General features: G+C 48.6%; 1 protein-coding gene across 1 annotated transcript; it reads left to right on the top strand.

Moving 5' to 3' along the window:
• The first annotated feature begins 22,927 nt into the window (after window positions 1–22,927).
• Window positions 22,928–51,583, top strand: TGM3 (transglutaminase 3). The gene is made up of 12 exons (XM_081096746.1): window positions 22,928–23,095; window positions 23,778–24,020; window positions 24,912–25,030; window positions 25,722–25,850; window positions 28,417–28,594; window positions 28,701–28,836; window positions 38,269–38,372; window positions 40,267–40,512; window positions 43,983–44,291; window positions 47,142–47,299; window positions 50,419–50,552; window positions 50,969–51,583. The coding sequence occupies exons 1-12, from the start codon at window positions 22,951–22,953 to the stop codon at window positions 51,114–51,116; spliced, it is 2,049 nt and encodes a 682-aa protein (XP_080952872.1). The 5' UTR covers window positions 22,928–22,950; the 3' UTR covers window positions 51,117–51,583.
• The last annotated feature ends 19,913 nt before the right edge of the window (window positions 51,584–71,496 follow it).

The following is a 71,496-nucleotide window of genomic DNA, read 5'->3' as shown; positions in this document are numbered from 1 at the left end:
AGCAGTCTCCCTGGATTACATGGGTGATGTGTCATGTGACAGATCCTTCTTGGAGATTTGTGTACATCTGTACTAATAAAAGCCTATGTGGTCGTCATGCGCTCATGCCGTGATCCTGTAGCAATCCATCACCAAGAGGCTGCATGCACAGCGAGCGTGCGTAGGTGAGCGGGACTTGATGCTGCGTGCTCGGCAAGGAGGTGGGTATTAGAATATGAAAGGCTCTGAGAAGTCCTACAGTAAGGACATCTTTTTAACTTTGTTTAAACCAACTTTCTCCAAAACCTTCTGGCCTCTTCTTCCTCTCTGACGCACTGGTGTTGTGAAGCGTACAGCCTAGGAAGTCCTGAACTAGATGATATCCAAGTTCCCTTGTAACTATGTCTCATCGAGAGATGAAGTTGCCTGGTATAGTGAAAAGACCAGGGGCTTTGGAGTCAGACAGACCTGGGTTTGAATCTTGGCTGTGCCTTTTACTAGCTGCGTCATCTTAAACAAGACACTTAATTTTCCAGACTTGGATTTCCTCATCTGTAAAATGAGCATGATAACCCGAATTTGTGAAGATTATAGGTTGTCAAAAGTGTGAAATGAGGTAACAGATATCAAGTATCTAATACAGTGTTTGACACAGAGTAAACCCATAATAAGTATAGCTCCTTTGCCCTATTACTCCTGACACCTTCTTCCACCTCTCACCCCCACACTCCCAAGCTCAGAGCCCATCATTGGCAGGGCATAGAATGTTGCAGAAGGGTAGGCTGAGTCCAAGTCCTCGCATGACCTTACCACATTCTCTGGGTTTAATGGAAGGACCACACCCCAACAGGACCAAGGTGAAGGGGCCAAAGGGGTGGTACCAGAGGATCCCGCCCTTTTTGCCAAGTAAGTATATCTTTTATCCTAGGCTGAAAAGAGAAGATTAAATAATTTTTCAAACTGTTCCTGAATGAATTGCCACTGTCATAAAGCCACTACCTAAAATAGCAAACCCTTCCCAAGTCCCAACATGAGGGCAAAGCTTTGGCCTGTTTGCCTGGGCAAGAGGCTGAAACAAAGGTGCTGATCTGTGTGATGGCAAGCAAAAGAGCAGGGTTCAGGGTGGCTTCTAGGAGCATTGGCACCAGGACAGCCACTGCAGGATCTGCCCTTGGAGCAAAGCCACCCACTTGACAAGCACAAATGAGGCACCAGGTCTGTGCCAGACACAAGGCTTGGTCATGAGGTGGAAGAAACTAAGAGTTCTCCGGGAGGCAAGAATGAGCCATGGGGCTTGGCTTCCTGTAGAGAATGAACTACCTGCTTGGATTGAATGCATCAAAATCTTTGTGAGCTGACCTCATCTTTGTACTACTCTCTACTTCCCTTCCCACTATAGAGCACTGTTAGGAGAAAGAGCCTAGAGACATAGTGCCTTCAAGTGCTAGTTTCATGACCTTGGGCAAGATACGTAACCCCTCCGAGCATTTCCTCCTGTGTAGGATAAGAACAATCATCCCTACCTCACAGTGTAGCTGGGGAGACCAAATGAGCTAATCTATTCGTATCCTGAAGTATGACACATGACTCTCACAGGGGAACCAACGTTTTTAAATTCTCACAGTTACATTAAAAAGCAATTAACATACCAAAGTCTTTTTAAAATATGTCTTTATTAATTTCCAAGAGAGGAAGGGAGAGAAAGATAGAAACAGCAAGTGATGAGAGAGAATCATTGATTGGCTGCCTCCTGCACACCGTCTACTGGAGATCGAGCCCGAAACGGGCATGTGCCCTGACCAGGAATCAAACTGCGACCTCCTGGTTCATGGATCGACGCTCAACCACCAAGCCTCACCGGCGGGGCAACATACCAAACTCTGGTATGGATGCTATTGATTGGTACAAGGACAAGATATGTGTGTGAGTTAAAGGGGGAAGGTGGAGGGAAGAAAAGACAGTTGATTTAAAGAAAAATTACTAAGTCAATAATGGTATGGCTGGTATGTAGATATGTCAAAACACATAAAAAATAAGCTATGTGAGTGACAGAAGAATGGGAAACTCTGAGTGACTACAGAACTAAATATGGTGTCTGGAACATGGCAGGCACTAAAGGTGATCTCTTCTTCCTTTCTTGGGAGTGGAAAGGAAGGAGAATGGAAAGGAAGGGAGGCATGAGGGAGGAAGCAAACCTACTTACTTATCTACCTACTTAAGTCTATTTCAGCCCTACTCTGCTTGTCTGAGTTTCCCTTTACAAATGAATTGCCCCTTTACTTTTATTTCTTCCTAAATATAGCTCTTGGCTCCTCCATTAACACATTCTTTTTGCCTAAGTCTTCTGATACATTCAGGCATCAGAAGCTCTAAACACCTATTCCTAATCCTCATCTCAGACACACTTCAATACATCTTCCAGAGCTTTTCAGGAGGTAAACATTTTAAAGGACACTAGAAAGAGACAGAGAGACAGAGAAAGAGGGACAGAGGCAGAGAGACAAAGACAGAGAGATAGCTGGCCGGTGTTGCTCAGTGGTTGAGCATTGGCCTATGAACCGGGAGATCAGGGCACATGCCTGGGTTGAGGGCTTAATCCCCAGTGATGGGTGTGCAGGAGTCAGTCGATTGTGAACTGATCTCCTCTTTCTCTCTCATCATTCATGTTTCTCTCTCTCTCCCTTTCCCTTCCTCTCTCTCTGAAATCAATAAAAATAGACATTTTTTAAAAAGACAGAAAGACACAGAGAGTATGAGAGTTACTATGGGAAGAGAGAAAATAGAACACAAGAGGGGAAGGTTGTGGGGACAGTCGAGTCAGAGCATGACTCTTGAATCTTTGGGACAGTCCTGTTTCCTAAATGTGTAAGTTAAAGTGGGGGTGGGGAGGCTCTTTTTTTTGTTGTTCTTGAGAAAGTGGAAATCTAAAAAGGGGAAGTAACTTCCCCAAGAAAACAATAAGTACCTAAAACTGGATGGCTCAATTCTTGGTGATATTTCTTGTTTTCTGTCATAGTGAGGAATCTGGGCTTTACAGTCTTAAAAGAATCAAAGTGGTTCTCCTTAAAAATAGGCTCTGCTGTTAAAATCAAAACAAAACAAAATTCTTGGGACTAAATGTCCTCAAATCCAGACTGCCTGAGGTCAGGGCCCAACCCTTACCTGACACCGATGAGCAGGCACTGGAGGAAGAATGGCTGCCTGGAGTAGCGCTCTCCTTTGCTGGGGGAGTCCGTTGCGTTCCCCACCCCACCATTCACATGGGTACCTCTCAAACGGTGCCTGTCTTCTCTCCTTATTTTAAGGCTTTTTGTTACATATGTCACCACCACACACCTACTACAATGACCAAAATCCAGAACACTGACAGCACCAACTGCTGGCGAGGATGTGGAGCAACAGGAACTCTCATTCATTGCTGGTGGGAATGCAAAATGGTGCAGCCACTTTGGGAGAGACTTTGGCAGTTTCTTACAAAAATTGAGCATACTCATACCGTTCAATCCAGCAATCAGGCTCCTTTTTATTTAACCAGAAACAGAACACAGGAGGGGGAGGGATACATACTGTATGATTCCAAATATATGACATTCTGGAAAAGGCAAAACTAGGAAGACAGTAAAAAGATCAGTGGTTGCCAGAAACTGGGGAGAGGAAGGATGAATAAGCAGAGCATAGAGGGTTTTTAGGGCAGTGAAAATACTCAGTATGATACTACAATGGTGAATACATGTTATTATACTTTTGTTCAAACTCATAGAATGTACAACATCAAGAGTGAACCCTAATGCAATCAATTGAAATTTCTAACAATGTGCATTCAACCAAAAAATTCAATGAGCGCACAATGAAAAGTCAGTCGCTTTGTTTCCTTAACCACCGGGCTCATAGGTTCCCTCCCCAGAGAAAAGGCACTGTTAGCAACTCCTTTTACATCTTTCCAGATATTGTGTAAGAACATACAAGTATATACCTGTCTATTTTTTTTTCAAGGTTCTTTTGATGGTGATTTAAATTTAGGATCCTAAAACTTAGGAGTGGAGGTTGGGGGCTGTGAAACATATGAAGATCATTTGGTTCCGAGGTTCTCAGGGAAAGCCAGAGACTGGGTGGAGGTGGCCACCCTAGTTGACAATCACGTGGACAGTGAGAAGTGTTTGTGATGCACGTGTGTAGAACATGGAATGGAGAGACCGAAGAAAACGTTGGGACCTACTGATTTAGACCAAATTCCCCATTTCCCAAGGTCTCCAAGTGAGCTAGCACAGAACTAGAACCTAGGTCTCCAGGTACCTACTTTCGTTCTCCAACCTCACCCACGTGCAACCATCATGGGCAGAGACTGAGCCCGGGGAAGTCTTCCTCATTGCTTTGCTGCGGAGCAGACGGGGAGGAGAGGCCTGTTGGAAGCCGATCATGGCTGAGCAATTCTTTATTTGGTCCTGTGTTGTAATTGACTTAAATTTCCATTTCCTCCTTCTGTTCCCTGTGCACAAGTCCTATGAATATTGCCACATCTTAAGAGCAGCCTGATTTGGACTTTCCAGACTTTACGTTCCGGAGAGGTGAACAGAGCCATTCCCAGGTCTTCCCCCTTTCTGTTGTTCTGACTCGGTTCCGGGAGAGAGGGTTCCAGCATCCTTGGCAAGTTACTCTTCCAGTTTAAAGTTATTAACTTCCTGGATGCATAAAACTGAGATCTAAATCTGTTACATGGAATATTCCGACTTGTTCTTGAAAATTAACGAATTCAAGTATTGGATAAATTTGGTGAAGACCAAAATTGCTGATCAATCCAGCTAACAGCTAATACTCAAACTGTAAAATAATTCACTAATAAGTCATCTAGGGCTGAATCCATTTTTACTTAGTTCATTCGGCATGAAACAAGAATAATCAGGGATGAAAATGCATCCTTTGCCCTCATTCATAGCTGCCTAGTTTGAAAGATATGGATGAGTTGATGACTAAGCTTGACAGTTAGGCAGCTCAACCCTCTTCAATGTGCTGCTCTCCTACCTTTCCTTCTTTCTTGTTCCATAACTTGGGCCTATTGAGGCATATTCATTATAGACACAAAACAATGCAGCAAAACAAAATCAGGGAATACTAACCATTTGGATTTTGTTGTACCACATTCTAAGCTTTTAAAATTCCTACACTTGCCATAAAGATATGTCAACATTGGATCATCCTATATGTAAAGTCTTAAAATCTGCTTGTATATCACTGTATATCATCAACATATTTCTGTGATAATATGGTAATTTTTTTTAAAAAAAATGGACATATGTTTTCTGATTATCAAAAATCCTATATAATAAAAGCCTAATATGAAAATTGTCCCCTCGGGTGGTCATTCGATCGGGAGTTCGACCACTCGCTATGATGTGAGCTGAACACCAGGGGTCGGTGAGGAACATGGCTGGTGTCAGCGATGCAGCACTGGCAGCAGGCTGCAGTGGAGGTACTACCAGCCCTGATGGGCCCTGACAAGAGCAGGACCATGGTGGGATGGTGGAGCAGGTGAGTGGGTGGCGCCAGGTAAATGAGGGTGCAAATAGGGGCCCAATCACCCCCCCGGATCACCCCACAGACAGCAACCAGCAGCAGTGGCTGGGGGCAGGGCCACCACCCTGCTCCCAGGTGCTGAGGGAGCCAGGTGGGGGGCCCAGCCCAACCGATCGCCCCACAGGTGGGATGGTAGAACAAGTAAGGGGGCAGCACCAGGCCAAGGCGGGGTGCCAGGCGGGGCTGCGAGCTGGGGCCTGATCTCCGCAGGCCACCCCAAGGGACCCCACCCGAGCATGAATTCATGCACTGGGCTTCTAGTATATTATAATTGTAAAAAATTGAGAAAATATTGAATTGCCTAAGGAATCAGGATTCTCTTTTAATACACCACTGTTTACATTCTAGTATATAGCTTTCTCCACCTACCACACTCTCTTGAACAGCTCTTCACCCCCTTCCCAAACCTTTAGGTTTCTTCATGAATCACATTTATATTCAAGCGGATTAGGCTCTGTCAGATGGTGAAAATACAGCAAGGCACCGAACGCACAAGTTACTATAAAGCACCCAGCACTCGTGTGATTTTGAACATACTTTTCCCTGATGCTCATTTATAATTAGTGCCTAACATGAGATGGAGAAGGAGCATAGGACTTGGGATCCAAAGTTCCAGATTTGAGTGTAACTTCTGTTGAGACACAACCTGTGTGGGCATCCATTTTCTCCCCTGTGACATGGCAGTTGTACAAAAATCTGCTTCCTAGGAGCTGGGTCAAGATCAGGTGAGGCCATGAACACAAAAGCAAATTTTGTGATAATTGTATAACTGCTCAGTCATGTTAATAATATTTGCTACTATTGATGACATTGAAAAGCATTTCCCTAATCTTGCATGCCCAACCTCTTAGGCCTTTTTCCAAAATGGATTCTTTGACAGAACGGAAGGGACTAAAATGATACAGCAGAAGAGCAGAGGGCAGAGGGCGGGAAAGCCTGCGTCTCCAGCTGATTCGGGCCTCAGTATGCTCATGGGGAAAAGGAGGAAATTGGGCCCAATGGCCCCTAAATGCTCTTCCGGCTCTGAGATGCCGGTCAGTTATTCCGTGATCTGAGGCAAATCATTTCTCCGAAGGCCTTGGCTTCTCGTTTGTAAAACGAAAGGGTTGGGCTGGTGATCTCTGCGATCTGTTTCCCTCCTGAGTATTTACACAACCCGGTGACCTGCCCTCTGTCCTCCCCGTTCCCTAACATGCGCTGGGTGCCAGCGCGCCTTCCAGGCGTGGCCTCGGAGTCCACAGGTGGCGGGCTGTGGTTTCTTCTCTTCTCTCTGTTTGGTTTTTCCGCTGCGTGCTCACAAATAGCCAGGTGCCAGCTTAGCAGAGTAAACCAACCCTCTGACACAGGGTGAGCCAGGGCTGCCCACTGGTTTACCTTCCCCATACCCCGGGATTAAGCATCCTTGCTCTGTTTCCGGGTGGAGCTGGGGCCTTTCTGGCCCTTTCCCACGTCCCCAGATGCCATGTGCCCCAGATAAACTCATGTGCGGTCTCTTCCAGGGTCAGCTGCCTGCCCCCCTCCACTCTTTCTCCTCCTACCTCTGTCTGTGGTATTTTCCTTCAGGGAATGCCTCCTCCAACAAAAATCGCTCTTCTTTATCTCCATAATCTGTAATCACCACTCCTTCTGAATTCTTTCTATGAGAGGTATGCACCTTTCTTTTTTTTTTTTTTAGTTCCTATCAGTTTCTGTCTTTAAAAACAAAAACAAAAATACTCCATTGCTCCCTGCCTGTCTTCTCCAGGGCTGGGCGCCCCACGTCATACGAGCAAGCATTCGATGAGATGAGCACTGACTGGCACGAGTTGTAAGGGACTTTTGCACATCTACTCGTCCGCCAAGGCCTTGCACGTTGAAGTCGAGGCTTTGATATTCGTCTCAGCAGAGAGTTACTAACGCCACCATCACCAGTGTCCATGCGTAATCACAGTCTCCCGAATGAAAGACCCGGGTTTCACTGAACTGGATGATTCGCCAGAGACCAGGAGTCACAAATGGGATTTCCGCTCAGAATGACCTGGCTTCAGACCCTGACATAGCTATTTGTTGCTTAGTTACTTGCCATCTTACGTAGCTTCTCTAAACCTCTGGTTTCTTTTCTATAATATGGAATAGCAATGTCTTTCCCAAAGGGTTGGCCTGAGGCTTAAAAGTTAACTGAGGCGAAACGCTTTTTTTTTCTTTTTAATAAACCTTTATTGTTCAGATTATTACAGTTGTTCCCCCTTTTTCCCCCCATAGCTCCCCTCCACCCAGTTTGAGGTGCAACTCTTAACACAGAGCCTGGGGTTGGGAAATGTTGGCCATGCAGACACCTGTGCTCCCTCCTTAAGGACCTTATCACTGCCAGGTTTTTCTTTGTTTATTTTTAAAATTACATTTATTGGGGTGACATTGGTTAATAAGATCATATAGGTTTCAGGGGGACATTTCTATAAAACAAGACCTGCCTGCTGCACTGTGTGCCCACCGCCCAAAGTCAAACCAACCTCCCTCACCACATCTTAGACCCCCTCCATCCTAACAGACTTTAACATTTTTATTTTTATTTTTATTTAGGTATCATTGTTATACAATTTCATATTGGTTATATTAATTTCCGGTGTATAATACAGTGATTCAACATTTGTATCCCTTACATGGTGATCACTCCACTAATTCTAGAATCATCTAATCGATTTAGATTGTGTATTGTTTGATCTAACTCGGGGCATATTCAAGACGCCCAGAAGTAGGGAAGTCAGTGCATCTTGTCATTTTCAATGGGCTTTGATGTGTATCGTCTCACGATTCCCCAGAATGCTCTGGAGTGTGAGCAGTGTGGGTATCGTTAGACCCATTTTTCAGAGGAGAAATCTTAGGCTCAGCGAAGTTAAACCATTTGCCCGTAGTCCGTTTGGTTATCAAAATAGGTGTTCCTAGTAGTTAGAATGTGTCTCCGAGACTTAAACCTGGGTTCGCTTAGTTCATTGCAAACTCTCTTTCCACAATACACTGAAATGATCAGGTGGAGGGGGAGAACTGCTTTCAGCCTTAGTAATGACGAGACCTGGATGCAGAGGAACTAGGGAAATGTTCCAGGCCGGGCATTTTATAAACAGGGTAGAGGCAGGAACAATCGGGTTGGGCTCCAGGGAAAACGATTAGACATGTTTTGCTGCAGAGTTCATGGAAGAGCGGTAGAAAATAATGGAGTTAAGGCTGAGCATACACTGGAGGGCCTTAAATGCCAGACTAAGGAACTGAAACTGTAATTGGCCTAGGGGAGCCACTGAAGGTTTCAGAGGAGGAGAGGCCTCCAAGTCATGACTCACCAGGAATGGTTGAAGAAACTGGTGCTTAGCCGAGAAAAGAGAAGACTTCTTGGGGTGTTTGCCAGACTTGGGGGAGGACACGATCATTGTTAGGGGAAGGAAGAAAGAGCCCTGTTTCATGTGGGCTCCATGAAGGATTTGTGGGGAAACAGTGAGGGCCCATGGGTAGAAGCTCTAGGAGACAGATTCTCAGTTCACATGAGAAAGAACTTGCTGGTCTTTTCAAGGCTCTTTAACCATGATCTGGGCACTGGGAGGCACTGGGATGGAGCAGTGATGGACCAGGACAAAGTTCCCGCCCTCAAGGAGCTCCTATGAAATTGGGGAAGATGTACCTTAAAGTGGACCACCCCAGAAATGAATGTTTCAGCCCAAACTGTCTAGGGCAGTGATAGCGAACCTTTTGAGCTCGGCGTGTCAGCATTTTGAAAAACCCTAACTTAACTCTGGTGCCGTGTCTCAGATAGAAATTTTTTGATATTTGCAACCATAGTAAAACAAAGATTTATATTTTTGATATTTATTTTATATATGTAAATGCCATTTAACAAAGAAAAATCAACCAAAAAATGAGTTCGCGTGTCACCTCTGACACGCGTGTCATAGGTTCGCCATCACTGGACTAGGGCAAGTATAGGCTGCTCTGACAGGTGTAAGTTCCCTGTCACTGGAGTTTTCAAGAGCAATGTGTCTGGAAAGGGGATTATTGTGTTCCGAGAAAGGCGGGGTCAGTAACTTCTCATGAGATTCTGTGCTTCTCCGGGTGTTGCAAAATCTTCAGCAACCCTAAATCCTTTAATTAAAAGGAGATAAAAAGGCAAAGATCAATTAGCGTCTTCTTTTTCAAGAAGCCCATACTTGCATGCTCCATCTTACCTGGGGTTCGAGGTGCAGGAGGGTGGCCAAGCAGGAATTTCATCCTACTCGGAGCTGGGTGACTCCACCTATGAATTGAAAATCATTTAGCTGAAATTGTGACATCGTGTGCAAATTATGGCCCTGCTGCAGGCCGGGGCTGGGGCCCTGTGCAGCTGCGGCCCTGGCGCAATCCCCCAGCTGCTAACATGAAGACGACGCGGGGCGGGCGGCCAGGGCAGGGCCCCGCTGCAGTTAGCAGGCTCCAGGGGAGCAGGTGGGGCGGCCAGAGGGGTGGGGGGCTGGCCAGAAGCTGGGCCCCTGAGCTTGGCGCAACACCCCTCTGTCTACAGAAGAGTGTCACAGCCGCAATTTCAAGGTTTTGTGCCTGACTCCAGCCCTGGGAGGTGTGTGGGGAGGCTGATGAGGAAACTGAGGCTTTGAGATGTAAAGGGATTCTGCCAAGGTCACAGTGGGCAAGTCACAGAGTCCAGCTGGGTCTCCTGAATCCAGGGTGGGCATCTTTCTACCACACCCTCTGGGGTCAAGGCTGATCAGCTACAGACCTTCCCAAGGAAGACACCATGGTCAGTGGTCAGGCACCACTGCCCACACTTGTGGGTTCCATTGCAAACTCTGCAACACTCAGGTCTGTGGGGTTCCTGGGGGGATGAGAATACTAATACTGTCAACACTAACGTGACCCCGGGCAGGGCCAGCCACTGTGCCCAGCATTTTATAGTCATCATTTCCTTTAGTCCCCGAGTCATTCTTCCTCCGTTTCACAGATGAGGAAGCATTGACCCTGAGAGTTGAGGTGACTGGCAGAAGCAGAAGTGGAAACCCATGTCTGTATAATCTCGAAGGACAGCACGGCCTCCCTGTCTCCTCCGCAGGTGTCCTTGCCAAGTCACCGAAGGAATGTCCAGGGTGCAGTTCTTCTTGGCTCCCAGGCCAAAAATGTCAGCAGTAATAATAATAATTAGCAAACCCCTCTGTCTCTTTATAACACACTTGAGAGTGTGTGGGGCACTTTCACATCCATTCATCCCATTTGAACCCACAGGTCTTGGGGCTTCTGGCAGGACTGACTGGCCATCAGAAGGCCTTGTCCACGTCCCAGCTCGTGGCATGGCAGGCGCCAAGACCCACACTTGAGCCTTCTCTTCAGGGTCCAGTACTCCTTGCCACATACCTCTCTACCCTCTCTCTCTTCCGGGTCATCGGCCAGAGCCAACAGCGGTCATTCTGCCCGGCCCTGGTGCAGAGCCACCTCTCTGGTAAAGCCACTGGAAGCCTGGGAATGGCTGCGGCCCCGCCTCTCTTAGGCAGCTGACCGCCAGGTTAAGTGAACAGCCTCTGGAGTCGCTCACATGTGGATGGGAGTCTCCTGGTTGCACAGATTCATGTTAACCCATTCCTTCCCCCTGAAAAAATATCAGTAATAATAGTACCTGTGTGATAGGATTGATATGAAGATGGAAAAGGGTCATATATGTGAAGTGTTTAGCCAGGGTAGTTATTTCCATCTTTATGATGAGTGATTGATTCACGTGTTCAAAAATATGAGTGCTCCTGCCGTGTGGCCAGCCCATGCTAGGTTCTGAGATGTGAATAATATTCAGCCTGTGCCTTCAAGGAGCTCAGTCTAGGGATAGGGGCAGACAGAAACAGATCATAAACAGATGCAGGTGGTAGCAGAGGGCCTATGGTGTATAAAATGCTGTGCAGAAAGAAGACATAGATTCCTCTTTCTCCAGACCACCTGTCTGTTCAGCCTCACCTTTCTCAAGATCCAGCACTTCCACATTTTTCTAAAGATCTTATCATCATGGAGCTGGGTCTTTATTTTCACTCCACCTCTGGGGGAAGGTGTGAGAAACTTGTGCTCTATCATGAATCCTCAAAGCGTTATCAGTTTGTTAAACTCCCTATCACAGAAAGTGTTGGTACTGGTGAATATTCACAATATTTACCTATTGGATCTTTCAAAAAATATATTCCCTTAGAGGAACACACAAGCAAACAAAAAATATAAAGAAAACAGATCCCTCTTCCCCCTCCTTTTCTTCGCCAATGCAGAACCTGGGCCCAGGGAGGGTCGGTGACTTACCCTCCAGTCTTACAGAGAGCATGTGTTGAAACCATGTCACCACTACCAGACCAGTGGTTGTCCCCGCTGCCTCATTAAAAAGTTCTGGAAACGCCCCAAGTGCCCATGAGTAGATGAATGGATAAAAGAACTGTGGTACATTTACACAATGGAATACTTCACAGCCATAAAAAAGGAACTCTTACCTTTTGCGACAGAATGGATGGACCTGGAGAATATTATGCTAAGCAAAATAAGCCAGTCAGAGAAAGACAATACCATATGACCTTACTTACACATAGAATCTAATGAACAAAATAAACTGATGAACAAAATAGAAACAGACGCATGGATACATGGAACAGACTGACAGCTGTCAGATGGGTGGGGGAAAGGGCATGGATGTAAGAAGGTGACGAGATTAGCCAAAAACCATATATAGAATAACCCATGAACACAGACTACAGTGTGGTGATGGCCAGAGGGAAGTGGGACAGGGGTTCGGTGGAGGTGGGCAAAAGAGGGGAATATGGGGACATCTATAATAGTATCAACAACAAAAATAAAGTTTGTGCCCTCGCTGGTTTGGCTCAGTGGATAGAGCATCAGCCTGCGGACTGAAGGGTCCCAGCTTTGATTCCGGTCAAGAGCACATGCCCAGGTTGCGGGCTCAATCCCCAGCAGGGGGTGTGTAGGAGGCAGCTGATCAATGATTCTCTCATCATTGGTGTTTCTATCTCTCTCCTCTCTCTTCCTCTCTGAAATCAATAAAATGTATTTTTAAAAATACTAATAAAGTTTATAACAACAACAACACATGTTTCCCCCAATCTGGAATCAAACTGACATTCAAATCCAGATGGTGTCTGGATTTACCCCATTATGGGTCACATCTATGCACTTTTCTTTTTAATCCTCACCTGAGGATATGTTGTTGTGTGTTTGTTTTTTTGTTGTTGTTGTTTTTTAATATATTTTATTGATTTTTTACAGAGAGGAAGGGAGAGAGATAGAGAGTTAAAAACATCGATGAGAGAGAAATATCGATCAGCTGCCTCCTGCACATCTCCCAGTGGGGATATGCCCACAACCCAGGTACATGCCCTTGACTGGAATCGAACCTGGGACCCTTCAGTCCGCAGGCCGACACTCCATCCACTGAGCCAAACCGGCTTCGGCTTGTGTGTTTTTTTAATTGATTTTAGAGAGGGGGTGTCTGAGAGAATGAGAGACAGAGTTGGAGACAGAGAGAAACATTGATGTAAGGGAGAAACATCGATTGCTTGCCTCCCCGATGCACCCTGACCAGGGATGGAACTCACAACCTAGGTATGTGTTCTGGCTGGGAATCGAACCTGCCACCTTCGGGTGCAAGGGGCGATGCTCCAGCCTCCTGAGCTACCCAGCCAGGGCAGCATCTATGCACTTTTTTGACTTGTATCACCTCATTTGCTTCTTCCCTGTACTCAGTGATTAAGAAGAGTGGGTGCGATTACCCCGTCACAGACTAGGCTCCCAAGGCTTCTAGGTTCAGTGATGGCCCCCCAGCCTTGCAATGGAGTGTTTCTAACTCCAACCCCAGTGCTCCTCCTGGCAGCCCTGAGCAGGCGAGCGTGCTAAGCGCCTCACGTCCTTGTACAAGTGGAAACCCCAATATGTGTGATGAGTGAGAAAAGACTGAGCAATGCTCTGCTTCTGGTTTCTGCTGAGACATTTCTTGGAGACTTCTCAGCTCCAGCTCTGGACAGGATACTGAAAGAAAACCACGACAAAATTTCCCAAACTCTACAATCCAGAGGTGTTCACCTTTGGGAAAAAACTCACAAAAGTGAATTTCCTTTCTTATCTCCCCTCTTCTCCCCAAGTTGGTCTTGCATAAGCAGGCTGCCCTGCCATTGGGTGACGAGGATGTCGGGGATGTCGTAAGGGAAACGCTTACAGGCACTACAGGAATGACCTGGTGCCTCGCCCACTTCATTACAATTCTAATTGGGGTGTGTAGGAGAGGCTTCTATAAATGGTAAGGCAATCCTGGGCAGGCTCTCATCTCCCCACTTCTCCCTGCCATTCCCAGTGAAACGCCAAGAAGAGGAAGAGACGGCAGAAGGTGAAGCATGGCTGGTGAGTGCATGACATCTTCTCTACCTGGTCTTAGCAGGAAGCCCGGCTCCTCCTGGGCCAGCGGAGAGGCCAGTGTCCAGGCCAGGACAGCTGCCCTGGGGGCTCCAGGGGCTCTTTGTATATTAAGATTCTGTTCTTTCATGGTAGCTGCCCAGTCCCTCTAGAGTGGTTCCAGGGGTAGAACATATGTGGGATGTAGTCCTGAGTAAGGGACAGGATATTCAGCATCCCTTTAGACCAGTGGTTCTCAACCTTGGCTGCACATTAGAATCACCTGGGAATCTTTTTAAAATCCTGATTTCTGGGCCTCATCCTCGGGAAATTTTGTTTCTTTGTTACTAATGTTGTGGCCCCACCCCATAACAAAGAAACAGAATTTCTGGAGCTTGAGGCCCAGAAATCAGGATTTTAAAAAGATTCCCAGGTGATTCTGATGTGCAGCCAAGGTTGAGAACCACTGCTTTAGACAGATGGATATAAGCTTTGCTGTGTCAAGCCAGCTGGTACCTGCTGCCCGTGTTTCTCAGTGCACTTTTACCAGCTGTCAGTAACATAGGCAAAGAAAAGCACATCTCAGAGCCACAAGGCAGTGAGCGCGTGACAGCCTGTAAATTGATTTAAAAGAAGCCATCAGCAGCATGGGAATGCCTCTAAGTAAACTACACATTCAGAAGCAGCGGCAGCCTCTTTGAACATGAGCTGATGAGCTGAAACCTCCCAGTAGCAGAAGAGGCAGGTGTGCCAGGCTCCCTAGGAGCAGCGCCAGGGAAGGCGGGTGGGAAAGAACCACAAGGTGTGCAGGTCCTTGAGCTCTGCGGTCACCACAGAGGATCCGGGCTCTTACTAGGCAGCCCCCCCGCTAGGCGGCATGCTATCGCCGTCCTGGGCGCTCAGCCTAGTGCCTCGCCAAACCCCCAAAAAAGGCTTGAACCCAGCCTGTAACACATCGTGAATGGTGGTTAGGGCCTCAGGAAGGTTTGCCAAAGAAATCACTGAGCATCGTACAAAAGGTGAATGCTGGTTCCTTCAGGAATCACCACGATCAGGACAGGGCAGCAAAATGGACACCACCGCCCACCCACATTTCCTCCGGCGAACATGCAGCAACACGCTGGGTTGCTACGGAGAGGAGCTTGGGATCCTGTCGACTGTAGCAGAAGGAGATGTCAGCTGTCACCGAGGCCATCGCCCTCCCCCAGGGGGAGGAGGCAGTCCAGGAAGGGCTAGAGACTTACCAGATCACTCGGAGAGTGGGTGGCACAGCCCAGACCCGGTCCCAGCAGCACCCTGGCCACTGTGTCCTGTTAGCAGAGCTGGTCCCTCACTTGAGCTCTACCATCAGTCCGCCTTCCCTGCCAGCACCAAGCCTCAGGCTCCGGTTGTAAGATGAAGGGCTTGAAATAGATGGACTTTCAGGTTCCCTCCGGTCCTGGCGACTCTCACCTTGAGAAGAAGCCAGGGACAGAGAGCGATGGGCCCAGCAGTGCTCACCCCCTGGGGCCGGTGCCGGGCGTGGGCCGTGGGTGGGCGGATAGCCCCGGGCCCGCCGCTGCGCTGCCTGTCGTGAGCCCGGCTTGTGTGCCAGTGCCTGTGAGTCAGGAGGTCTTAACCTCTTAGAGCTCAACATCTAAACCAACCAGAGACCTTCTGAGGTCACAACCCAACATAGACAATGGCTGGTTGGAAGGAAATAAGCTTTTTAAAAGGCGGGGAACAGACCAGAGAATCTTTATTCCCTTCCGTTTGCCAACATGCAGTTCCCAGCTCAGCTCCTGGTCGCTCAGCCAGAAAGCGCTCAGTCAGAGCCTCTGGAATGAATGAACGTATTCACTGGATACCCAGGGAGAGGGGCCCCAGTGGGCGCAGCAGGCGGTGTGCTTGGTCAGGACTAGTTTGTGGTGTGAGGAGTGCTCTGGGCAGCGGGGAAGGGAGGTGGGTGGGTCAGCAGGTGTGACCCAGGGGACTATGGGTCCACGTGTGTAGGTTGGAGAGAACTGTGCCCAGTTCCCAATTTAAGCTTCTTGCTGGAATCAGCGGGGGTTCAGTGACTGCCTCCTGGTGGAGAGGGCAGCTGGGCTATGGGTGGGGCGGTGGGGGTGCAGGAGGGCCTGGCAGTGTTCTGCATGAAGTTCAGTTGACCTTGAACACCACGCACCTGAACGGGGTCCACTGATCGCAGATTTTCTTAACTCTCACACCTGAGTTGTTCAGGGGCAGCTCCTCAGCTGGGAATCCCTGTGTGCAAAGGTACATGTGGGTTTCCAACTGAGGGCAGCCGGCACCCCTCCACCCCCCCGCCCTGCAGCGTGGCACCCTCTGTCTGCTGCCCACTGAGTCCGGGCCCCAGGGTGGATGGGGATGCAGGCCGTGAGCACCGACCCTGGGCTCACTGTGGAGTGGAGGCCTCGCTCCCCATCCCCACATCCACTCGCAGGCCCCGGGTCGGAAGCAGAGCTCTCAGGGTTCAAACGTGAACCTCAGGCCCTGCCTGCGAGAGGCCAGGCCCTCCCTCGCGGGACCAACACTGGCCGCTGGGGCAGGAGGCTCGCTGCTGGCTATTTTGCTGGGCAGAGCGCTGGCCTGGCTGCAGAGACTTCCCTTCTCGGGCCTCATTCCTCAATCTGCGAGGACCATTCTAGGCCGTGGGTCTGCCACAAAACGTCTCTCCTGGGAGCTGGGGCACAGCGGCTCTTTCTCTCGGGGTCCTGCCTCCTCCTGGCCTGGAATCTAGGAGGGGCCCTGGTCCCCCTCACACTGGGCTACAGCTTCTTGGCTCAGTGGGGCCTGAGCCCCAGCAAGATCTGTGGTCGCTCTGAAAGCAGAGAGCGCCCTGGGCTCAGGGGCTCATGGCTTCAGGCACTCGGCGTTGGTGATGGGACACGCTGCCTTCTCTCCCCCCTCCCCACCCCAGTCCACCTGCTTCCTTTCCTCTGGGGCAGCAGCTGCTCCCAGGTCAGCGGACACAGACCTGCCAGCAGCTGCATCCACCTGGAATGAGGGCTGCCCGTGCTTCCAGCGGTTACCGGGGATCAGTACAGACGGGGGTAGCCCACGGGTTACAACTACACATCCAGGGGCGAGCTCTGGATTGGCTCTCCGCTCAGGCCCCACTCGCTGAGTGATCTTGGGCAGGTTACTCAGCCGAAGTGTCTCCGTTTCCTCATCTCTAAAATGGGGTTACTGCGGAGCCCCCCTCAAAGGCGCTCAGTCCACACAGCTCACTAATTTGGGGGAACTTTTCATAAGCCTAAAGAAAAACCCTATGAGATGAAGTCCATTTTCTAACCGAGGGCGATTCTCAGAGGGACCTCTCCCACAAAGAGCTCCCCTGCCCCCCTTGCCAGCCCCCACACCTTTCCAGGTCCCCAGTGAGCTGTTCTCATTCACCTCAGATGACTTGTTCCGCCTCCACCCCGCTGGGCCGTACTCCGTGGGCGGGCGGGGCATCCCTCTCCTCCCCAGGGCCCACATGCCGGCTGGGGTGTGAGCCGAAGGGAGGAAAGTATTTCCCTGTCGCTCAGGAAATGAGGCCCCACAGTCTGTGCTCGGGGCTGAGAGACGGGCTCACAAAGAGTCGACATTCTCCTCGTGTTCCTCCTGCGGGGAGAGGAGGCAGTCCCCGGTCCCCACCCCATCCCACCTCCTCCCAGAGTTGCTATGTGGCTCAGGTGAGATAATTAATGTGAAAGACTTTTGATAAGTGTAAAACGATATATCAACCTAAGGTAGTCATTCTCTGTCCTGGGTGCTTATTAGAAACACCAGGAGAGTTCAAAATAAAAATATGAATCCTGTCCCTAAGCCAGACATTCTCATTTAACTGGGGTGCTTATTAGAAACACCAGGAGAGTTCAAAATAAAAATACGAATGCTGTCCCTAAGCCAGACATTCTCATTTAACTGGTCCCGGTGGGGCTCAGGCCCATCCCAACTCCCCAGGTGCCTCTCAGGTGCAGCAACCACCGGTCTGAGCCAAGCTCTCTTAAGTGAACTGTCCAGAGTCCTTCTTCCTTCCTCTGCTCTCCCGCTGACCATGTTATGTTGAGACAGGCCGTGGGCTGTGAGCGGCCCTTTCTCTCTGGCAGCTTCCTGGAGCCATGCCAAGTCATGGCCACCCCGGCCACCTCGGTTGACTGCAGGGTGGCAGCTTGGAGTCAGATGTGGTCAGACAACACTGGCTTCCAGTCTGGGCTTGGGTGCAGGCTCTGCCTGAGTGTGTGATCTTCGGCAAGTGATGTCACCTGACTGGACTTTCAAATCCCTCATCTGTGAAATGGGAATAATATCTCATAGGGTTTTGGACATAATGCAAGTGACATGCTTAGCACAGCGCCTGGCACAGCGGACGTCCTCAATGGCAGCCCCCCAAAAAAACTCAAACCCTCCTGTGTTGCTTTTGTCATTATGTGTGGGATCCCAGGGGACTTGCACCCCCAACTTCTGGAGGTCCAGGTGCTAGTGATGAGCACATGTTGGATCTGAATACTAAGCCCACAAGGATGTGCAGGCTTCGCTCTCTCCTTCTACATATGGAGAAAGCATGTTCCGGGGCACTGAGACCTTGCCTGAGGCCTCATCCTGCCAGACAACCAGTCCAGGGCCCTTCACTTCATCCCAGCAGCCTGGCCGGCCCCTCACTCAGCCGCTATCGGAACCCCCAGCTTCTCTCCAACTGGGTACCAAGCAATCCTACCACGTGTGCTGCACAGGGACTGCAAATGTCTGAATGTGGGGAAAAGATAAAGGGAACGGCACAGGCCCGAGAGAGAAGGAAGTGAGAGCAGAGAGGGAAGCACCTGTTCTTGGGGCTGGTGGTGGGGCCAGCCAGGAGTTGGAGATGTTCCATGGGCTCAGGGGCCATTGAGAATGACTCATAGACCCTCAGTTACCAGGATCTAAGACCCGGATTCTGAGCCAAGCTCTGCTTCTAAGCCCCCAGTAACCTCAGCAGATGGTTTCCCCTTTCAGGGTCTCAGTTTTGTTACCTGTAATATGGGAATATGGGATTACATCACTGTTTTCCAAGCTGCCATGTGTCACCCATTAGTAGGCTGTAAAATCATTTAGTGGATTATGACCAGCAATTACAATGAAGTGGAAGAGGAAAATGGCAGTAGGAGTTAGTGTTGTTCTGTGAAACTTCACGTCAGGTATAGACCCCTGTAGAGAAACACTGTGAAATGTATTTCTTTTCTTTTTTAAAAAATAGATTTTATTGATTTTTTACAGAGAGGAGGGGAGAGAGATAGTTAGAAACACTGATGAGAGAGAAACATCAATCAGCTGCCTCCTGCACACTCCATACTGAGGATGTGCCCGCAACCAAGATACATGCCCTTGACCGGAATCGAACCTGGGACCCTCCAGTCCTCAGGCTGATGCTCTATCCACTGAGCCAAACCGGTTAGGGTGAAATGTATTTCTTAACGTGGTTTCTAAAAATGCTAAAGACACTTGGCTGGATTTTTAATATATTTATCAGCCTAATCAACTCTAGAAATCTGTAAGATACAACTACGTCTTTGCCTAGAGAAGAGACACAGGGAATAAGGTCTGGTCAGGTGGGGGAGACCGGCCACTGGAGTATCAGTTATGTCATGTTGGGCCATCTGCCAGCAACTCCATGCGGTGGTCCTCCCAGGAAGAGGAGGTGAAAACCCCAGTCATCACCCACAGCCCAGTCCCACTTACCTGTCTGCTGTAGGTGATCCAGTTACAGAGTCAAGCCAATCAGGATTGAGATGGCTGACTAGTCACCCCCTTTCACAGTCTGGACTCTGTTCTGTGCTTCTCATGTTACCCCTGCCAGAGGTGGACCCAGAATAAGTTGGGGGGTTACATCATCAGGTATATGTGAATGACAGCGAAGCTCCAAATAGCAATGGCTTAGAGAAATAAACGAGATAGACGTGTCCTTTTTCCTGACCTAACAGGTGTGGATGTAGGCAGTTCTGGGCAGAAAAGGCAGCTGCACATGCCCCAGGGGCCCGGGACCGTGCAGTCCCCACACTGCTGTTCCCAGGGCACGCATGGTCCAGGATGACCCCTAGAGCTCTGTCCATATCCCTCCACGGTCTGGGCAGCGGGATGGAAGAAGGGGGAGGTGAGCCGGCTAAGGGTATTTGCCAACTATTTTGAAGAGGAAGCTGAGAACAGGTATTCAAGCAAATACTTGCATATAAACGTTCATAAGAGCCACTGGGCTCTGGGAGGAAAGGGCAAAGCCTCTGCCATTGGCTCGGCCACAGCATATAGTGCATAACCCTGGACAGAGCAAAGAAGGATGTGGACCTGTTGAAGGGGAGGCAGATGCCACTATAGATGTGGAATCCCTGAACCCCTCTTTCCTTCCCCCTGTGTTTGGCAGAGGCTGTCGGGACATTCTTTCTGCTCTCAAAGAGCTCATGTCTGGAATAGTGAGCTTCACCTGGAAGAAGACAAGCATCCTTGTGTTTAAGAGGGAGGTGAAGAATCTCTAGAGCAAGCAGGTCAATCTCATGGCCCACGGGCCGCATGCCTCATTTATTTGGCCTGTGTTAGCCTTTGAGTTTGACCTGCTTGCTCTAGAGGGTTCATGTTATCTGAACCCACATGGTCCTCAGGGCTCTTCTTTTTTCTCAAATAAGATAAGGAATAAAGTTCTACCAAATGTCAACCTGCAGGCATGCACAGCAGGTCGTGAGCAAGGTTGGGGAGGAAGCAAGGGTTTGAAAGGTGGGACCATTGCTCTAGAGAGAACTAGTATCTACACATATAGGGGTTGCCAGGGCATGTCTAAGATCTGGGCTGTCTCCACTCGCTATTTATGTCCAGGAACGTTCATCTCCCCTCCCTCCCTCTGTCCCTTCATTCCTCTGCGTGTCCTTCCCTGAATTCTATAGATACTTGTCAATTGCATGAATGTTTTTGTTTCTCTGATTTTGTGCAAAAACTTAATGTATTCTTTCAATAATTACTTGTTGAATGAATGAATGAACGAATGAGAGGATGTGTGAATGAATGAATCTTTAGTACCATGAGCTGGTAGCAAGATCACCTTCTGAGCACCCCTCTCCTCTCCGGGAGCTTTGTCTGGCTCACCACCCCAGAGGGGCTGGATTTCACTTGAAAGAGTATCTATGATGAGTCCTCTGCCTATTTCCAAAGCTACTAGAAGGGGAGCCCCCAGCCCCAGGCCTGCCCTGGAGCTACACTATCTTCGCCTCACCTTTCCCTGTGGTCAGAGCCTTTGTTCTAGCCACATAACACACCTGCTCTCCTGTGCCTTGGCCTCTCTTCCTGTTGCCTGGGATGCAGGCTGCTCCATTGCACCTGACAAAATTCCTTCTTCCTTCAGGCCCAGCATCTTCATGAAGCTTTTTCTAATTCCTAAGACCGAAAGTGATTCTTTCCCGCCTGCATCTCCTAGACACCTTTTGCTGGGGAGGTCGGATTTACCCCGTTCCATCATTCAGTGTCTTACTCACTGCTGAAGGTCTTTGAGGGTTAAAACTTATTTTCATACTTTTTACACTGCCAACATTGTGCCTAACCCAGTGTCCTGTGAGTGATAGGTACTCTCTATATATTTATTGAATAAAGGCCCCATATTCACCTTTTCTTATGGACTAAATCTTGAGGTGTAGTCATGATGGTCGTGGTATGACATTAGTTTTTGTTTGTTTGTTCATTGAACTCCTTCATTCCTTTGTTTACCTACTTGTCCTAATGTAGTCAACAATGTGCTGGGCTTCAGAATACAAAAATCACGAAGGCCCATTCTGGTGAAGAGAGACAGACACATGTAAAGAGAAGCTGTGTCTGGTGCTGGAATGTGCCTCCACACTCGCATAGCTGTGGTCTCATCATAAAGACAGAAAAATCAGTTTGGTTTGCAAAGGCATGGATGATGAAACGTCTCAAACATAACTCAGAGGAATAAAACTCTTTAAAGGTTTATGTAGACCAACCTCCCCAGACCTCATGGTACCGCTCATAAACTCTGCTCAGTTGAGCTCCATCACCTCCACAATCAAGTGAGAGGAAGCAGGGAGGGGCAGTGAATTTCGAGGTGTTTGCATTCAGGTGTCATCCAGAGATCTCATGGGCCTTTGACCTGCTCCTTTACACTGCTCTTGCCAGTGAGTGTTTGAAAGTCCAATCTCTAGGCCTACAAATCCTGCCCGGAGTCATGCTCTTCTCCCCAGCATCAGAGGCCCAGGCCAACACCAAAGTGTTGCATGTATAAAGCATTAAATACACAAGTAAACATTTGCTGGATGTTGGAGTGGGGAAAGGCACTGAGTGTCCAACAGATGCAAAGGGAAAAGCAAACCAGCCAAACCAGGCCGGTGGAGTTGAGAAAACTAGCCTCCTCTCCATCCTATGTGAGCCCCCATCCACCAAGGAATGGTGCTAAAAGTGGACAGAATGCGGGTGCGCTGGTTACGCAGCTCTCCTGGCTGTTTGGCTAAAGCTACGCTGAGCACCTGGCCAGCTCCTTGAGGGCTGAGTGTCAGCTGAGCAGGCAGCGTGGTCCGAATAGTGAATAGTGTAGGCAGAGGTTCAGCTGTTTGAAGGGCAGAGGGGAACCAACCCTTTGTGAAGTTCTCAGTATGTTCAGTCAAGGTCTTTGTATTTTTTTTTCCTTTTTTTTTTTTTTTTAATTTTATCCCAAATAGACTTGAAGCTTCCTGGGCATTAATCTTGCTGGGCATTAAACCTTCCTGAAACTGTAAAGGAGCAGGGTTTCTATCAGACTTACTGGCAACAAAACTCTCTCTCCCTTGGGTTCATTGCTGCTTGCTGACCCTTGTGGCTTAGGTTCTGGAAAACCTCCTATCTCGGTCTTTGTATTTTAATGTGATTTTTCCTAAAAGTTTGGCACCTCGCTGACTAGTCCTTTGGTAATTTATACCTTTTCAAATAAGGTACTATTGTTTGAAATACCTTGCCATGCCACTATTCCTTGCCTCTCAGGACCTAAGGTCTTCTCTTTTCTGTCCCACAGATTTAAAACCCCAGAATATCGACTGGCAGATGACTGCCAATCGGCAAGCGCATAGCACAGACAATTACAACAGCCAGGAGCTCATCTTGCGACGAGGTCAACCGTTCCGTTTCTCATTGACCCTCAACCGAGTTCTTAGATCTGGAGAAAGTCTGGGGTTCATAGCCTCCACAGGTACCTGCTCCCTGCTCCCCGCTTCCCCCACATCCACCTGAGTAGCCCATGGGACTGTGCATCCAAGAGGTGATGATGGTGGCACGGGGGTCACTGGGCTCTGGGCTCCAGCCCAACTCTGCCATTGACTCTGTGTGACCTTGGGAAAGTTTCTGCCTGCCTTTGAGCACAAGAATCCTAGTCTTCAAAGCAAGAGGAATTTGGCCTACATGGTCCGTCTCTCTTGTTCAGCGGTTCTCAACCTGTGGGTCGCAACTCCTTTGGGGGTCGAACAACCCTTTCACAGGGGTTGCCTAAGACCATCGGGAAAACACATATATAATTACATATTGTTTTTGTGATTAATCACTATGCTTTAATTAGGTTCAATTTGTAACAATGAAAATACATCCTGCATATCAGATATTTACATTACGATTCATAACAGTAGCAGCATTACAGTTATGAAGTAGCAACGAAAATAATTTTATGGTTGGGGGTCACCACAACATGAGGAACTGTATTAAAGGGTTGCGGCATTAGGAAGGTTGAGAACCACTGCTCTAGTTGCTTCCAGCGCCACAATGTGGTGCTTCCTTGGATGAGCCCATGGAAGGGCCCCTGTGGTTGTGTTGGAACCTGATCTCTCCCTACAGTCCAGTCAGTATGCCTTGGTTTTCACTGACCCCTTCTTCTTTTACAGGGCCCTCCCCCTCAGAATCAGCCAAAACGAAGGCTGTGTTTCCACTCTCCAATGGGACAAGTGGTGGCAGCTGGTATGCACAGCTCGTGTCCCAGAGGGAGAATACTCTGAACATCTCCATCTCCAGTCCTGCCAATGCACCCATAGGGTGGTACACACTGAACCTTCAGATCTCCTCCCAGGGCAACAACTTTACTCTGAAACTTGGGATGTTAATACTGCTCTTTAACCCCTGGTCACAAGGTAGGCACCTAACCACCCACACTCCCAGCCATCAGCTAAGCAGTGCCCATGGAAAGGAGATTAGTGGGGTGGTTTTCATGGGCTTAGGTTTGATTAGGAAAAGTTTGTGGGATATGGAAAAAGCATAGAAACTATAAGTCAGAAGCAATAGGTCTGAGTCCCAGCTTTGCCAATTATCCAGCTGTGAGTCTGGACAGTCTCTCTATCTTTCTGAGCCTCAAATTATTCACCATTAAATGGACATCCTGCTATTTCCTTTGGGGGTATTGCAGGAATCTCATGATCTTTTACATCCTGCATAGCATGACCTATATATATAAAAGGCTAATATGCAAAGTGTCCCCTCGGGAGTTTGACCAGGAGACCAGGAATTCGAGCGCTCGCTATGATGTGCACTGAACACCAGGGGGCGACGCAGAACATGACGGGCAACCAGCTGCGGCGGTGGGGCGCTAAGGGAGCGAGGGAAGGAGGAGGTGGGGAGGTGAAGAGGCAGGGAATCTGATCGGCCCTGATTGCTAGCCAGGCCTAGGGACCCTATTCTTGCACAAATTTTGTGCACTGGGCCTCTAGTGTAGTTATAAGGGACAATGACCACAGTACAATTCTGTAACATAGAGATAGCTCTTTCCCTAAAGGAGTAAGTGTCTCATTCCTGGGGTCTCATTTTCAGACTCTCGGATATCCCAGCTTCTCTTTCAAACTCATAGTTCCCATGATATCAGTTGGAAGCATAATAGCCCAAGGCTTCCTTCCTTGATGGAGGTTGGGGGAAGGCTGCAGGTATGACTTGCTCCAACTCTCAGGCCAGTATTCAAGAGTGGGAGGAGGACTGTCTTATAGCTCCCTGTAGGATTCTAATCCCTGATATCTGATTTTTGTGTCAAACAGCGGATAGTGTCTTTATGAATAACCAAGCTGAGAGACAGGAGTACGTTCTGGAAGATTCCGGTGCCATATTTGTGGGAAGCACAAATCGAATTAGCATGATTGGCTGGAACTTCGGACAGGTAAAAGGGTCTTAGGGACGCTGGGGGTAATATCCCTATTACACAAGAAGCTCAGAAGCTGGCCCCACAGACAGGTGGAAGCCCCCAAATCTATCTATTTGCCTGCCCTTCTAGTCATTCATTCAGAAAATATTTACTGAGCATCTACTGTGCGCCAGGCCTTGGTTGCACAGAAAGGATACCGAAGATGAATATGACAGATTTCTTGTCTTTGAGAAGGTCGCAATCTAGTGGGCAAAATCTAGTACTAATAATCAATGCAATGATGTGGTATTGGTACTACAATACACAAATGAGGATAAGGCCCAGTAGAGACACTTGGGACAAAAATATAGTTTCTGTTCATTCATTCATTCTTTCATTCATTCCTGTGAGAATGGGATGAAACTTCCTTGCTGTGTGCATTTAACCTTTCGAGAGTCCTTCATTACTACTTTCACCCCCCCTCCAATCTGAAACCACGGAATTCCCAGGTTTGCTCACCCTCCTGTACTGAGAGAGCTCTGGACGAGTTTGATGATTGAAGGCTGGGGGAGGTGGTTGTTCCTCAGTAGCTCTCAGTTCTGGAGGCCACAGAGTGAAAGGACCCAGGCACTTGCCGTGGCTCTCGCCAGCATAGCCCCCGTCCCCTCAATGAGCCAACACTACTTGCCATTTCTTTCATCATAACGTATGGTTCCATTTCGAACAGTTTGAAGGAGACATTCTGAACATTTGCCTCGCGATCCTGGATAGCAGTCTGAATTTCCGCCGTGACCCTGCTACTGACGTGGCCCGCAGAGGTGACCCCAAGTATGTCGGCCGCGTGCTGAGTGCAATGGTGAGTGATAACTAGTTGTTACCACATATCAGACCCAACTACGGGTTGGGCACATGCGCTTTTACACGTGACCTCGTCGCAGCCTCACAAATGCAGTTGGGCGAGTCCCATCCCCGTTTTGCACACGTGGAGCATGAGGCTCCTCTGAGGAAAGGACTGGCCTTCACACAGTGAGGGAGCGGCAGACGCTGAACAGGAGCCGGGTCTGCCTGACTCCAAAGCCCTTTCCACGGAATCAGGAGGCCTTTCTCGGATGACAAGAGGACTTTGTCCCCTTAGTGCCCGTCAGAGCTGGGAGGGTGCCAAGCTGAGCCTTGGCTCCACCCTGGGCCCACTTGGAGAGGAGGGACGCTCCAGAGTGAGGCTGGAGTGTGGCGCCCCTTTGTTTTGACCCATCCCCTCCTCAGCACCGAGGGGGTGCTTGTCCGACTAGAGAGGCAGACGGCCAGCCCGCTCACCATCCACATGGGGAGCTGAAGCCCCAGGAGCTGAGTGAGGTGCTCACCGCTTGTGAGTCAAACCAGAACGAGGCCTCGAATTGCCCACCCAGGGCTTTCCCACTCGCCCAGTCTCTCCATTTGAGAGACCTGCACCCCCCTTACACACACGCACACGTGCATGCACGCGCACGGCGGGTCCTGGGAGAATCTCTCACTCTGCACTCAGTGTGCAGAGAACGTCCCCATCAGAAAGCGTCCAGCTCTGGGATTAACCTGCTCAGGAGTTACAAATTAAAAAGCTGAAAGTCAGAGCGTTCTTGATCTTTAATCCTCTGAAACTAAATAATTACCCCACAGATGTCTTTGACTCCTTTTGTAATGGGCCAGGCATGTCCCGAGTCTCTTAACTTTGAGTTGGAGCATGTCCAAGCTGACAAACTAATTACGCGGTTAGAAATGTGAACAACCTTCTAACCAGCTGATAAATACCTGGGGGTAATCAGAGAGGGCTCCCTGAAAGAGTGCAGTCTCGCACCTTGCAGGACAGGAGTGAGGAGGCCCAGGGGACGTGGAGGCACTGAGGAGATGGGTGGGAACCAGGGTGGCTGGCAGAGAGAAAGTGGGATGTGGACTGAACCTTAAAAACCAAGTAGCCAAAGACAAGGTGCAGTCCGGTGACTTGCGAAGCTGAGTCGCCTTGGCCCAGGAGAGGATGGGTGAGGCCAGCTGGCTCCAGAGCTCCAGCCGCTGCTGACTCACTCTCACCCTGGGGACAAACCGCTTTGCATCAATGCCAGTTCCCTCACGGCACCTCCCTGCTGCTCTCTGCAGACCTCCTGCTTGGGCTGGGCCTGCGCTAATTATGACCTGTGCAGGCCTTTGAAATGCTCAGCGTTAGCCAGAGATGACCCTGCTGATTACACTTTGGTGGCTGGAGCTCTGTGACTCAGGACATGGAAATGGGCTGCACAACCTTCCCTCCTGGAGGAGGCCCATCTTGCTTGATCCTGGCATTACTGTCCAGGCCCTCCTGAAAGGGATGCGGGCCTCACCCACCGCACGGAGGGGCCGTGGGAAACTGGGCCAGCCTGTCCTGGGCAAGGATCCTCTGCTCCCAGCCTGTCTGCCCCCATCAGGCCTTGTCACTTGCAGGCTCCACAGAGAGAGGGAGCAGGACTGGCAGGCTGAGAGACCCTGGTCCTGACCCTCGCTGTAGGTTTGGATGAATGCTGGTGAGAGGGTCATAAACTCTGAAAACTGGCTCCTGGGAGACACCTGAGAGCTTGTTTGTGTCTAACTTTCCCTGAAGAGCGAAGGTCCAGATGGGTGAGTTAACTTACCCACAACCACCGAGCTGACGGTGCCAAGGCCGGGCTTGTTACCCAGGTCTGTTTCTTTTTCTCCCTTTCAGCTTTGTATTTTGGAAATTTAATAATACAAAGTTCAGACTTTCACAAAAGTAGAGAGAGAAGTAAGATGGACTCCTGCGTACTCATGACCAGCTCAGCAGTTACCCACTTCTGACCAGTCTTGCTTCATCTCTGACCCCCTCCTCCACAGATTAATTTAAAATCCCAGATATTACATCATTTCATTCATAAATGTTTCAATATGTGTCTCTAAAAGACAATGGAACTCGGGCCTCTCAATTTCTAGTCCAGTGCTCTTTTCACACTGCATCATGTTTGTGTTACTTGTTAATCATGCCTTAAATTGAATGAATGAGTGATTGAATGTAAAACAATATTCCATCTTTATTCTTTCCAAGAAGAAGTTCGTTTCTAAAGTTCTAAAGTGATCTTTTAGAAGACCAGTACACCAAAGAGAGTTTCAAACCTCTGCAGGCTGGTTTCTGACCCTGCTTTGCCCCTGACGGGCCTGCCGCTCATAACTGACACATGGGTCAGGGGCAATCAAACATGGCCCGTTAAGCAAAGCACTTTTAAACCCATAAACTACTCAGTGCTGCTAAGGAAACATTATACAGTTACCATCCCCAAATCACCTAGGAAGACACAGGAAATTCACTGGATGGCTCCCTGGTTCCTTCCTCACCTCCTCGCCTTGTCCCCTGAACGCTGCATGTCACTCTCCGATGACTCATTGAGGATTTTTCTCCTGCCCAGGTCAATAGCAATGATGACAACGGTGTGATAGCTGGGAACTGGAGTGGCAGCTACGCCGGTGGCCGGGACCCCAGGAACTGGAACGGCAGTGTGGAGATTCTCAAGGAGTGGAAGAAATCTGGCTTCAGGCCAGTCCGATTCGGCCAGTGCTGGGTCTTTGCTGGGACCCTCAACACAGGTACCCTAGCGTGTGACGTGCCTTTGCTGGGTCAGTGGGCAGCAGTGGGGTGCTCCATGGCCGTCCCCACTGCCACCCGCAGTCTCACACCGCCCTTGACTTGCAGTGCTGCGGTGTTTTGGGATTCCCGCCCGGGTGATCACCAACTTCAACTCAGCTCATGACACAGACAGAAACCTCAGCGTGGATGTGTTCTACGACCCCATGGGAAACCCCCTGGACAAAGGCAGTGATAGCGTTTGGTGAGTGTCTAACCCAGCGGTTCTCAACCTGTGGGTCGCGACTCCTTTGGCGGTCGAACGACCCTTTCACAGGGGTCGCCTAAGACCATCCTGCATATCAGATATTTACATGACGATTCATAACAGTAGCAACATGACAGTTATGAAGTAGCAACGAAAATAATTTTATGGTTGGGTCACCACACGAGGAACTGTATGTAAAGGGCCAGAAGGTTGAGAACCACGGGTCTAACCCTTTCTGAGCCTCAAACCTGAGCAGCTTCTTGCTCTCCCCAGGCTCTGGACCTGGCTCCAAACAGGAGTTGGGAAGCAAGTAGCGTGTCAGCACCTGGTTGAGAATAGGGTTCCCAAAGCGCTGATGGCACATCTAGCAAGACCCAAAGCAGCTCTTCTCAGGGCTCTGCAAACTCTGGTGGTTTGCTCTGTTTTGCAGCCGGGTGAACAGCCTGACACCAGTTCATACCCCATGTGATACCAGGTGTGGCTCAGGGGCTCTGAGAAACATTGAAGCCATTGATTTTCCAGTAATAAATATAAATTTATCTCATTTCAGGGAGCTCATATAATTTATAGACTTTCTTTTTAAAAAGAGATCCATTTTCTCTTACTCATATATACTTTTTATGTACCTTGCTTGATAGAATAAAAATCAGTTTATTCTGGATTCCAACCGAAAATAAGAAGTTTTATATGTATATGGGCATGTATATTTCTAACTATAAATAGGCCATGTGCACATGTTTCTGTACACATATGTCATGTATAATACATGTAAACTGGAAGTAAGTTATAGACAACTTCTATGCATATATCTATAACTTCATACTGCAGTATATATACCTAAAATATATTGTTACAGCTCTTCGAGGTTATGCCACATGCCTAATTATTACCAGATGGCAACTGAAAGCAATTATGTCTGTATTTGTATATTCAACTCGATATTTATGTGTCTATAAATAAAGTACTCACATATGTCAGTAATCCATTTCAAAGGACACACACAAACACACACTCACATATAGATACAGTAGACAACCTGATAGCAGATGCCATCTTCTTTCCAGATGTTCAACTTTGAGATAGTCTCTAAAATATCCTTTAACACTCATTATTCCCAGAATAAGTAGGTTCCACTTTACTGGCATATGCTTGCTGTAACTAATGGAATAAAGGAAAATAAAAATTCATAGAGAAAGCTGTTAGGACAAGCAACAGCCCTGTGCCAACAATGGAAGTGTGTAGCATAAGCAGCCGTTCCCTCTGCAGGAAAGCGAGGCTCATGTGAGTCACTCGGGGTCACATGTGTTAATGGGGGGGAGAGAGCTTCTGTTCGGATGTCCTTTCATGATCTGCACGCACACAGCTTTCTCTCCAATGACAGTGACACTGCTACTTTGGGCCAGATTTTGTTCTCCAGCTTCTCTTAATTAGTTTCTTTTCTTCTCCCTGGTTTCTTCCTGTTGTTATTTTGTCCAAAATCCCACTGCGACCTGTTCTGGTTGTGAGGACAGTGCCCTTCTTCACTAAAGGAGATGACTGGTCCAACAAGATGACTGATTCGGGGAGGGGCGGCAGGGGTCCCGTTTGGCATAACCCTTCCATGACAACCTGCAGACTAGAAACTGCAGGGAGACCAGAAAGCCCTCTACTGGAAGCATTCCTGGTGCTGTTAGGGAGCAGGGCGTGGGGAAGCCATGAGTAGGGGCTGATGAAGGACTTAGGATGGTGTGTGGGGCACCAGGTGAGTGACTCAGGGAGGGAATTGTCAAAAAAAGGCTCCCTGGGAGCAGGAAGGTGGGGCTTCTAAGCTGAACTTGGAATTAGAACCCAGATCTCTTGGTGACTGGTTCATATCAGTGTCATAATTCATTACAAATAGAATCACTGTGGGGCAAGTAGGGGCCCATGGAGACATTCTGGAGTGTTTCCATTGTCATTTTGGGGGGCTTCATTGGAAGGTGTCAGACCGCATAGCTCTGACTTTTGCTGGGAGTGTCATCACCCTTCTCCTTCCCAAGACCCACCGTCCTTCCCTGAACCCTCCTCAGAAAGCAGTGGGTGCCGACGTTCCTCCGGCCCCTTTCCCTGCTGGCTGTGGGTGGGGACCCAGCACTGGACGGTCTGAGGACAGGGAGTCCTGGGTCCTAGTTTCAACCCCACCACCATCTTGCTCTAGGACTGACGTAAGCCACCTCATCTTTCTGGTCCCAAGTTTCTTCATCAGTGAGCTGTAATGGTTGGCCTAAAACTAAGTGTTCACTTAAGTGTCTTACCAGCTTTAATCTCTTGATTCTCTGCCACTTCAGCTCAGACGACTTTTTGTATGAGATGGCAAGGGAGCCTTCCCCTCCCCTCCACATGGATCCCACCCAGGGTGGGGGAGTTAAACCACCAGTCCTTTTCTGCCTGGGGTGAAAGTACTAGCCTATTATTACCAGGACAGTTTGGGTTTGGACAGAAAACCTTTGATCTGAATCTTCTATGCTGCAAATGTTGAAAGCTTTTAGAAATTGTCCAGACTTTCCCCAAGTATTAGAAGGTAAGAATCAAGTGTGATTAAGCATCTGAAAGTCCTTAATAATATTAACAGCAACAGCGAATAGTTCGTTGAGCAACTGCTGTGTGCCAGGGACTTTTCTAAGTGTTTACCTTTACTCTTCAGAAATGATGAGGTAGGCACTGCCATCCCCATTTTATAGTTGAGGAAACCAAGACACTGGTCATTTACCCACGGACATGGGACTGGGAAATGGTGAAGCTGGGCTTGGAACCAAGGTGGTGTTGTAAACTCTTCAGCACCAGAGAGCTTGCTGCCAGAGAATATTTTTATGATGACTCCTGACTGATGTTTGAGAAACCTGACAGCTTAATTGAGATTTTTCAGAGGGGTTGGCTGGACACCAACCAGGGTTCTGAGTAGGTGTTATCCAGCCCATCCCAATGGAGAAGCTGGGTTCTTGGGTTCACACTTAGGCAGCAAGTGCCACTTCTCTGTAAGACCAAACCCTGTCTCAGGGGCTCCGTGAAGGGAAGTGACTTGCCCAAAATCAAACTGTGAATTAGTGTCCAAGCTCTTTCAACAGGACTCTCCTGGGTCAAAGGACGTTAGGGCTGAAAGGGACCTTAGGGAGGGACCTGCTCATTTCATAAATGAGAAAAGAAAGGCCCAGAGAGAAGTAAGGCTAAACAGCTGGAGACATGTAGGCACTCTAAAAAAGTGTGTGACTCCACATAAGCTCCTTAACTTTTCTGCACCTTCAAGTCCTATCTGGAAAATGAAGGGCTAGATTAGGGGACCGCAGCAATTTCTTCCAGATCTTTCTTTAAATCACATTCTTCTAAGCCATTCCGCACATAACAATGGTTTGGCTTAAGAGGCACAAGGTTCTGGAGTGATCATGCCTTAAGAGTAGGGATGCTTTGTATGGAGTTATGTCTGGGATGCTTCTTTTATTCGGGCTCCCTTCTGGACCCCTGTACAGGAGGTCTCTGGGGCCTGCTCCGTAACCAAATGATCTGGAACTGTGTGGCCAAGGTTATCTTTATCTTGATATTTCAGACTTGTTTTCTTATCTTACTTGATTCCTCCGTTTCTGGAGTCACAGACCTGACTCTACTTGTAGACTTTATAGAGGTACGAGGTGGAAGGCACGTGGGATCGCCTTGCCCTGTCATCAGGGAGGTGGAGTCAGCCAGTTCTGGAGAAAAGCTGTTGGCACCCCACCCGTCAGCCGAGTCCTTGGCTACCAATGCAATCTCTCCATGGCTATTAGTCTCCACCACGATTTAGCCAGCCCCCAATGTACCTACAGCCCCTTGCTCAGATTCCTGGTAAGGAAACCAAGGCCCCAGAATAATTCAGTTCAAAAAACATAAGTATGTACTGTCTGCCAGACCCTGCACTGAGCACCTGGACACCAAAATCAGTGAGACGCAGGAACAACATTGGAGAAGGTCATGGCTGCGTGAGAAGATAGGCAATTGTGGAGTAAAAGAAGTCAAATGTGCAAGGTTCAGAGATAGCACAGGGATGGTTGGCACTCTCTAGACATGTCAGGAAAAGTTTTTGGAGGAAGTAGAATCTTAACTACATTTGGAAGGACAAATAGGAGCTTACCCGTGGAAAGGGAAAGGGATTGGGGTCACTTTCTAGACTGGGTCTTCTAACCCCATAAATCCAAAGATAGCATAACTGAGTTGTTGTCTCTAGGGCACTGGTTTATAAACGTCAAAGATTTCATTAGAACTGGCTCGGGTGGAGGGAGACAGGCGGGGCAGGAATGCATTTTTCAGTAAGTGCCTACAGCCTGTCCTATTCCTGAGCTCCTACTGCTAAACCCTCAAGACAGGAACAGGGGTTGGGAGTGTGGCACACACCGAGAAACAAACCAGAATTTCCATGGTGGCGCCCTCGGGCCTTTGAAAGGCACATACATCCCAAAGTGTGAGTAAAGTGCTGGCTTCTAAATGAGGGAGGAACCAGGACTTGTTTATTATCTGCTCTTTATCAAATTCCCGCCTTGCAAATAATTATTAAAACAGCTACTTACTTTTTTTTTTTTTTTTTACCAACCCACCCTTCCCCTAGGGTTCTCTACCAGGAAGAAAACAAATATGAAACTTGGTGCTGTTACTGCCTTTTCATCCCTCTCTTGCCTCTTGTATCCATCTAGGATCCTCTCCCACACTCCTGTTTTCTCCTGGGTAAATTCTAACCGATCAAAAAGACGTTTTGTGGGTCTTCCAAGAGATCATTTTTACGATGGCTTTTTTTTTTCTTTTTACAATTATAGAAATTGCAGAATATATCATCTGTACCCTGATGTTTAACATACTTTTAATATTTGATCGTTTTCTATCCAACATTTTCTCTATGTGTTGTTTATAGAATTGGGATTGCACATTTTACACGGCATGGGTACAAGACAAAGCATATGGCACATACATCCTTCTTTTTCCCACTCGTGGAAATCAACCACGTCACACAGTTTTAAATACTATTTTTTTAACTAAACATTATCAGCACGGTCCCGCTGTCCTTAAATAATCTCCAAAAATAAGATTTAAATGTATCACACTCCATGGAGTGGTTGATCCATATCTCTTTCCCTGCTGTTACTATTTCCCATTCTCTATGCTACCTGTCTAGTTCCCTGTGTTTCCTCTTATTATATATAACACTGTAGTGAGCATTCTTATATGTCAGTCTTGAGCATGCCTGTTTTTAGTCTCATAGAACGATTTCTAGAAATGGTATATCCTGGGTTAAAGGAAATGTACATTTTAAAGGCCTCTGACATCTATGGCTGCTGCATCCCAAGAAGATTCTAATAACCTATACTTCATTACTGTAGTGAACAAGGGTCTTCCTTCCTCCCACTCATCTCATTGGTTGGTATTATCTGGACTTAGCTGTGGGCTCCCCCCTGGTGGCCTTCTCCCTCTCTGCCTTGTGTTGGAGCTGACTCTGTAGTTCCCCGTTCCCTGCCAGATGCAGCAGGGCCACGCTGCTCCTGACAAGTATTTACGGAGCACTCTGACTCCTCTGACAGCCCTCGTGCACTGCATCCTCTGGTCCCCACGGGCAACCTCTCACAACACCCAAACTGAAAATAATTTTTCCCTGATAATAAAAACATAAATAAGAAGAGTCATTAGTAATATAACTACCCAAAGAAAAATACTAATGACATTATAGATCCTTTAGACATTTCATTCTGTTTATATTCACACACATTAGATGTATGTGTGTTGAGTATCAGTTACTCAAATAGGACCAAGTTGAGTGGTCTATTTTATCGTCTTTTAGATCTTTCTATGCTAATAAATTAAAATGTAGGGCAGTTGCGGTGCTGGGGGTAGAGGGATTGAGCAAAAAAGGGGAAAAAAAGAGGAAAACTCATGGACATGGACAATAGTGTGGTGTTTACAAAGGGGAGAGGTAGAAGAGTGTATGGGGGGATAAACGGTGACGCACAGAGGCTTGACTTGGGGTGGTGAACACACGATACAGTGTACAGATGATGTGTTGTGGAATTGTGCATCTGAAACCTGTGTAATTTTGTTAACCACTGTCACCCCAAGAAATCCAATAACAAGGAATAAATAAAAATGTAGCGGTAGTATAGTGTGGCAGTTAAAAGCAAAGGCACTGCAGCCCTTCTGCCTGGATTTAAATCCCACTCTCCCTCTTTACTCGCTGGGAGACCTTAAACAAGTCACTTACCTACTCTGTGCTCGGTTTTCAGAATTGTCGAACAGGGATAATAACTCCTACCTTCTAAGAACGTTGTGAAGGTTAAATGAGTTAACATATAGGGAAGTTAGAACACATGACAACTTTCTAGGTTGACACATAACATATTAGCTATTAGTGTTTATATAGTATATACATTTTAAAATATTCATTTATTTTGTAACTATAGTATTATAGAAGTAATAGAAACTGAAAACATTACAAGAAATAAATAGTGGAAAACTTGGTTTAATGTGCACCCAAATCTGTTTATAGGCACAATATATACACCAAACTGCTATCTAGACTGTGATTATCTAAAATAATAGAATTATTGGGACTGATTTTTTAATATATAATTTTCTAAATTCAAAAATGTTCATGATATTTGTATATATTTTCATATATATACAATAGGATGATGGGCATTGTTTGTTTTACACATTGTCACCTACATATTTTGTAACTTGCTTTCCTTACTTGGGGATATATTTTAGACATCTTTCCCTGTACGTGCCAGATTGATTTTGCTCATTCTTCTGGAGGGCTCTGTGATATTTGATTGCATGGCTGTGCCACAATTTATCTGAGCATTCCCTCACTGATGAACTTTTCCTCCATTAATTTTGCTATTACAAACAATGCTTCAGTGAACATCTTTCCATATGCATCTAGGTGCACTCATGAGAGTTTTTTAATAAGAGAAATTATTAGAAGTGGAATCGCTGGCTCATTGCATCTACAGATTTGTAAAGGTTTTTGATACTCATTGCCAACTTGCCCTTCACAAATGTCAGACCAGTTTAAACTCCCACAGTGCACCGCAATGCTGGCTTTCCCACGCCTGGAATGAGTATCACAGAACAATGCCCATCATCCTATGCTTTCATTTTTGTTAGTCTAACAAGTGTAATGGTATCTGTCATTTTAATTTTCTTTTAACGGTAGTGAGGTTAAAACCATTTTCACATGTTTAGTGATCATTGGTATTTCTTGTGAAAATTGCTTGCTCATTGGCCATTATTGGCGTGTTTGAGTTTTTACTCTGTGTATTTTTCTTATTGCTTTGTAGGTACTTTATAATACTGATTATAGCAAATTTCTGTCTACCATATATGTTGCATGTATTTCCCCCACTTTGTTGATTTTTTCCCCATCGTTTTCTCATTTGTCTTCAGTTTGAGTAATTTCTACTGATCTATCTTCAAGTTTACTGACTCTTCCCTCTGTCATTTCTATTCTGCTAATAAGCCCATCCATGGAATTATTTAATTTCAGATACTGGTCTTTTTCCAGTTAAAATTTTCCATTAGGCATATATATAGTTTCTACTTTTCTGCTAAGAATGCCTCTTTTTATCTGTTATGAGCATATTTTCTTTTATTTCATTGAGCATAGTTATAACAGCTGCTTTAAAGTCCTTGTCCAATAATTCCAACATCTAGGTTACCTAAGGATGAGTCACTATTGATTGTCTTTTCCCTTGAGGATAAGTCGTGTTTTTCTGTTGTTTTTATATGTTGATATATAAACATATTGAGTGATTTGGAATTCTATCGTAGACATTGGGTATGCCTGCATTCTGATATTTGGTATGTTGTCCCAGCTGTCTACCTGGGGTAGACTCAAACTGCAAGCTCTCTCACCTGTGGTGACAGAAGCTCAAGTCTCAGTGAGCGTTTGTCTTTAGCTGGACTGCTGGTGGTGGGCCGCTTACATGCATGGTCAAGAGGTCACCGCGAAGCGTGGGCTTCTCTTCCTCTGACTCTTTACTTTCTGAGACTTCCCCCGAGTGTCCTTGGTTGGCCCAGGCTCCATTTCTTACCTCCTCTGTCCGTTGGAGTTTTTACTGCTCTGCACTTTATCCCAACTGTGGCCTATCCGAGGGCAAAGTCATCAAAAGTGCAACTCAACCCATGCAATCCCCTTCCTCTAGGTTTTGGCTCCCTTCCAACTTTGTTCACTCCCAGAGTGTTGTCTTTTTTTGTTTTCAGTTTATTGTTATCTGCAGAAGGAACTCTCTGCTATGAGCTTCTTCCTCTATGTTGGAAGCAGAATCACAGTGTGTGTGTGTGTTTGCTAGGTCGGTATATGCAAGGCTACTATTTTGAAATAGTCATGTATCAGTCTTTTCCTTTATGGCTTCTGAAGTCGAGTCTCTGCCTAAAACTACCTTCTCCACCTTGTGAGTATTTAAAAAGAAATGTTTTTTCAAGTTGAAAAGAAGTTGGATTTATGTCAGACTTCTATCTTCTTCTAGTTGAACCTCAGACAGCCAAAGCCAATGTTCATGTCATTGCTGTAGGATTGGAGAGGAAAGAAGAGGGAAGAAGCAAGAATGAATAAGACTTTGGCTAATTGGCAGTACCTGGTGAGGGAGGGGACTGGTGACTGAGACATACCAATTGGGAGGCAAGGGAATGCCACTGATGAAGGACATTTTAGGGCTGGTCATTCTTCAATCCAGATCTCAGCCCAAAGGCTTTGTGGCTCCCAGCACTCCCACTGCAGTCCTGTTCCTTTTCAGCCCACACGAAACATAAGTATAGGGCACACAAGAGTAAACTGCATGGGTTTACCAGCTGGTTCACTGGCTCTAACCTGGTTCTGTTCTGCTCCTCAGAAGGGCGGTAGAACATGGTGGTCAAGGACGTAGAGTTTGGAGTTAGGCATACCTGGGTCCACACTGATTCTGTCATTGTTAGCTGCTAACTTCTCTGAGCCCAGTATCCCCTTTTATGAGTTGGGCATAGAAATAGTACCCATTTCAGCCCTGGCCAGGTGGCTCAGTTGGCTGGAGCATCGCCCAGTAGACCAAAAGGTTGTAAGTTTGATTCCTAGTCAGGGCACATACCGAGGTTGTGGGTTCAATCTCCAGTCAGAAGGCAACCGATTGATGTTTCCCTATCACATTGATGTTTCTCTCTCTCTTTCTCTTCCCCCTTTTTTTTTTCTCTCTCTCTCATCAACGAACATGTCTTCAGGTGAGGATTAAAAAACAAATGGTATCCTTTCACAGCGCTGTGAGAATCTGAGTGAGACAATGCGCGCCAAGGTTTAGCACAGTAGCTGACGTGGAGGAAACTCACTTGACCAGTATCAGAGCCCTGCACTGTCAGATCAGAGATAGGGTCTTGCCATTCACCAGCTGTGTGGCCTTGGGCAAGCTCTTCAGTCTCTGCTTCCGTCTGCAGGAATTTCCACGTCTGGAATGAAAGCTGGTTTGTGCGGAATGACCTGGGCCCCTCGTACAATGGATGGCAGGTTCTGGACGCCACCCCCCAGGAGAGGAGTCAAGGTAAACCCCTGCTGGCCCACTCATGGCCCCTGGTCTGGGTTTGGTTCTAAGTCACAGCCTCTCAGTTCTTTACAGTAGTGGACAGTGGCACAGGAAGGTCACCTGAGTCCTCTCCATCTCTGAAAGTCACAACGGGATTAAAACAATGTATTTCCAAAGTACATTGCCTTCTAATTTTGCTTGGCTCCGGCGGCTATTTAACTGAGTGCCTTCCCTGTGCCTACACGGCTGCCATCGCTGCTGCGGAGGCCCTGGCATGTGCCAGGCAACAAGAAAAAGAAGCCGTCATTTTCCTCTAGTAGTCTGTTCCTCCTAGCACAGGATTGTCTATTACCTTCATTTTTCGTTATTTCTTTCAAACTTAAAAAAAGTTCATTATACAAGTAATATGTGCGCATGCTTAAAGTTTTTTTTCAAATCATTCTCAAAGGACTTACAATGAACATTAAGTTCCCCAATGCAGCCTCTCTATCAGAAGCAACAAATGTGACCAGATTTGGGGGGTAGAGGGGGTTGGGGATAGGATAGTAACCCTCCAGATTAGTTTTGGACCACTGTTTTTCAAACTTTTCACTGCAACCCATTAGTGGTTATAAAATCAAGTTAGTGGGCTTTGGTCAGTGTGCTAAGTGGTTAGAGCATCGGCCCAAGCACTAAAGGGTCTTGGGTTCGATTCCTGTCAAAGGCATGTGCCTGATTGCAGGTTTGATCTCCAGCCCCAGTCAGGGCACGTGCAGGAAGCAACCAACCAATGTGTCTTTCTCACATCAGTGTTTCTCTCTCTCTCTCTCTCTTTCTCTCTCTTTCTCTCTCTCTCTCTTTCTCTCTCTCTCTCTCTCTCTCTCTCTCTCTCTCTCTCTCTCTCTCTCTCTCCACCCATCTCCCTCCCCTCCACTCTCTAAAAATTAATGGGGAAAAATATCTTCAGGTGAGGGTTAACAAAAAAATAATAATAATATAGTTAATGGGTTGTGACCATCAGTTTAAGGAATGAATAAGATGGCATGGAAAAGGGTTGGGGGAAGGAAAGAAAATAGCAGGGTGTATTGGACATAGTAAGAGTAAGCACCGTCCTGTGGAACTTCCGTTTCAGGCTCATATATGTGCAAGAGGTACAAACTGTGTCTAGAGGTCATGGTTTAAAGAAGCAGAAACAGTTGAAGGTGACTGTTCTGGGCACATAAAAGTGTGTCTGTACCTTTTTTGTTTATTTGTTTTGTAAATGCAAATTGGATAACACTCTTCTTTCTATTCTGCTGCACCTTGCTTTTTTCACAGCTGGGCATTTCATGAATTAAACTATATCTAGATCTATATATCTAGATCTAATTTATATTCATCCATCCATTCATCTATCTATTATCTATCTACCTACTTATCCATCTATCTCTCTGTCTCTATCTATCTATCTATCTATCTATCTATCAGCACTACCTACCAAGGGTGCTAGAGAAGGGAGGTGACAGTCAGGGCTTGGGAGCTCAGAGGAACAAGACACTCCTGTGGGCTGGGTGTTCAGGTAAGTCTTCCAGGAATAGAGGTGTGATGATTTGGGAAGAACAATTTGCAGATGAAGAAAAGAGGCCACCCTGAGCGCAAGACAGTAAGGCTGAGGGCAGTGTGTCAGCATGAACTCTGCACCCACAGAATTCCGGATTGGGCTAGTCTCCTAAAGCGGTGGCGTCTGCCCAGGCTGCCATTGCAGAAGATAATGATGGTCTGCGTTGAGTGCCAAATGAGAGGGGGCAGACTGTTGGGGCTGCAGGAGTTTGGCAGGGCAGAGGCAGGAGACTTGGGTGGTTATGGATGGTCTCAGGCAGCACAGGTCCTGGGTGGGCTGTTGCAGATGGGCCTGGCTTTGGCATGCACCCAACCTCTGCATCTTGGCCACTAGGGGTGTTCCAGTGCGGCCCCGCTTCAGTGACAGCTGTCCGAGAGGGCGATGTGAACCTGGACTTCGACATGCCCTTCATCTTTGCGGAGGTTAATGCCGACCGCATCACCTGGATCTACGATGCCCGCCGCAACACCCAGAAGCAGAATTCCTCAGACACAAATACCATTGGCAGATACATCAGCACGAAGGCGGTGGGCAGCTACTCTCGCATGGATGTCACCGAAAAGTACAAGTACCCAGAAGGTAGGAGGGGCACTGGTGGGGCTGTGCCATGCGGGGCCTGAGGGTGGGAAGACGGCTTTAGGGTGGGGACGGTAAAATCCACATGCTCCTCCCTCATTCTCAGCCAGTTCTGCCTGAATGGTAGGACTGCTCCCTGGCACCTAACACCCAGTTCCCCAAACTGCTTCCAATGAGGACAGACTGGCGCCAGCAGACGTTTGCCATGGGGCACAGGCAGCTCCCGCTCCAGCTCATCTCCAGCTGTGTCCTATTGTCCATGACACTAATGGGGTGACAGCACTGTGACTGAACACACAGGGGAAACCTGGCCCCACGGGAGACCCCCAAGTGCTTTAGGAGACATTGGTCAGTCCTCCCACTTCCCTGGCCTCCAAGTAACACAGGCAGGAAGCATGATCTGAACAAAGAAATGGACAAAGACCTGACCCCGAAGACACGGCTGTGCTATATACACTTCTAACCCCCAAGAAGCTAGAGGAAGTGAGGCATGTGCCTCAGCATTTACATGCTTGCTGCCCTCCCCCCGCCCCCATATACACACACACACACACACACACACACACACACACAAAGTCGCCAGGAAGACTAGTTGTTGTGAGGCCACCCTTAACTCAAATGACATTGTTGCTCTATTTTGGAAATTGCTATCAGAGTCAACAGCCTGTCTCTTTGAGGAGTCTCAATAGTGACAAAAGTTCTACATTTGAAGGTGATATTCTTTTTCAGAAATAGCCTCAAGGAAATCAATGCTTCCCTAGCAGCCACAGCCCCTCCTCAATGGGGCCAGCAAATGCTATGAAATAGTTGCTTCAGTGGATCCTCACAGGTGGTTCTCAGGGTCAAGAAAGGTGATGTCGTAAAGGTGCCCACAATACATCCCGAAGTAAACCTTAAAACTCTGTGCAGCTGCTGACTGTTGGTGATGGCTGCAGTTCACAGAGGAGGAAAGCCGAGCACAGGAGACGGGGTCTGACTCCAAGGTCAAGTAGATGACCCTTCTGAGCAGTGGTATTTGTGGACATTTTGAGGCACAACTCCAGGGCAATGAGATTAGTGGCCTCAATTTGGCCCCATCTGTCTCTGCTGGCCATTCCCACCGCTGGGGTCAGATGGCCCTTCTCTCAGTCAATGAACATGGACTGACACCTCCTCAAGTGTCTGCCCTGTGCTCAGCTCTAGGGAGGCAACAAAGATCACTCAGACAGGGCCCCTGCCCTTGCTGAGCTTCGCAGGCAGGAGAAGGCGGGCGGAGGGCGAGCGTTTTCAGCAATGTCATGGTGTCGAAACCAGTGTAAGAGATGAGGGAGCAAATCACCCGGGTCAGGAATTGAACCCCAGCCCTACCACTTAGAACTGTGCAGGGTTCTTAGGAGCCCTGGTCCCTCCCTCACTTGCGAAATGAGTAGGAATGCCTGTCATCAGTACAGATGAGCTTGTGCCCTAAAGTGCCAAGTGCAGTGCGGCCACAGAGTGAGGACTTAATAAATGGTGATTTTTACCAACGTGAATGTCTGCAGCCTCGCTGGAATAAGGACCGCCCGAGGGGTCTTTTGAAGTGCACTGCACTCAGATATATGATTCTGTGGGGTGCCTTATCTTACTGTCACATCTTGGGGACTATGGCTGTCCCAGTCAAACGTAAGCAATGGGACCAGGTTGTAGCTGGGTTGGGGAATCCCTGCAGGACTCCTGGCAAGGCCCTGGCCCCTTCGTGACAACAGGGCTCATCACCTGCCTGTGGTTGCCCGGGTCTCCTTACTTAATGATGCCAGTTTGTCTCTGAGGGCCCCGGGGGAGAAAAGCTCATAAAATGGGTTGCTAAGCATTTGCGCAATAGCAACACAAGGGCAAAAACAGTAGCAGGAAGCTGAGTCTTGAGTAAGCCCAGCAGGTGACCTATATAGGTATCTAGGCTCTGAGCCTCATTGTACAAACATGCCTGCTTCGCGGTCCTGGGCACAGAAGGCTCAGCTCCCTGCATAGACATCAGCCCTGGATGTGGCTGTCCAGCTCGGCTAGAGGATGGCAAAGCTCCAAAAGGAACCCAGCCCACCAGGAGCTGTCAGCTTGGGTAATCTGGCTACCTGCCTCCTTTTCAGTAGGTGTATGGGAGGAACCTAGGACTATGGGTCCTGAGGACTGGCTCTCTCTCTCTGCCTCCAATCCCCAGATTAGACTATCTCTTGGGCCATTTGCTTCCCCGCTTAGAGCCTTTATTCTAATGTGATGGGTTAAAATGAGTGGACCTCTGAGGTCCCAGCCAGTTACCTGTAACTTATGGGAAAGGCCTTGCTAAGTTGTAAAGTGCTTACAGTAAGTCGTTTGGTGTCTTAAACATTTCTCAGGTTGGTGGGGCAAGGTGGGACTAGAAGTATGGTCTGCAGATAGAGACATGGTAATTCCTTGTGGACCTCGATCCGTGTTTCGTGTTCCTGGAAGGTCAACACCTTCTCATTGATAGTGTGTCTGTCTTCAGGTGAAGGCAGGGAGCCTACTGTGAGCTGAGTGACCGACTGGCTCAGATGCGTGGAGCCAGTTACTCAGCTCTTGCCCGTCATGGCCATTCTCCTGGGGCCACCTGTGCCATCACATTCAGCAGGACCCACAATGGGACGTAGAGTCAGAAAACCTGTCCTTTGTGTTTTTGAAACTTGAAGTCTCTAGACAACTAGTCATAACTTGGAACCATACCAACCATGGGAAGTTCTTGCCAACTGACATGGACAAAAAAGTACCACTCTTCACTCTTAAAGCACCCTTAGGAACAAAGCAGAACAACACGGCTTAGTGGTTGGAAGTCAATTCTAAATCATAACCTTTTTTTCTGCTTCATTCTAACCTTTTCAGCTCAGTTTTTTAAAAACATATATCTTTTTATTGACTTCAGAGAGAAAGGGAGAGGGAGAGAGAGAAAGAAACATCAGTGGTGAGAATCCATTGATCGGCAGCCTCCTGCATACCCTGCCCTGGGGATCAAGCCCGCAACCTGGGTATGTGCCCAGACCAGGAATGGAACCGTGACCTCCTGACTCATAGATTGATGTGCTACCACTGAGCCACACTGGCCAGGTCTCAGCTCAGTTTTTATTTATTTTCAAATTATCTGTTTGTTTTTTTAAGTCTTACAAGGGACTTTCTATCCAAAATATGAATAAATAAATCTAACTCAATTGACCTACACCAAATATCAAATCATATAGTAATCTTACACAGTTGCTGGTAGAGCTTCCCCTACAGTTCCCCGGAAACTTAGAGCTGATAGGAAAAGCCCCATAGACCATCTGGTCTGTGAGCCTCACGTTAAGGAGGACGAATGGAGACCTGGAGAGGCCAGCCACTTGCTTGGATCAGAATCCTTGTGCGGCAGCAGAACCAGTGTCCGTCCCAGGCCACCTTTCCAGGCAGGGCGCTATCCTCTGTCCGGGTTGCCACCGTATCCCTGAGATGCTTCTCTCTTTCCCCCGACACAGGTTCAAGCCAGGAAAGGCAAGTGTTTGACAAGGCAGTGGGGAAACTGAAGCCCAACAGAACATTTGGCCCAACGTCGTCAACAGAGGTCGAAAGAGATGAACGGGAGCCCAGCATCTCTGGGGTGTTCAAGGTCAATGGCATCCTGGCAGTGGGCAAGGAAGTCAACCTGGCCCTGACGCTCAAGAACCTGACAAGAGACATGAAGACGGTCACGGTGAACATGACGGCCTGGACCATCGTCTACAACGGCACGCTTGTCCACGAGGTGTGGAAGGACTCGGTCACCATCTCCCTGGACCCTGAAGAAGGTAACTCATCCTGCAGGCTGTGAGGCACCGTGTGTCCAAGGCCGCTGACATTCCGTTGGGGTTGGAGAGTTCGCATTGGAACTGACTCAGTTGTTTAAGGAAGGAGCAGGACACGGCCTCGCTGGTTAATAAGCCTTGGGTCTTGAGGTTTGGGAAATTGCTATCATGGCAAGCAGTGCAAGTCAGGGTGGTGCCAACCCAAATTCTTTGGTGCCCTGGGAGAGGAAGGAAGGAGGCTTGGGAAATCATAGACATACCGCAGTATCCCTTACAGCAGCGATTTTCAACCGGTGTGCCGCAGCACACTGTATGCCGCAGGAATGTCTGAAACATGCAACCCCTGACTATGTAGTCAGGGGCACTGACCTCTTTTCCCTTAGACTGTCAAAAAAAAAAAAAAAATGACAGCAGCCGACACGCATTAGCCATCTGGTGTGGATGAATCAAAATTATACCTTTTCTGGGGATCATATTAGCAAAAAATATCTATTTTGTGTGTGTGTGTGCTGCAGAATTTTCCTAGTTAGGAAAATTTATGTGTGCCCAGAGATGAAAAAAGTTGAAAATTGCTGCCTTTAGGTCTCTGCCACTTCCCACAGTGTGCAGAGCACTTCCTTATACACTGCCTCACTTGATCTTCTAAAAAATAATAGATTCCAATGCCCCCATTTTACAGAGGCCAAAACTGATGCTTAGAGAGATTGTGACTTGCTTAAGAAATTGAGTGTCATAGCTGGTAAGTGGCAATTCCAGGGCCTGGGTCCTCGGTTTCCTGATGCTAAAGTCCAGTGCTACCCTCATCATCTAGGACAGTGGTCAGCAAACTGCGGTTTGGCAAACCGCGGCTCGCGAGCCACATGTGGCTCTTTGGCCCCTTGAGTGTGGCTCTTCCACAAAATACCGGCTCTTCCACAAAATACCGACTTCAGCGCATGGGCCACGAAGTTTCAATCGCACTGTACGTGCGCGCCCGCACATGGTATTTTGTGGAAGAGCCACACTCAAGGGGCCAAAGAGCCGCATGTGGCTCACGAGCCGCGGTTTGCCCACCACGGATCAAGGATGTATATAGATAGCTGCCACACACACCCTCATGCCACCCCCCTACCCCACAATGAGCCCCTTTTCAGGTTTGGCCCTAGAAAGGTGGCAATATGCCACGTGGTCTTGAGCTGCCAGGGGGTGAGTGGAGTTGCCTGGTGAGTGATGGGTTTTCTGGGAGGCCCGAGGATTTGGGAGGAACAGTGAGTCCTTGCCCCCTGGGTGGCACAGACAAAAAGGGAGTAGGTGGAGAAAGCCTGGTGCCGGGGAACCCTCAGAAAGCAGGTGTGCCCACATTGGCAAAATCTCCCAAGCTGTTATGAAAAGTTGGGACTTACAAAGCAGATTAACAAGGGTGGGGTGGCTATTTGCTTCACAGCAGGAACTAATAAAGGCTGATTAACTACACAGCCCATCCTGAAAGAATTCTGTCTGCAGAGAACCCCAGACGAGCCACACCTGTCTGAGGGCAGCATTCCCCATTCCCTGGCAGGCAGGCAGGCTGACTTCTCGCGGAATTCTAGCAGAAACCCTCCCGCACCCGCGGCAGCCGGCTGGCCGCTGCTTACTTTCAGGCTCAGGGGGAGAGCTGGTTTTGACGGCCGAAAATCATTCACAGGAGGAAAATGGTTCCAAAAAATACACGCATCGTTTTTGCAGGAGGCAGCCGTGAAATGGGAAAGGGGAGGAGGCAGGGGAAGCGCTCGCTCTCGGAGGCCTGATGCTTCACCACTTTCTGGGTGACTCTGTTAGCCCCTCTCTTTTCAGAAGGGAGCCCCAGGGTTCATTGTCTGAGAGGGTAGGACCAGTGGTGCAAGGGCCTGTTGTCTCCCCACTGGGGGCAGACTGGGCATCCCGCCCCCCCCCCTCCCCACCCCCCCCCCCCCACCGCCAAAGCAGAGGCTGCTTCCTCCTCAGTCTTACCTCAGAGGGTATAGGACACTGGGGGGGCGGGGGGGGGGGACAGGCCACCCAGCGTGACTCTGTGAAGGAGAGTGGGGTGCCCTGGACCACAGAGGAGGGAGACATGGCCTTGACGTTTGGGGAGTAGCCAGATAAGTGGAGAAAAGCTGAGAAAGGCATTTCCCTCCGAGGGAACCTGTGAATCTAAGCAGGGAGGTGGCTCTGCGCCAGTTCTGTCGAAGGAACATGAGCGCACAGAGGTTCTTTGCAGAGGCGAAGGGCTCAGCGACGCAGGGCCAGACTGAGGGGTCTGAACTGTATCCAGCGAAGAGCCGCGGAAGCTTTTAGAGGTGGCCTGGAAGAGGGGGTGGGGGCTTCTTTTAAAGCCTGTCTGACTGATGTGTGTGTGTGGATGACTCGGAAGCAGGAGAGACGGGAGGTGGGGGGGTGGGGAGATGGGGGGTGGGGGTGGGAGGTGGGGGGCTGGAGAGGTGGTTCGGGTGCTGTGGCCATAGAGTCCCAGGCTATTAGAGGAGCTGGGAGGCTGTAAGCACTCAGTTGGTCAGTCCCTGGCTTCCCTTCCTAGTTGTTGTGTCATCATCACTAGACAGTGAGTTAACATTCCTATTCGCCCCCTGCCCCTCGGGAGGAAACTTGCCCCCACGACATTTTCTGGGTGTGGAGGCAGCTCAGTCCCTGTGAGCCCATCCTCCTGGGAATCTGCCCCGCCAGCCCGAGCCCTGGGCCCTGCCTGGAGCCTGCGCAGGGCAGGGTGGGGAGTGTCCTCCAGGCCCGGCCCAGGGAGGGCTTGGTCAAGCTCGGGGCTACAGGTATTCCTGGCCCGCTCGCACGGACTTGGCTGGCATCAGCTCCCTCTCACTCTGCTCCCCTGACTTCGCCTTCCAGAAGTCCAGCATCCTGTGAAGATCACATACGCTCAGTATGAGAAGTACCTGAAGGCGGACAACATGATCCGGACCACAGCCGTGTGCCGGGCCTCCGATGAGGCCGAGGTGGTGGTGGAGAGGGACGTCATCCTGGACAACCCCACCCTGACCCTGAAGGTAAGGAGTGGGGAAGGGGTGCCTCCCCTGCCAGCCACCCCATGAGCCACAGCCCTCCCAGACCACAAGGAAGGCCCTTCCCTGGGGAAGGGGCAGAGGACTGGGGTCCAGCCTCTGCCAGATGGAACAGCCAAGAGATCTCCCTCAGACCAATGTCCTTGCCCCGATGGGTGAGATAAACAGGCGCATGGCCCCATGGCTTCTTGGTTCCTGTTCTAGACCCACTGGGGGTACCAGCTGAGGAGTGGCTGGAGGGACTCTTCCGTTCACTCACACACCCACTCAGCCCTGAGCATCTGCTGGGTCCTGGGCCATGCCAGGACCAGAGGGCACAAGGGGCAGGTCCTGCCTGGGGGGCTCCCAGCCCGGTCTCAGACACATTTGTAAAGCAGATCGGAAATGGGCACAACTCACGTGCATCTCTCCACTCACTCTCCAGGCCCCAGAGTCACCACTGGTAGACCCTTAGGAGCCAATTCTCGTGCTCCCAGACTCTGCCATTTCCTACAGAGGAAACCAAGCGGGTAGGAGAAGGAAAGAGCCAGTTACTGCCAGCCCAGGGCTAGACCTCAGGCCCCGGGACTTGCAGAGCATCCCGGCTCGCCTGCAGCCACAGCAGCATCTTCTCGGTGGTTGAGAACGAGGCTGCCTCTGTCTTTGTTTGTGGTTACAAGCCCGGCTCCTAGGAGCCCAGGCCGTGGGGCTTGCAGGTCTGCGGGAGGCGCATGGGACCACGCGGTCTCTTCCTCAGAACCAAACCCTAAAATACTTGTGCTGACTCCAAGCCTCTCCCTGCTCTCCCAGCCCCAGGCCCCTATCCACCCCACAACCCAGGCTGGAGGCCACCATAGCCAGACAGCTGAGGGGTGGGGGCTGGCAGGCAAGGACAGACAGAGGGGATGGGGTCTTCCCGTGAGGTCCCCCAGAGAGCCGCATGGATCAGGCGCCTGCTGTACCTGCCATCCGCCGCACCTGTCTAGACAGTTAGGCCTTTTTCTGTTCGATCACACTGCCAGCAGCCTCCCAAGCCACAGATCTCTGAGAGCTGGGTAACTGTGGCTGCCCTGGCCCCAGCCCTGCCTGAGCTGCACCCTCGCTGAAGGGGTTCCTGACCTCAGACAGAGGTCAGGGGGCCCTTTCACTGTCCTGGTTAGTCTGATCGGTGCTTCAGGATGAGCGGGGCGGTCCCCCACCTCCGGCACCAAGGAGCCAGTGGCTGGATGGCCCGATACCAATAGGGGGGAGCCGAGCAGGGCCTATAACCTTGTACCCAGGCCCCACCGCTTCTCAGCAGCGACCCTGAGGAAGTCCCTTCATCCCTGCGTCTCAGTTGCTCCAACTGTGTCATGGGGATAAGAAAATGCTTCCCTTGCAGGGTATCCTTTCCTGGCATCCCACCCCCTCCCCAGATTAGGCCTGGCCCCTAGTTCAACTCCCTCAGAGCCCATGTCCTCTTGCTTCACAGCATTGGTCAGAGTTGACGTTACCCCTCTATTGGTGGAATTGCTTGGTGGGAGTGTCCTCCCAGACATAAACTCCATGAGAAGAGGCCCTCCCCCCGCTCCGGGCCCCTGGCTGTCTCCCCAGCATACGCTCTGAGCCGATAATCAGTGTCTGTAAAACAGAAACACCCCTCTCCACGGCACAGGGATGCTTGGCTCCTGGCTTGCATTCTTCTCGCCACCCACAGAGTTCTTATTGTCAGTCCCTGCTGTCCCCTGCTTGCTCAGGCCCCTCCTACTTCCCAGGGCACTTCTAAGGGGAGCACGGTCCCCAGACACATGATGGACAGCTGACTGCTGATTCCTGCTCCAGAGGCTGGGAGGCAAGGCTGGGTAGCAGCCCGTTCAGTTATGAAAACTTTCTGCGTTAAAATGATCAGTGTTTAAATGAAGTTAGGTTTTCCCCATTATATTCCCTTACTCAATATCCTCCTCCTTTCTTATAGCATTATCTTTTATTCAACACTTTTGTGCTATTTCTTTGGGATTTCCATATCAAGTCTTTAAAGAGCCCATAAAATCTTTAGAAAGGAACTCAGGCCGGAAATGTGCCATCGAGAACTTTCTTATTGAATCTTGTTAAAAGGCATCTGCTCTTTCTTCTTTGGGGCATCTTCGTCTGAATTTCCTCTCAGCACATTCTCTCCTCTACTTCGGCCTCCAGAGAATCAAGACATTCTTGTCTCTGTTGAATGAATCAACGCCATAGCTCACTGAGAGCAGGGCGCAGATTTTTAAACTCTTGAGGGGTGATCTGTATGAAAAGAAAATAATTAGGGCAAAACTCCTTATCTTGTCTGGTACGGGTTGGCAGTTAGCTTCTATTTCCAACACGCTTTCTTCCCATCCCTGATCTCATCTGGTCCCTCCAGGCCCGGGCAGGAGGGCAGGAAGGAAGGACTAGTTTCATCAGCTGCGGAAGCTGAGGCCCAGTGTGTCCCCTCCTTGGCAGAACCATAACTTTCAGCTTTGGGAGCGAACAGATCGTCCAGGTTGCTTTTCTGACCAAAGACGGCACAATGGTGGAGCCCTGTCCAGACCACAACATGACATCTGGGGAGAATCCGGGCCCCAGAGGTTTAGAAGGGCATCACTAGATGGGGTGTCATCAGAGGAGAATGGCCTGAAAGGTGGTGAGGGCCCCTCCATGGGAGGGGAGTAAGCTGCAGCCTCCTGGGGGAGGGGGGGGGGACGGTCCTCCAGGCTGGAAGGGAAGAAAGAGAACCAGTGAGCGGAGGTTCAGCAAAAATACTGTTATTCCGAATGAAACCTTTCCCACCCCTCAGAGCGGCCCCCAGTGGAGCCAGGCTGCCGTCCTGGGAAGAACTGGAAAGGGGGCCTGTGCACCCACCCGGCAGGGAGGTTAAAGCGCTCTCAGCTTCTCCCTTAAGCCTGGGTGTCCTTTCTGTAGCATTGGGAGGTGGGGGGTGGGGGGGGGCGGGGTCCAGCAGTCTCCTAGAAAACCCTGCATGGATGGTGCTGGCACTTAGGAGGACTAAACAGGCAGTCCTCTCCGCCTTCGTCCTCAGTGACATCTTCCCGTCACCAAGTCGCCCGCCCAGCCCGTCCGCTCTCAGCGAGTGGCGGCTGACTCACTCCCACCCTCTCTCCCTGCAGCTGATGGACCAGGCGCGGATGCAGAAGCCCGTGAACGTGCAGATGATCTTCTCCAACCCGCTGGATGAGCCGGTGAAGAACTGCGTGCTGATGGTGGAGGGGAGCGGCCTGCTGCTGGGCAGCCTCAAGATCGAGTGAGTCTCAGGCCTGGGGCCCATGTGGGACGGCGGGAGGGGGCCAGAGGGGGGCCTCCCAGGCAGGGCACACAGAGCTTCTCTAGTCTCAGAGCTGGAGATCTGCCCATAGGCACACACATGTGCATTTGGTTTAGGGTTCACCAAACCTAAACTCCTGGGAAGTCCAGGTCACCAGAGCTTGGAGCTGGTCCCAAGGGCTTAGCATATTTGGGAGATCAGAGGACCCTCACCACCCCTGCCGATGGGTCCCAGGGCTGGAGGGGCCCCGGGACCCAGGCAGCAGCTAGAAGGAGCTAAAGAAGCAGTGACCTTGTCCAGCCCCCACCAGAGCAGGACTGGAGGCCACAGAGGCCTGTCCAGCCTGCAGTCTGTGAATGTCACCATCAACACTGATTCATGCCCTTCCCCCCCAGCGTGCCGAACCTGCGCCCCAAGGAGCAGTCCCGGGTACGTTTTGAGATCATGCCCACCCGGAGTGGCACCAAGCAGCTGGTCGCCGACTTCTCCTGCAACAAGTTCCCTGCGATTAAGGCCATGCTGTCTGTCGACGTGGCAGTGTGAAGGGCCCAAGAGGCGCCACACAAACTTGGGTACCACGGAGCAGGCAGGGCTCGCCTGTCCAGCCTGGGAAACCCACTCTGTCCCCCAAGGCTGCCTGGACGGGGAGCTCCAGCCTCAGCACACCCCCTCCCTGACTCCCAGGCTGGGCTGGCTCCACCCGGCCTGAGACGTGACCACTTTGCACGTCCCCTGGCTCTCCCTGTGGCCGCCTGCCTGTGAGCCCCATGGTCCTGCTCAGCCCTCTCACCCATCCGTGCAGCAGGGGGAGTGGCACCTGACCCAGCGGCTCTCTGGATGGACACAGGGAACAAGACGGTCCGGACTGTTTGCTGATCCCTAGCCTGCAGTTGGGACATTCCTGCTCCTCCTTCAGGCCACTGTGGAGGGGAGGGGAGGGTTAGCCATCTGTCATGGCAACTCACACCCTTATACTCAAAATAAATGTTAAAAAGAGCACCATCGCACTGCACCGACTCCATAAGACTGCTGCTTCGCCTAAGGTGGTGGGGAAGGAGAGAGGGGCTGGGGCCGGGTCCTTCCGGAGAAAAGATAGCCGTGGGAAGACTTGCTCTCCATGTCCCAACACCCAGAGGGCGTGGGCTTGTTCTGTGTGGTTCCAGATGCAAAACTAGGGAGATGTTTCAAGTCAATTTAGGAAAACTTTCTTTCTTTCTTTCTTTTTTTTTTTTTTTTACAGAGAGGGAAAGTGGTAGAGAGTTAGAAACATCGATGAGAAAGAAACCTCGATCAGCTGCCTCCTGCACACCCCCTTACTGGGGATGTGCCCGCAACCAAAGTACATGCCCTTGATCAGAATCAAACCTGGGACCCTTCAGTCCGCAGGCCAACGCTCTATCCACTGAGCCATACCGGTCAGGGCTAGGAAAACTTTCTAATGTGATGTCCACATTAGGTTAGGCCGCCTTGGGAGGGGCTCCTAGTCACACAGGCGTCCAGAGCTCAGGGCCCTCACAGGCGTCACAGTGAAAAGACTTCTGTCTTCACGGGAACAGAGCAGGTCCTGTGGTGGCCTGGCCTCGCGGCTCATGTGGGCTCTTTCCTCCTGGTGCCACTCTCCTCCGCTAGCCCCAGGAGAGAATGTGTCACTTCCGGTGGCCTCAGCATGGCTAACTCAGTGGAACACTCCCTGCCTTCACACACGCTCTGATGGTTCCCCAGTCTTTGCCCCTTGAAATAACTCCAAGCAGACCCCATAGCTTTCCTGTTGCTTGTGCTGACGGATCCCATTTGGGCAATCACACCTCACTTTCTGAATGTAAGGGACCAGTCCAACCTCATGTCCAGCTCAAAGCTCCTGCCCTCTGCTCAGCTGGGGCCTGGCTCTGGCTTGCAGAAGGCTCTGTCCCCTTCCTCCGCTTCCTTCCCCTCCTCCCATGTGCCGCCTGCTCCTTCAGAGTCAGAGCAGAGAGAGAGATAATTGGGAGAAAAACGACCGAGGCCTATTTCACCGGTGCTCTTGCAGCATGGCCAGCGATGCCCTCTGTGTGGCCGGCGTGTAAATGCAGGCTTTCTGCACCACATGTTCCCTGATGCGGGCAACATGCCCCTCAGTGTCGGCCCCCAGAGGTTCACCCATCACCTCCCACTGCACTGGAAGTCCTGGTGCTTTCATGATGCTGGAGCCCACTTACCTTTCCTGGGGTCCACTGCCCATGGGAGTTCAGACCTCGTTGCCTCGCCAAACAATGGACAAGCAGCTGCCCCAGTGGGTCCCTCTTCTCCTCTTGCATTTTGAGGTGCTCCAGCCCCAGCTTCCCTCCTCCAGGATGTCCCTGGGGACAGCCAGCACAAGAACCTGAGTCCATCACCTGCCCTGCTCCCAAGGTCAAGGATCTCCCAGCAGCTCCGGTGTCCGCACGCAGCTGGGCGCCCAGTCTCTGCGGAGTGGGCCTCCCCTGAGAATGGCAGTCTTGTTTCTCATCTTGAAGCTTCGCCACTCTCTCCAATGTTCTCGGGGCCTCCCTTCCTGCTTGACTTGGCCTGGAGATGGGGTGCTCCACTGTCCCTCAGACACTCTGCACCAGGCTCCAGCGAGGAGGGTGAGGGTGAAATAGACAGACTTCTGCTCTGGTTTCTGAGAGAAAGAAAGAAATCCAGAGGTTTCCATTTCCTCCCAGCCCTGTGAGGCCTGCCCGGGACCTTCATTCTCTCAGGCTTCAGCCTTGTCAGCCAGCATTTCCTGAATGCTTGCTTAGTGCCAGGCTCTGGGCTGCGCACGGGCTCCAAAGAGATTAAAAATCAACAACAGCATGATCCCCGCCTGCGGGTTTCTACTCTGGAGAGCGATTCCTAAGGTGTGACATTAAAAATTCATGTGGAGTTTTTAATCAACCCCAGGCACATGTGTCTTATATCTAATAACACTCTTCCACCCGGCGTGGGTTCTGAAGAATTTTAGCAATAAAACAAAGAAATAGCAGCAGAGGCCCAACACTGCACTTATTTCTAGTAGAATTGAAGTTGGAGGCTGCAGCATAGTGTGAGATGCAAGGGGGCCTGCTAGCTGAACCCCAGAACAGGAGGCTTGGGTTAGGGTATATACTCAGATGTCACCGCAGGGAACCCCAACATGCCAGGGTCCTAACCAAGGTAGGCACTTACCTCTTTCTTGCGAAAGAGCCAAAGGAGGTCGTCCAGGAACCCAGGCTGCTTGGTCTTAAGAGTCTGTCATCCTCCACGTGTAATTTCCACCTTGTGGTTCCAGGTGGCTATTCCAGCTCCGGCAAAATGTCCCCAGTCAATCCAGCAAGAAGGAATAGATGGGCACTCTCTTTCCCACTAAGGGAACAATCTGAGAGTTGGAAGTTGAAATGATACATTTCACTTCTGCTCACATCCCATTGGCTGGAACTTAGTGCAGGGGAAGTTGGGGAATGTGTTCATTAGCTTGGAGGACGTTTATCCAGTCAATAGTCAGGGTTTCAATCACTATAGAAATAAGGGAACTGAGTATTGGGGTAACCAGCAGTCTCCATTACCCTGACCCACCAAGACATGGGCCATGCAGGCTTAGGGTGGCACTCCCCTCCATGGCAGCAAAACAGGAACTTGGAGGACCCTTGAGCCAAGAGCAGCAAAGGTGAAGTTGAGACACACACACACACACACACACACACACACACACCCCTAGTTATTCTTCCCAGATTATTCCATATGGTAAGCCCCACCACCTGCCCAGGGGCACAGAAGCTGGGGACATGCCTAGTGGGGAACTGTTCCTTGTAGTAATCAGCAGCATGATCAGCCTTTTCCCAGAACTGATCTTGGCATCCTTAACCCACTCTGCTCCTTCCAACCCTCCTGCCTCAGGGGCGATCTCTGGAGCCTCAGGTATGCTCTTCCGAAAATACCCTCCCTGGGCAGAAGTCTGCCCTTTGAAACTGCACTAGTGTTTGGAACCAGGCAGATGCTACCTGGATCCCCGCCTGGTGGGAGCTCAAAATGAGAATCAAATGAGGTAAAAAAAAAAAAAATAGACTGCATCAGTTAGATCCTTGGGAGTGTCAAGATGGAGTTAGAAGTACAAGAGGGTTACTGGGGGTGATGCCTATGAAAAAATAAGTGGGAGCAGGAACAGCGTGTAAGCCGTCAGACCACGATGCAGGTCTGCCCTGTGAAAGGAGAGACAGCACGGAAGGAAAGAGGTTTGGGAAGAAGAGCCCAGGTGCCGCGCTGAGAAGCTGGGACCTGCAGTACAAAGGTTCCCACACAGGTCACCCTGGGCAGCCATGGCTGGGGCTGCCCTGGACGGTCATGGCCGCGGCTCGAAAGCTGAGTCAGGTCTTGGATGTGCTGCAGGTGCCCTCTGTGCAGATAATCGGCACGTTAGTTTCACCGAAGGGAGCGCCGAGCAGCACACCTTCCCCGCTGACACACTGACCCTGAAGGCCACCCTGGGCAGTTTGGGGACTCCTCAAGGACAGAGGCAGGCACTTCATTCCCGCCCTCTTTAACCAGGAAAAGAGTATTTCCCCGGTGCACACGGAAGGCCTGGTGCATGAGTGAGTGTGTGTGTGTGTTCAAGCGTGCGCTTGTACCCATGACTCCTTTGAAAGGACAATGTGATTCGTGGGAACCCCTTCTACTTATTGTTTTAACTGTCCGTCTTGTTGGGTCCCACCCTCACACGTTTGAAGAGACGATGCAATTCAATATCCAGTTAAGCACTGCCACTTGAGAATATTTACTATGTGCCAGGCCCTAAGCCAAGCGTTTACATGCAATACCTGATTTAATCCTCCCGACAAACCTAAGGGATAGGTACTAATGTCACCCCTGTTACCAATGAGGCTCAGACATGTTATTTGTGCAAGACCACAGAGCCATGAGGTGGACAAACTGGGGTTCAAACCCTTCTCTGAAGGTCCAGAACTTCAGAGCCAAAGCCACCATGATAATGTGTCGGATGCTTTTGGTGGCCTACAGCCGTGCCTCCTCCTTCCTTGCTAATTGAGTCCTGTCTCCTCTGTTGTTCAATACCAGTTTGGTCTAAACTAGCAATTGTCAACCTTTTTCATCTCACGGCACACATACACTAATGACTAAAATTCCGCGGGACACCAAAAAATATATTTTTTGCCGATCTGACCAAAAAATAAAAGTAGTTATGATTTTGATTCACTCACACGGGAAAGCGATTGTTGTGTTGAGTGTTACATTTTTTTATTTGATAATTTAAACAAAAAGAGGTCCTTGCCCCTGACTAAATAGTCGGGTATTGCATGTTTTAAAAATTCTTGTGGCACACCGGTTGAAAATCACTGGTCTAAACCCATCCTGATAATATTTCCCCTTTTGCCAGTGATTTCTTTGGAAGTAAACACCAAGGAGTTGAGCACTGGGCTGTATGGTAAGGGAGTATGTTTAATTCTGTAAGAACCTACCAAGCCATCTTCCGAAGCGGCTGTACATTTTGCATTCCCACCAGCAACGACTGAGAGCTCCTGTTGCTCCACATCCTCACCAGCATCTGATGCTGTCAGTGTTCCGGATTTTAGTCACCCGAATGGGTGTGTTGTGGTATCTCGTTGTCGTTTTAATTTTCATTTCTCTTATGACATGGACATGGAGCATCTTTTCATATGCTTGTTTGCTATTCATTTATTGTCTCTGCTGAGGTGTTTATTAATATCGTTGGTCTATTTTTAAATCAGGTTGTTCTCTTCTTGGTGAGCTTTAAAAGTTTTTGCATATTCTGAATACAGTTCTTTATCAGGTATGTCATTTGCTAATATTTTCTTCTAGTCTGTGGCTTATCTTTTCATTCTCTCAATAGTGTCCTTTGCAGATGAGACGTTATTAATTTTGATGGAGTTCAGTTTATTAATTCTATTATGGATTGTGTTTTTGGTGTTGTATCTAAAAAATCATTGCCAAGCCCAAGGTCATCTAGGCTTTCTCTTATGTTATCTTCTAGAAGTTTTATAATTTTCCATTTTACATTTATGTCTGTGATTCATTTTGAGTTAATTTTTGTGAGGGTGTAAGGTCTGTGTCTAGATTCATTTTTTTGCATATAAATGTCCAGTTGTTCCAACTCCATTTGTTTAAAAAACTATCTCTGCTCCATTGTATTGCCTTCGCTCCTTTGTCAAAGATCAGTTTACAGTTTACTATATTTATGTGGGTCTGGACTATCCCATTCCATTGATCTATTTGTATATTTTATTATTATTATTATTATTATTATTATTATTATTATTTTGCTGCTATCACACTCTGCTGATTACTGTAGCTTTATAATAAGTCTTGAAGTTAGTCCTTTGATGTGATCCTTCTCCTTAAACATTGCGTTGGCTATTCTGGGTCTTTTGCTTCTCCACATAAACTTTAGAATCATTTTGTTTATGTCCACAGCACAACTCAGTGGGATATTGATTGGGATTGCATTGACTCTGTAGATCAAGTTGGGAAGAACTGACATCTTGACAATACTGAGACTTCCTATCCAGGAACATGGGATGTCTGGCCTATATTTAGTGCTTTGATTTTTTTTTTCATTAGAGTTTTGTAGTTTTCCTTCTGTAGAGCTGGTACATATATTTTTAGAATTATACCTATTTCACTCTTATGGGTGCTAAAGTAAGCAATATTATAGTTTTTATTTCAAATTTCACTTGTTCATTGCTGGGATACGGGAAAATGATTGATTTTGTCTATCAACCTTAAATTCTGCAACCTTGCTATAATAGCTTATTAGCTGTGTATTTCCTTTCTCCTACATGGGAGGCTAGTGAGGGCTAAAGTTGGGTATTTCCCTCCCCCTGGTCAGCTAGACTCTGGCAAAACTCCAGCAGGTTCGGCTCTAGTAAAATAGTTTCCCTGAAGTCAGTCCTTGTTAAGAAAAATGGAATGCTCCGGAGTCTTTTTAAATAGCTGCCTACCTCTGACCCCTGCCTGAAGCATGAGGCGATTTGGCTCTGATTTTCACTGTGAGGACCGGATAGGGTTCCTGGAGGTGAACTCACAAAAGTGTCGGGGCTCCTCTGGGATGGGGTCCCCATGGAGTTTTTAACTCTCAGACTTGTCCACACTGAGCCTCCAGCAATCTGTCAATCACCGTTCAGGCTTCCCTCCTCTGCAATGGTTCCCATGGAGGCTGCTGCTCCTGGCTTCTGCTCCTGTAACTTGAGATTCTCTGTACTCGCCTGTCAGTCCCTTCGATTCGGGGGCAGGAGTTTACTCTATGGCCTCACTTCTCTTACAGTTCCAAGAAGAGTTGTTGATGTCTCAATTCGTTCAGCTTTTTACTTATTAGGAGAGAGTGGCAACTTCCAAGCTTCTTATATGCTGGAAGCCAGAAGTCTATTCTAAGCATTTTATAAATGTTTATGTATCCTTTCAACACTCCTTTGAGGAAAGGATGAAAAGTACCTTTATTTTACAGGTGAGGGAGTGAATTAGGTCACAGGAGAGTTAGGACATGCAGCATCGGTGCCCAGACAGACTGGCTCTCGTGCCTGACCTCCATGTTATGCAGTGCAACCTACACAAAGTCTGAGAAGGTAGCCAGCGATAAATGCCACCACAGGTTTACAAAGAGACAGGGAAGTCAGTGATGCAGAAACTAAAGGAAGTCTGTCTCTGCTATGGCGCCCAGCCCTCCAGAGGCATTCATGGATGCCACCTCCCAGCCTACTTTCCCATAATGATTCGTCATGTGCTCCCATTTTTATACTGAAGAAGTGCCATAGACAGGGAAATGAAGAGTCTCTCTTCCCAGAAGCAGCCTCTTCGCCGATCCTGCTTCTGGCTGGAGGCCACCCCTTCTCCCCAACCTTGATCACACCTGCCTAGGAGCCAGCCTCAAACACCTGGATTCAACCAGCATGCCCTGGAGCTTGTCTGGTAGTAGGGACTCATCCTGCCATTATGTCACTTCTCCTCCAAGCAGCCTTCAACGGTGGACATTATTTGCCCACCTTGTACCAAGGGGGAAACGGAGGCTTTGAGCAGGTTCTCTCCATTTTTTGCTCTCATACTAGCTTTCACATACTTTATAATAACCTGCAGCACTTTTTGGAATCACTTGTTTATCTGTCAATGGCTGCCAATCTACAGGGTGGAGACAGGCAAATGTGCATAAAATGATTTCTTGATAGCACATTATAATATATAATATGTTCACTGATAGTACATGATAAGTTCAATGTGCTTGAATTCTTTTTTGTTGCTGTTGTTGTGGTTAATCCTCATCCGAGGACATTTTTCCCATTGACTTTTAGAGAGAGTGGAAAGAAGGGACGGAGAGAGAGAGCACGCCATCCCAACCAGAGCTAGGAATTGAACCTGCAACCCAGGTAGGTACCCTTGACCAGGAATCAAACCTGCTGCCTTTTGACACATGGAGCCAGGCTCTCTAACCAGTTAGCAACACCAATGAGGGCAAATGCTTAAATTTTTCTCTTCTCCTTCTTCTCCTTCTCCCCCTCCTCCTTCTCCTCCTCCTCCTTCTCCTCCTCCTCCTCCTCCTCCTCCTCCTCCTCCTCCTCCTCCTCCTCCTCCTTCTTCTTCTTCTTCTTCTTCTTCTTCTTCTTCTCCTTCATGTCGTGACTGGGAATCGAATCAGCGACCTCTAGGTTCATGGGACAATGCTCAACCAATTGAGCCACACCGGCCAGGACCAGGCTTGAATTCATACACAGCATAACTTGTTATACTACGCAAAACTGCATGAAATTGGAGTGTTAACATGGCAATTTCATTAATCCCGCATGCTGCCTCGGATGATCTGTGTCTCTGATTTTCACTGAATAAACCTCCACCTTTAGCATGGCTCAGAAGATGTAATCAAGGGGTTTTAATCTGGAACAAAATAAAATAATGTCGCTTATGTATTCAGATTTTATGGCCACTGTGTAGCAAATTAGCTATCCCTCTTATAAAATAAAAAATTCTAAATATATACAGACACATTCATCAAAATATTTTATACAAATATATTCACAGCATAAAAATTCCTTAAATACATAGCATATAAGAGAGTGAAAAAATAGGCAGTCCCCTTTCCCCACCCCTCTGGCACTTTTCCCCAGAGGGCACTCAAGTTCTCAGTTTGGAATGTGCCCTTCCCAATATTTCTGGGCCCTTGAGGGATGAGAGTGAGGTGCCTCCTACAGTTCCATTGTGGGAATTACAGGCTTTTGTAAAGTCATCTGATGGCCAGTGCTTCAGACTGAGGACCCAGCCTGTGAGGATTGGGGGCGTAACTCTACAGAAAGACTTTGGTATTTTTGTGTATGACGTTGGCCATGCAACTCGCCTGATCCTAGAAGATGTCACCTCCCAGGGTGACCAAGCCATTAAGTTCTATGGCCAAGATTCCACTGAGTCACACTGAGTGATTAATGAGCCCCTACTGTGACCAGGGGATCTGTACTTTCTGGAAGTCTGTTATCATGGGGAGACGGGGGTATGGGAGTGGATGTGGGAAGGTAGATAACAAAATGAGTAACCGAATAAATACAAAACACAAATTCAAGTAGTCATTAGTACGGTGATGAATAAAAGTCAGGAGGGGATATGTGTTGGGGCGTGCAGCCCCTCTAGTAGGTGATATTCGGGTAGAAACTTGACATGAACTATGAGGCCAAGCTATGTGCAGATCTGAAGGACTGAGTTCCAGGAACACGGGCAAGGCCGTGAGGTGGGAGATGTCCTCGCTGTGCATGCAGAACATAAAGGGAGCCATGTTCCTGCAGTGGAGCAGGGAGGGCAATAATCAAAAAGAAGACAGAGACATGACAGGGCCTTGTGGGCTACAGTAAGGACATTAGCTTCTATCCTGCATGAGATGGGGAACCCAAGGGGAGTTCGAGCCGAGAAGTGACAGGATCTGACTTGTGTTTTAAAAGAAACCCTCTGAATGTAACTTGGTGCCGCTACTACAGGTAACAGTATAGAGGAGGTTCCTGAAAAACAACTGAAAATAGAACTGCCATATGATCCAGCAGTTCCAGTTCTGGGTATCTACCCAAAGAAAAAAAAACACTAACTTTAAAAGATATATGCACCCCTATGTTCACTGCAGCATTATTTACAATTGCCAAGATAAGAAAACAATCTAAGTATCTATAGATGAATACATGGATAAAGAAATTGTGATATATATATATATATATATATATATATATATATATATATATATATGAATATTATTCAGCCAAAAAAAAGAATGAAATCTTGCCATTTAAGACCACATGGATGGCCCTCCAGGGCATTATGCTAAGTGAAATAAGTCAGTCAGAGAGAGACACATATCATATGGTCTCTCTTATACGTGGAATCTAAAACAGGCAAACAAACAAAAACAAGGTCCTAGACACAGAGAACAGATTGGTGATTGCCAGAGGTGCAGGGCGGAGGGGTTGGCAGGGGCAGGAGTAGGAGAAATGGGTGAAGGGGGTCCAAAAGGTGAAAAGAAAAATTGAGAATAAAGAAAGTACCCTCTCGTTCTGGCAGGCAGACCAGTGAGGAGGCTGCTGTAACCACTCAGGTAAGAGGGGATAGTGACCCGGACCAAGATGGTAGCAACGGGTCAGGTGAGAAGTGGTAGAGAAGGCAGAACCCACCAGACATCCTGAGAGACTAGATTGGGGGTATGAGAAAGGAGTCATCCAACTGATGCAGACACCTGTCAGCCTGAGCAACTTGGTGACTCGAGGTCTCAGGGAACACAGCCCTGTGGTTCTCCCTCCACCAGCTGAGCCCTGGGGGCTGTAAAGTGTACGCTCTTTATCTGCCCCTCCAGGCTCACGCTGGCCCCCCTCAGCCACCTCGCTGTGTCTGACTCCCTAACTATTGTTCTGGGACCCTGGCCTAAGCCAAAGTGTCTTCATTGGTCCGGCTCCCAGGTTCTCAGAGCTCCACACAGTCCTGCAAAGAAAGAGCAGGTTTCGGAGGGAAAGGGACACTTGAGGTCCAGCTGGGAGGCTAGAGCAATCAGGGAGGACTTCTCAGATGAACTGGCCTTGAAGGGTGTTAAGATTTCCTCATTGCAGGCAAAGGGCCATGGACCCTGGCGGGGAGGGACATGAGAAGGGAAGATGTGTTACTAAACCTGAGGGCCATGGGGCCGGAGAGGCAGGCGGACGAGGACTGGGAAAAACCAGACGTTGACTGGCCAGAGTTAACTTCAGAATAGAGCAGGGAAAGGGGTCTTGTGGCAAATTATATTTTCCAAAACTATAACAGCCCTGACTCCTTATGCTCTTCCAGGCTCGATCAGAAGGTGGAACCTCGTTCCCTCTCTTCTCCAAAGGCTGTCTTTGGAGACCACCCTGATGGACACCATGCAAGCAAGTGATGCCATGTGGTGTCTGATGCATCATGAAGGACAACCTGGCTCCTGCCTCAGGACACTCACTTCGGACCCAGCCTCTGTGCTGTGAGAATGGAGGGCCCCATGGAAAGGTCTCACGTAGGTGTGCCCGCCAAAGCCCAGCTAAGATTCCTGCCACCCAGCAGAATCAACCGCCAACCGTGTGAGCAAATGAGCTCCAGGTAGCTTCAGCCCCAGACACTGAGTTACATCGAGTCTTCGAGCTGAGGCCCCAGGCACCGTGGAGCTGAGGCAAGCCACCCCAGGCCTGAAATCCTCGCTCATGGGAACAGTGAGTGGACGTTTTACGCCACGAAGTTTGGGGGTAGTTTGTTATGAAACAATAGTAACTGGAACAAGCTCCAACACATGTCAGCCTGGTGAGTGGCTTCCCAGTGTCATTCATTTCTCCCTGTTATTTCCAGGGTTACCAAGGTCTACGTAGGCATTGTACATAGGCATTAAAGTTAATGATAGCCTCTTCTGTAAATATTATTTTATTATTGTTCCCCACTATGCTCGGCTGGTGCCTGTTTGTGGGGGAGGCAGACACCCCACCCCGGGCAGGGACAAGCCTCGTGATCTGTTTAAGAATAGGGTTTCCTCTTCTCAATGCTCTCTCACAGGCAATGCTGCACCCGCTCATCATGAAGGAAGAGAACCCGCAGACTCCAGGTGACTCTGGAGGGAGGAATGTGGCCTGAGATAAGGGGTTATCTGCCATCTGGGACTCCCAGGTCAGTCCTGTCCCAAAACAAGCCCCTTTAACTATCCTTGGGTCCATCAGTCATCTATGCATCTATTCAGTCAACCACAACCATCTTGATCACCTACTACATGTCAGGCTCTGCTCTGCACACACAGGGGTTCATAACCTCATGGAGTTTGCATCCTAATGGGGAGCCAGACAGAAGCAGATAAACAAGCAAATAAATTACTGGCAGGTTTTGATAAGTGCAATGAAGGGAAGACACGGGTGTTGTTCTGTGGCCAGGGAAGGCCTCTCTGAGGAGAGACTCGTGTCTATCCGCTGAGACCTGAAGGAGCCCAGCATGGCAGACCTGTCTGTGAACAGTGTAAACTGAGTCTGGCTGGGTCAAGGAGAGGGAAAGTATTAAAAGGACATCAGGAAACTCACAGACTAAGTGGTGAACTTGAATGATCAGGCTCAGAAAGTGGGCAGGAGCAAAGAGTGGCCATGCAGCCAGCCATCACAGTCAAAACTGCATTACAAAAGCCCTTGGAGTGAGAACATCACTGCTTGACCTAAGAATAATACGGCACCAGAATCCATTATGGCCACCAGAACCATCCCCATTGTCCCCCAGAATGGAGTCCCCATTTTCCCCACTTCTTTTTGCCACTAGCTCCCAATTAAAAATTCCAGGTGAACCCTGGCTGGCGTGGCTCAGTGGTTAGAATGTCAGCCTGCGCACCAAAGGATCACAGGTTTGATTCCCAGTCAAGGGCACGTACCTGGGTTGCAGGTTAGGTCTTAGCCCTGGTTGGGGCACATGCGGGAGGCAATCAATCAATGTGTCTTTCTCACATCAATGTTTCTCTCTCTTTCTCTCTCCCCCCGCTTCACTCTCTCTAAAATAAAAAAATAAAAAATCAATGGCACTATATCCTCACGTGAAGATTAATAAAAAAAAACTCCAAGTGAAAACTTTGGCTGAGCCTAAGTCATGTGACTATGCTGTTGCTGCAACAAAGCCTGGGGACTGGGGACAAGAGTCCTGGATCGGCAGCAAAAAGCATGAAGAAGAAAAGCCAACCACCAGGAGAGCAGCACAGCTTGAAGGAACGAGGTATTCAATGGCACTATGCCAGTCGATAGACTAATTCTGGGCATTTTATTAAATAAACAATAAAGGTCTTTGGATTTTAGCCACCCCAGGCATGCCTGTTTTATTGCACTTCATAAATGTTGCCGTTTTTAGAAACTGAAGGCAAGACCCTCCACCGGCAAAAAGATTTCGACTCACTTTATTGTGATACTCACTTTATTGCGGTGCTCTGGGACCAAGCCCACCGTCTCTCCAAGGGGTGCCTGTGGTGTCAGGGATTCTATCACCTGCAGCGAAAGCATTGCCAGCTGTTATGGAGGGAAAGGGACACATGCCCCAGTGTCTTTTATCTAAGGTGGCTGGGCTGTAAGGGTGGAGGGCAAGGGCAGTAAGGTTTCTCAAACTTTTCTGTAAATCAGGACCAACTGGGGCGCTTGTTACCATGTAGATTCTCACAACCCATCCCCCAAAGACGCAGGCTCAGAATCACGAGGCACATGCACTTTTATGGCACCAAATTCATCGAGGCAGCCCACTGGGCATGCTTGTGAGTTCTGCCAGCACAGGTGCCCTGGTTCAGAGGAGCAAACCCAAGCCTCCTCCATTTTCTCTGAGTCCCAACTGCTCCTCTGCAAAACTAAATGTGATATGAATGTCAAGGAGCTAGCAGTGCCCGGGCACGGAAACAGTACACATAATGTTATTTAGAGCACCAGACCGCCTGAGTGTCCCGGCTCTGCCTTCTCAACTGACTTACGACTGGGAAAATTGTTTCAAGTCCATGCCTCCGTTCCCTCCTTTGCACAATGCAGACGCTAACAGCCCACCTCGCAGAGCTGTGATGCGCAGCGAGTTCATCATGCTGAGCCCGTAGGGCAGTGCCTGGCAGAGAGTACGTGTTCGCTGAAGGTCAGCTTCCATTGCTGTTGCCAGAGTCAGTCACTGGTCGAAGCATCATCTTAGTCCAAGAGGTCCCCCACCCCACAGCCCCGGGTTTGAGAACACCCGGGAGGACGCTATCATTCGCCTGAGGGTCAGTGGGAGGACTTCTGAGAGGCGTGGGACTTGATTTCCCCTGTGGTCAGAAGTGGTTAATCAGGGCTGAGTCTGTGGCACCAGGGAGAGACCTAGGCTGAGGCTCAGCTCAGCCCCGAGGATTTGCCCAGAATGGAGCAGGGGCCCACACCTCTGGGGAATCACACAGAGAGGCATTAAGAGGTGCTGCCTGCATGTTAAAGACCCAAGGAGGCTGAGCGCTGGGGACAGCCTGCCGCAATCTTAAAGATAACCAACAGAGGGAGACCTAGACCAGAACCAGCCTCCAGAGTTTAGCAATAAGCCAGCGCCAGACTGGGGAGGCCGGGTGATTTCAATGTGCACTCAAGACTTAAAACCAGCTCCTTGGAGAGCACATTAGAAGCCCTGGGGAGCTTGTTATAACTGTGTGTGATAACCCAGCACGGGGGGAGGACGAGGAGTGGAGGAGATCATAGTTGTGTATCAGACACTTCAAATTCTCTTGGCCTCGCCTGTCACTAGTCCCAGTCCCTGCTGCACCCTGGAACTGAGTCTGGCACCTGACAGTGGTTTCCCGTGTACCTACACTGTAGACTCATGCCTATCGCTGGCTTTCTTTCTGATGCTAAAGACCCAGCTCAGCATCCACTGAACTGTACACTTAAAAATAGTTAAGATGATAAATTTTATTTTATGTATATTTTACCAAAATTTTAACAATATTTTTTAAAGACAACAGCATAAATTATTATAAAACTATGTTGATTTGTTTATAATGTATAAAGATGTAATTTGTACGACAATAAATACACAAAGGATTGGGGAGGAAATGGAGCTACACTGGAGTAAAGTTTCTATATGTAATCCATATTAAGATAGTATTCATTCAAACTAGATTGTTTCAAATGCAGATGCTAATTGTCACCCTAGGGCAGCCGTGGGCAAACTATGGCCTGCGGGCCTGGCCAGTTTGAAATGAATAAAACTATTGAAAAAAAAGACCTTACCCTTTTATGTAATGATGTTTACTTTGAATTTATATTAGTTCACACAAAGACTCCATCCATGCTTTTGTTCCGGCCCTCCGGTCAGTTTAAGAACCCATTGTGGCCCTCCAGTCAAAAAGTTTGCCCACCCCTGCCCTAGGGCAAGCACTAAGAAAATAACTTTTAAAAGCATATGGAAAGAAAGAACAACAAGAAAATTAAAAGGGTACACTAGAAAAGATCTATTTAACACAAAGTCAGTAAAAAAGGAACAATGACATATGACAGAAAACAAAAGGGCAGATGTAAATCATATCTTAATGATAATTACATTAAATATAAATGGATTAAACTCTCTAATTAAAAGGCAGAAACTGGCAGAATGGATTACAAAAAAAATGACCAAACTATATGCTGTCTACAAGAGACACATTTCAGATTCAAAGACACAAATATGTTGAAAGTAAAAGGATGGGAAAGTACATACCCTGCAAACAGTAACCAAAAGAGAGCTGGAGGGGCCATACTAATATTAGACAAAATAGACTTTAAGACAAAAATTCTTATTAGAGAGAAAAATAATTAATGTTCCTTGGGCAGGATCTCTGTAGACAAAGTCCAGAAATACACACACTTACTTTCACTCCAGAAGGTTCTCCTGAACATTAATGCCTAAGAAACATTGGTGGATGTAGTAGTGCCAGAAATGATTAAATTTGGCCCATACTTTGTTTAAAGGTGTTTGAATTTATTGTTAACCTTTAAAAATTAATAGATGACATATTCAAACTAGCTGCTTCTCTTGTGAAGCCTGGCCACACTGGGTCTGCATTTCTGCTTGATAAACATTGGCTCCACGTGAAACCAGCTTCCTTTTCAGGTGGTTCTGTTGTGCAATTCCCCATAGTTCCCGGGGAAGAGACTTGCAGCGTGATCAAGCCAACACTTTCCTCCACACTTACTGTCCACTCTCAATTCATAGATGGGAAACAGATCTAACAAAGTAGGATCTTGCCAAGGTTGACATGGGGAGGCTCAGGCAGGGGCGGGTCCTCTGCTCCTGGTCACCACCACCCGCTCCATGGCACTAGACTAGCCTGTCTTTCCATAAAGAACAGAAATGCTACCTTTGAACTCTTAACCCTCCAACTGGGGCTGATCTGGGCTCCTCCTTCCCCCTCCCCTGTTACCCAGGGTCCGCAAGTTCTTTCTCCCCTATCAAACCCAGTTTTGGAGACCCCAACAGTCACAGTAACACGGAGAGTTGTGTGGATGACAGCAACTCCGGGAGGGTACTCGGGGGCACTACCAGCCTAGAAGAGGTCCAGCGTGAGGGGAATGAGTGATTGAGATTCTAATGCTGGAATTTCGGGCGCATGCCAAGAATTAGGGATAGCCCTTCAGGCGTATATTGTGCAGGGGGCACATGGCGAATCTTCACATGTAGTGCTGAGTTGACAACAGACTGTAAAAAGAAGTGTCTTTGAAGTGATTCCAGCTGCGAAACCGGTTCTTCAAATCAAACAACTCATGAGACTTGAATGTGCATCAAGTAATCGGGGAAGTTCTCTGGTTTGAAATCAGCCCTCCCCTCTCTGAGGTGTATTCCGTACAGATCTTCAGAGAGTGCCCTGCAGGAGCCAGCCCCAGTTGCCCACAGTCATTGTCCTCGTCCATTTAGGCTGCCGTGACAAAGCACCAGGGTGACTTGCAAACAACAGAAATTCACTTCTCCCGGCTCTGAAGGCTGGAAGGCTGAGACCAGGGAGCGAGTGCAGTGAGGTTCTAGGAAGGACTTCGTCCAGGTTGCAGACGATCAACTCCTGTTGCCCTCACCAGGCAGAAAGAGAGAGGGAGCTCCGTGGGGGTCTCATGACCGAATCACCCCCCAGAGGCCCCAGGTCCTAGTACCATCACATCGGGAGCTGAACTTCAACACATGAATTTTGGGTGGGACATGGACATTCAGTCCACAGCAGTAATCCACTTATTAACACACTTTATTTACATTCCTCCCTCCCGAGTCACACTTAGTGCTCCCTCACTTCTGCCTCCTTGGATCACCTCCCAAGTCAACTCCTGGCACCCAAGCCCTCGCCTCAGGTTCTGCTTTCAGGGGAATCCTAAGTAGGACATCCCTAGTCACTGCCCCAGCAGGCCTCCCAGACATTTGCCAGGACTCCTCTGTGTGGGTGACAACCACTGCCCTAAGCATCTCTGGACCCCGGGCTTCTTGACCACCGTGGTTTTGCCCCTTCACGTCTCAGAAGCCCTCTGGACTCAGGGAAAAGTCGGCAAAAGGAAAATATCAATGCAGTTGGCTTTATACAGCATTTCAAATTCTTTATATAAAATTAGAACACACATTTTATATGAACTGGTAACTAGAAGTGGGAGTTGAGCAGATCGTGGGGAGATAAAAAGATTGGTTTTAGATGTATGTTTTGGTGCCTGACTGATATAGGGGTGTCATTTCCAGTAGACTTTGTTACCAGTTCCTGGAATCCAGGAGATTGAGATTTGAAAGACATCAAACTATAAGTGATGTTCAAAGTCATGGCATGAATGAGATCACTCAAGGTGAATGCTGAGAGCAAAAACAAAGCTTAAGAATCACTTTTATAACTTACCATGGTGATTTCTAAAGGGTGAAGTTTTAGTGGTAGTGGAATGAAGGAATTTCTATTTTAATTTTAGACGCTTTTTTTTCAGCTTTTTGGGGTGTAATTGACAAATGAAATTGCATGGTATTTAAAATGTACATTGTACATATGTAATACCCTTTGTAATACTTTAAGCAAAAAAAAAAATGTACATTGTGACGATTTGATGCATGCATACACTGTGAAAGAATTCCCATCATCTAGTTCACTAACATCCATCACTTCACATATTTATCCTTTTTTGGTGTGTGTGTGTGAGAATATTTAAGATCTATTCTCTTAGCAAATTTAAAGTATGCCAGGCAGTGTTCTCAACCATAGTCACCATGTTTTACATGAGATTCTCAGCCGTCACTGATCTCATATCTGAAAGTTTGTGCCTTTTTATCAACCTCTCCTATCTCCCCACCCCCTGCCAACCACCATGCTACGCTGTTTCTGTGTGTGACTTTCCTTGTACACTTTTGATTTGTTGGTTTATACATATTTATATGTAGTAGCTGAGAGTGAGAGAGCCAAAGACAGGACCATGGAGACCCCCATGCTGTACCTGCTGGGGGCTCCTCCTGGCATCCCCTCAGCGCCTGGAGGAGGGGCCTCCTCCCAGCACACACGCCAGCTCAGCGGCAGGTCAGGTTCCTCCTCTCGACGTTAACTATGCCAGGCCTGCCCAGCACCCCAGACACCTCATGCCATGGGCTTCGCTCAAGGAGGCAAAGAGGGTGTAGGTGTTCTTTATCGTCAGCACCTGCCAGCTGCCAAGTCCCTCTGGGCTGTTCCGGAGGGTTGCTCCCGACGATAGGCATCAGTCTGCTGAAGAGTGCCACCTATAAAACTCTGGATGGGACGCCAACTCCACCAAAGGCTTTGTCTACCTGGAGGAGAGGCCCCACCCATGGTGCCGTGGGCAGCCAGGGCCAGGACACAGTGATGGGAGTGGTCAGGGCCAAGTGGGAGTGGGGGACACACAACTCCCCATCCTGCCACAACCAACACTGGCATGGTCCTCGGCCAAATACCCTTCCTCTGAGTCACCGTTTCCTCATCTGTAAAATGGGCATCGTTACTCATACATGTCAGCCTCTCTGAGCAAAATCACATGACATGTATGAGTGATTCGGGTTCTCCACATCCTCACAGTATTTGGAACAAACTGCTAAAACCCACAACACCTTGGATGAATCTCATGGGACTTCTGCTGTGTAGGAAAGGGGGTAAAGTCAATCCCAAGAGATTACATACTGTGTGATCCTATTAATATAACATTCTTGACATGACAAAATTATCGCAACGGAGAGCTGATGAGTGGTTGGCAGGGGTTAGAGATGGGGGTAGGGGTGCGAGAGAGAGGTTGGTGTGGTTATAAAAGAGCGATCTTCTTATAACAGGATCCTTACAGTGATGGAACTGTTCTGTATCTTTGCCTGCTGTGGGGGTGGAGTCACAAACTTATACATGATAAAAATTTGCATAAACTAAATACACACACACCAGTATGAGGAAAATGGGAAATAAGGCCCATGGATTCTATCAATGTCAATATCCTGGCTGTGACATTGTGCTATAGTCTCCTAAGATGTTACCTTTGAGGAAGACTGAGTACCTGGGATCGCTCTATGTTATGTCATGCAATTGCACGTGATTCTGGAATTATCGCAAAATTCAAAGTTTAATTTGAAAAAATCATCTCAGCCAACATGGTCCAGTGCCATCTGCAGCCATCTGCCGATAGCCAGCCTCGGTCCATTTGTCAGGTCTCGGCTGCACACAACAGTTCAGACCACCAACGAGAAGATCAGCCTGGGGAAGGGACCCACTCAGGATTTAGATGCGGGCTTGGAGATTTTTGTTGTTGTTGTTAATCCTCACCCGAGGATACTTTTTCCATTGATTTTTAGAGAGAGTGGAAGGGTGGGGAAGGAGAGAGAGAGAGAGAGAGAGAGAGAGAGAGAGAGAGAGAGAGAAACATTGATGGGAGAGAGACCCATTGATTGGTTGCTTCCTGAAAGTGCCGGACTGGGGCCCAGGATGGAACCTGAAACCTAAGTAAATGCCCTTGATCGGGAATCAAACTCGTGACCCTTTGCTGCTCAGGCTGATGCTCTAACCACTGAGAACAGCAGACAGCCAGACAGACTTGGATATTTTTGAGCAGGGCATTCAGTGGTCCCAGAGCATGGTCTAGATTAAATATGGGATCACAGGCTCCAGGTGGTCATAGTTCCTTGGCCCCACAGAATTCTCTGCCTGTGGGGAGGGACGTGGTACACGGCCCAGGTCTAAGGACAAATCAAATACCTCAACAAGGTTTGTATGGAAGTTCTCAGTTGCCCTCTCCCTTCTCCGAATGCCTCCTCTCCAGTGGCAGCTCCATTCCCCTTTTTGGGGAGGCAGAATTCTAAGATGACCACTGTGATGATTAGTTTTACGTGTCAACTTGACTGAGCCACACGGTGCTCAGATATTTGGTCAAACATTTCTGGAGTGTTTCCCTTAAGAGTCTTTTTGGATGAGATTAAAATTCAAATTGGTAGGCTGAGTAAAGCAGATTGCGCCCCCCAAAAGTGGGAGGGCCAAATCCAATCAGTTGAAGGCCTGAATAGAACAAAAGGGTTGACGCTCCTGTGAGTAACAGGCAACTCCTCCTGCCTGACTGCCTTTGAGCTGGGACATTGGCTTCGGACTCAAATGGAAACATCTGCTCTTCTTGGGTCTAGAGTAGCCGTGGGCAAACTACAGCCCGCAGGCCGGATCCGGACGGTTTGAAATGAATAAAACTAAAAAAAAAAAAAAAAAGACCATACCCTTTTATGTAATGATGTTTACTTTGAATTTATATTAGTTCACACAAACACTCCATCCATGCTTTTGTTCCGGCCCTCCGGTCCAGTTTAAGAACCCATTGTGGCCCTCGAGTCAAAAAGTTTGCCCACCCCTGGTCTAGAGCCTGCCAGGTTTCAGACTGGAGCCCCCGCACTGTCTCTCCTGGGCCTCAGGCCTTCAGACTTGAACTAGAAGCACACCATTGGCTTCTGGGTCTCAGCTTGCCAATTCACCCTGCTGCTCCTGGGACTTGTTGGCCTC

Source organism: Myotis nattereri (genome assembly GCF_964212035.1).
Source record: "Myotis nattereri genome assembly, chromosome: 8".
NCBI classification, from domain to species: domain Eukaryota; kingdom Metazoa; phylum Chordata; class Mammalia; order Chiroptera; family Vespertilionidae; genus Myotis; species Myotis nattereri.
Note: the sequence above shows the minus strand (reverse complement) of the source record. Positions and strands in the feature narration are given on the sequence as shown.

Coding starts and splice junctions, on each gene's coding strand:
- TGM3 (XM_081096746.1), top strand. CDS start 22,951: ATGACTGCCAATCGGCAAGCGCATAGCACAGACAATTACAACAGCCAG. Junction 28,595..28,700: donor TGCTGGGACCCTCAACACAG/GTACCCTAGCGT, acceptor CTTGACTTGCAG/TGCTGCGGTGTTTTGGGATT. Junction 47,300..50,418: donor ACCCCACCCTGACCCTGAAG/GTAAGGAGTGGG, acceptor CTCTCCCTGCAG/CTGATGGACCAGGCGCGGAT.